Raw genomic sequence first — 72,089 nt, forward strand, 5'->3', positions numbered from 1 at the left:
TGCCTACCGATGTTGAAGAATTGAAGAGATCCTGGATCCAGTTGAGAGAGGAAAGGGATACTTTTGAAGCCCAGTTCAGTGCAGAAAGGAAGAAGGTACTCGAGCTCACCAGCCAGCTTAATGAGGAACGAAGACTCAATGCATATCTTCGCCCAAAAAGAAGCCGTCCCTGGGAGACTTGAGCTTTCATTGTATTTTTATTATTATTTCTTGTAATGAGCAATGATTAAGAAATTAGTAATAAAAGTTCCTCTCTTTTTGGTGGTTTACGCAAAGTTAAATTCCAAAAGTCCTTGAAAACATTTCATACATTGCATAGCATAACATAACATTGCATAACAGGTATTCTAAAAGATCAATGTTCTTACGGTCTTCCCTCTAAACAGAAAAATGGACCTCGAACAAACCGTCAAAGATCTCCAGACTCAGAATGCTCAATTCCAGGAGTTGATCTTGAGCTTATCCAAAGGGCAGGAAGAATTGAAAGCTCTCCTGCTCGAGAAGAAGAAAGACCAGAAACCTGTAGGTTACATTAACCCAGGAAGAAGGCTTAAAAGACAGGCCGCGAGAGTCAAGTTTGGAATTCCGAATGGTCCAGAAGAGGAGACGGAAAATGATTCAGGAGAGGAAGATGTTGATCTCTTCAACGCTGAGGACGGTGAGGAAGATTATGAAGATGAACAGTACTCTCCAAAAGGTGACAAGTACAAGTTGCTGGAAGAACGTATGCTAGCTATGGAGGGTCAGAAGGCGCCCGGTCTGGATTTCGAAAGTTTGGGTCTGATCTCCGATGTGACCATTCCTCGCAAATTCAAGATCCCCACTTTCACTAAGTACGATGGTGCGTCTTGTCCTCAGATGCATCTGAGAGCTTACGTGAGAAAGATTCAGCCACATACCACTGATAGAAAGCTATGGATCCATTTCTTCCAAGAGAGTCTGTCTGGCACACAGTTGGAATGGTATTATCAGCTCGAGAGCTCTGACATCCGCACCTGGACTGATTTAGCAATAGCTTTCTATAAACAGTACCAGTATAACTCTGAACTAGCGCCTACTCGGCTACAGTTGCAGAATATGACTATGGGATCCAAAGAAAGCTTCAAAGAATATGCTCAGAAATGGAGAGATTTGGCTGGCAGAGTCAAACCCCCTATGACTGACCGAGAATTAGTGGACATGTTCATGGGCACACTGACTGGCCCATTCTACAGCCATCTACTGGGAAGTTCTTCATCAGGTTTCACTGAACTTATATTGACAGGTGAGCGTGTTGAAAGTGGCATCCGAAGTGGAAAGATACAGGCGGCTACCTCTGCAAGCACCAAAAGGTCCTATCAGGGGAGGAATGAATTAAATGCTGTGTACGGTCAAAAGGGTCGTAACAAGAAAAATCGTGACCATACCGTTGGAGCGGTTACGATTGCAGCACCGCCATCTCAAAACTTCCAACACAGACAGGACAAGCCGAGAAGGCAGTTTACCAGGATCAATATGACTTTAGCACAGGCACTGTAAGGAATGCTAAAGGCAAATCTGATCACCCTCAGAGATCCTCCTACGAAACCCAACACTACTTCTTCTCGTTATAATCCCAATTCCAGGTGTGCATATCACTCCGATAGCCCCGAGCATGATACAAACGATTGCTGGTCATTGAAGAATAAGGTTCAGGATATGATCGAAGCTGGAGAAATTGAATTTGAGCCTCCAGAGACTCCTAACGTCATCACTGCACCTATGCCTAATCATGACAAAACTGTTAATGCTGTGGATGACTATTCTCACATTTCTAATGTAGCTGATTTAGCATCTCCTCTCCTGATCATCAAGAAGAATTTAGTACAAGCTGGTTTATTTCCAGGCTGTGCTGAAAATTGCGATCTCTGCATACTCCGACCCAATGAGTGCTTGAAGTTGAGGAAGGGTATTCAGCGGCTGATGGATGATCGTACAATTCTCTTCGAAAAGATTCCCAAGGCGGAGAACCCTATTGAAGAAATATCTGTGATTGCTAGGTCCAAAATTCCAGTGAAGATTACCGCTACTAGAGTGCCTGTGAAGATTACTGCTGATCCCAAGGTAGCCCCCCTAATCATTACTGCACCTGGCCCAGTACCGTATTCCTCCAGCAAAGCCATTCCGTGGAATTATGGAGGTGATGTTTACGTCCATGGCGTGAAGCAAGTGGATAATGCTGCTAATCCTAGTGGCATTGTTGGGGCTAGTAAAGTTACTCGAAGTGGAAGGATCTTCTCTCCAGAAATCTCACCTCCCGCCCCTGAAACTCGAGGAAAGGAACCAGTAACCAACCCTTCTCAGTCAAAGGCGCCGGTCGAAGTTACTACTGAAGAGGTTGCCAAGCAAGAAATGGAAGAAATGTTGAAAATCATCCGCAAGAGTGATTTTGATGTGGTAGAACAGCTGGGGCATACTCCGTCTAAAATTTCGATGTTATCCTTGTTGTTATCTTCTGAATCTCATGCCAACGCATTGCTCAAATTCTTGAAGACCGCTCATGTACCTCAGGAGACATCCGTCGATCAGTTCGAAAACTATGTTGCTAACCTGACTGTTGACAATGGCCTAGGATTTTCCGATGCTGATCTGACACCAGCAGGAAAGAATCATAACAAAGCTCTGCACATCTCCATTGAGTGTAAGGGGATCACCTTGGCTCATGTGTTGATCGATAATGGCTCTTCTTTGAATGTGCTACCGAAAGCTGTACTCGATAAGCTTGACTGTCAGAGCATCTAATTGAAACCTAGTGATACTGTGGTGCGTGCGTACGACGGTGCAAAAAGCGTCGTTCACGGTGAAGTGGTTCTCCCTATCAAGATAGGACCTCAAATCTTCAACACTACCTTTCACGTGATGAACATCCGTCCTGCCTATTCCTGCTTGCTGGGACGCCCTTGGATTCATGGGGCAAGTGCTGTAGCTTCATCTCTCCATCAAAAGCTGAGATATCCAATAGAGGGTAAGATTGTCACCGTGTGTGGGGAAGAAGAGTACATTGTCAGTAGTATGCAGGCCTTCAGATACGTTGAGATGGATGGCGAATTCTTGGAGACTCCTTCTCAGTCATTTGAAGTAGTTCCTCTGACCAGTCCTGTCCTTAAGCCGACTTCCTGTGTGCCCAAGGTTATCCGTGCTCCTCCTGCCATGATTTCTCTGAAGGACGCTCAAGCCGTGGTTGAAAATGGTGGTCGTACTGGTTGGGGTCAACTGATCAACGTACCATACAAGTCTGACAAGTCTGGTCTGGGATTTAACTCTGAAAGGATGATCAAAGATCAAATTAATGTTGTAGAAGATGCTGATAGCGATTGCGATTTGGATAGCTGGATTTTCCCAACAATTGGTGACAGACTCAATAATTGGAAGGCTGAAGACACTATCCCGATTTCCTTTAGTCAGGAGTAATTGCTATTGTCTGTTTTAGTGTTGCAATTTTTAATTTTTATAGTTGAACTTCTTAAAGCATTGTGTCTATGCCCGGGGCACAATAGCTAATTTGTTAAGGGTTTTGTCATTTTCATAAGCATATTCATATTCAATAAATCAATGGACTTTTTGCATTCAAATATTGCACTCTTTATCTTTCGTGTCATCTTCCGAAAAAGCTATGTTTTCTTACACACACTCACGTAACAAATTGCAGATCCATACTCACTCTGGATCCTGTGGATGATAGTTCTACTACTGTTCATTGTGACTTTGAAAGTCCGATCTACCAAGCCGAGGATGGCAGTGACGAAGATTGTGAAGTCCCCGGAGAACTCGCCAGACTGTTACTGCAAGAAGAAAAGACTATACAGCCGCATGAGGAATCAATTGAAATTGTAAATCTGGGTACTGAAGTAGACAAGAAAGAAGTCAAAATGGGAGCAGGCTTGGAAAACAGTATCAAAGAAAGATTGATTCAGATGTTACATGACTATGTAGAGATTTTTGCTTGGTCTTATGAAGACATGCCAGGATTGGATACTGACATAGTAGTGCATCGTCTGCCAATGAAGGAAGACTGTCGTCCTGTCAAGCAAAAGGTTCGCCGCATGCGTCCTGAAATGTCTGAGAAAATCAAAGTCGAGGTTATGAAACAATTCAATGCCGGTTTTCTAGCCGTTACTTCTTATCCTCAATGGGTTGCTAATGTGGTACCAGTGCCGAAGAAGGATGGTAAGGTGCGAATGTGCGTAGATTACAGAGATTTGAATAAAGCGAGTCCCAAAGACGACTTTCCACTCCCGCACATCGATGTTCTGGTAGATAACACCGCTCAACACAAAGTATTCTCCTTCATGGATGGATTCTCGGGTTATAATCAGATTAAGATGGCACCTGAGGACATGGAGAAAACTACGTTTGTGACGCAATGGGGCACTTTCTGCTACAAAGTAATGCCATTCGGTTTGAAGAATGCAGGGGCAACATACCAGCGTGCTATGGTAGTCTTGTTCCATGATATGATTCATCATGAAATAGAGGTATATGTGGATGACATGATAGCCAGATCTCATACTGAAGAAGAACATCTCGATCATTTGCACAAATTGTTTGAGAGGTTGAAGAAATACAAGCTGAGATTGAACCCGAACAAATGCACCTTTGGAGTAAGATCCGGTAAACTCTTGGGCTTTATTGTCAGTAGTAAAGGAATTGAGGTTGACCCGGCTAAGGTGAGAGTTATTCAAGAAATGCCAGTGCCCCGTACAGATAAGGAAGTCAGAGGTTTCTTGGGACGTTTGAATTACATCGCCCGATTTATCTCCCATTTAACTGCTACCTGCAAACCCATCTTCAAACTACTGAGAAAGAATCAAGAGATGATATGGAATGACGAATGTCAAGAAGCTTTTGACAAAATCAAGAAGTATCTCCAGGAACCTCCGATCCTGATACCACCAGTTGAAGGAAGACCTCTAATCATGTATTTAACCGTGTTAGAAAATTCAATGGGGTGCGTGTTGGGGCAACATGACGAGTCTGGTCGAAAAGAGCATGCCATATACTACCTTAGCAAAAAGTTTACCGACTGTGAAACAAGATACTCACTGCTCGAGAGAACTTGCTGTGCTTTGGCCTGGGCTGCTCGCCGACTAAGACAGTATATGTTGAACCATACCACTTTGTTGATTTCTAAGATGGATCCTATCAAATACATATTTGAGAAACCTGCCCTCTCCGGAAGAATAGCAAGATGGCAGATGATTTTAACAGAGTATGATATCCAGTATACTACCCAGAAAGCAATCAAAGGAAGCGTGCTAGCCGATCATTTGGCTCATCAAGCAGTGGATGATTACCAATCTATGAATTTTGAGTTCCCAGATGAGGATGTCATGCTTGTTACCGATTACGAAGAACCTGGACCGGATGAAGGACCCGAACTGGGATCCCGATGGACTATGGTTTTCGATGGATCTTCTAATGCGTTGGGCAATGGTGTTGGTGTTGTAATTATTTCTCCCAAGGGTTGCCATACGCCTTTCACTGCTAGACTATGTTTCGATTGTACCAACAATATGGCCGAGTATGAGGCATGTATTTTGGGACTCAGAGCTGCTATAGACCTGAGGATCAAGTTTTTGAGTGTGTACGGAGACTCAGCTTTGGTAATCAGCCAGATCAAAGGAGAATGGGACACTAAACATCCGAATCTCATCCCTTATCGAGAGCGGGTGTTGACATTAATCCCATATTTTGAAGAGATTACATTTGAACATGTTCCACGAGAGGAGAACCAGTTGGCAGACGCATTAGCGACCATGTCATCTATGTTCAGAGTCAGGTGGGACAATGAAGCCCTCATAATCACCATTGAACGATTGGATGAACCAGCCTACTGTTATGAACTTAACGTTGGTGAAGTAGAAGAGAAACCTTGGTTCCACGAAGTAAAAAGATATTTAGAAGCTCAGGAATACCCCGAAGGGACATCCATCAATGACAGAAAATTTCTGAAGAAATTCTCCGCTAAATTCTTTCTGAGTAATGGAGTATTATACAAACGTAATCATGATTCGACTCTGCTTCGCTGTGTGGATAAAAAGGAAGCAGAAAAGATTATGGACGACATGCATGACGGTATTTTCGGGACTCATTCTAGTGGACATACAATGGCCAAGAAGATTCTGAGATCAGGGTATTATTGGTCTACCATGGAAGCTGATTGCCACCATCACTCCAGAACCTGTCACAAGTGTCAGATCTATGCGGATAAAGTACATGTGCCTCCTGCTCCTTTAAATGTTTTGACAGCCCCTTGGCCCTTCGCAATGTGGGGCATTGACATGATTGGAGAGATTAAACCTACTGCTTCTAATGGACATCGTTTCATTCTTGTTGCTATTGATTATTTTACAAAGTGGGTAGAGGCAGCCTCATTTGCTTCTGTTACCAAGAACGTGGTGGCACGGTTCATCAAGAATAGTCTTATTTGCCGATATGGCGTCCCTGAAAGAGTTATCACTGATAATGGCACTAATTTGAACAACAAGATGATTACTGAACTCTGCACACAGTTCAAAATAAAACACCATAACTCTTCTCCGTACCGGCCAAAGATGAACGGCGCCGTGGAGGCTGCTAATAAGAATATCAAGAAGATCATACAAAAGATGACAGTAACGTACAAAGACTGGCATGAGATGTTACCATTTGCTCTTCATGGTTATCGCACTTCAGTACGCACTTCGACAGGGGCAACTCCTTTCTCTTTAGTCTACGGAATGGAAGCCGTTCTACCAGTGGAAGTTCAGATTCCCTCTCTAAGAATCATGAAAGAGGCGGGCTTAGATGAAGATGAATGGATTCAGACTCGACTCGATCAGATAAATTTGATTGATGAAAAGAGACTTGCGGCTGTTTGTCATGGGCAGATATATCAGAAGCGCATGACCCAGGCATTCAACAAAAAGGTCAAGAGACGAGTGTACCAAATCGGCGACTTAGTCATCAAGCGTGTCATCCTACCACAAAGTGACCCCAGGGGAAAATGGACTCCCACATACGAAGGGCCATTTGTAGTTAAGAAGGTATTCTCTGGTGGAGCCATGATACTTGCTACGATGGATGGCGAAGACTTCCCACATCCCGTGAACGCGGACATAGTTAAAAAATACTACGCGTAAAAGAGACCCGCTAGGTCGACGTACCTAGGCAAAAGTAAGGGCATCCCGACGAACCAAAAGGGTTCGGGCAAAGATTAGGGATAAACATATAAAAATGTACACCCGACGAGTCGAAAACCTGAAAAGGCGGCTTGGGCAAAAAAGGGTATCCTGGTGGACTGAAAACCTGAAAAGGCGGTCCAGGCAAAAATTAGGGATTAAAAGCGTACGACTATGTCCCGTTCTCAGTCAGCTTCACCCAAGTCATAGGGACTGAACAAGCCAATCACTTCCATTCGACAGCAGGAGATGAGATGATTGAAGACATAATGACAGTAGCAGAATTAAAATCGATAGGACTTTTTCTTCATAGCTTTTTTTTGACGATTTCCTCTTACTAGGATTTCTGTCTCTTTGTACTCAAATTGCCTGTTTATAGGCCCTCTCTCAAAATCAATACAATTTTATTTCGAAAAATGTTGTTGTCTTACTTCCTCTGCTTTGCTTGCATAAACGTCCATTGATTTAGTTTGAATTGATTTATGCATTTGAATATGATCAATGTTTACAAAAATGCATGCCTAAAATAGAAATAGCGATTACTACAAGACTTCAGGATCGAGGAGAGGGTCTGACCATGCTTTCCAATGAATCCGTCGCTAATTCTATTCCCCAATAAGAACCAGCTATTTCCCAGAAGAGGTTGGCATCGCCAGACAGACGGGTCATCTCTTCCATCCCCAACCGGGCTCTGTTGAGTGTTTTCCGCCATCAGACAGAAATCAAGTATCCTCAGCTAAGAAAGGGTCATCAATACAAATATCTCCGACCAGAAGACTGAGATTTATTTCCCCAGTAGAGTCCCCTGGAAGAACGTTTCAGACACATAGTGCATTCATTACATCATTCCATATCATATACATGCTGTCATACGGTGAACTGACTTGGGGTATTTTGCTTTTTATCGCAATGTCGCGGATAGCAAGAGTCGCCACCGACTTTTCTTTTATCCAATAAGGAAAGGTGGAAAAGAACAGGAAAGACCTCAATAGATTTTGGGTTCGGGAGGTACATTATACAAAGGGAAGGTATTAGCACCCTTTGTATCCATGGTTATCCATGGGCTCTTAATTGCTGGATCACTTATATTTTTGTCTGAAAAGTGTTGGTGAATTGTTTAAAAATGTTTCGGAAAGAGAGTTTAACTTTGTAATGATTCTCGTATGAATGTATACAAAGTATTTATCTCGTTTGACTTTGAAAAACAGTTTAGAAAAATATAACTTGGTAATGATTCTAGTATGAATGTATACCAAGTGGTGATTTTCTAGGACTTGCAAAGTGTGGGGGGTGGAAAATGTTTTAGGTTATGATCCAGTAATTGAGAGTTATACCTTCCTAAGGTCGTTATGGGCATTTCCTATCCTTATGAGGGTAAAACTGTCCTTACTATTGAGAAGTAAGTAGTTTTATCCTTTGGATGTAAAAGGGTCATCGATAGGTCATTGAAGGCAACAGTTGTAAGGATACCTTAGCATTCGAAGGGACGATCATCATTTAACCGTAGGCTACACCGAAGGGTCATCGAGGGACAAAATCGTATTTTCGAAGGCAACATCCGAGGGACCATGATTTATTTTATGATGATTTAACCGAAGGGTCTTTGCTAAGTGTATCCCTACATTCGCGGGACACGACCGTTATACCGTAATACCGTAGGGCAGCAAAGAGAGGTCCAAGATCACATATTTAAAGGCCGTATTTTACAATCAATTAGGCAATTAGGATGAATCTCCACATTAAAATCAATACATTAAAATCAGCTAAGTAATTGAGGGTGGATCTCCACATTAAAATTAATACATTAAAATTAATTAGGTAATTTAGGGTGAAACTCCACAAAGGGCATCCCACAAATAAAATGGAATACCTATCTAGCTAGCTTTCCCGGCGATGTGTGAACCTTTGCAAAACTCAGCAAACATGTCAGAATACCAAATCAGGGTGTAATCGAGAATTACACCACAAAAGAAACCAGAACAGCAGTAGGGTCAGATAAACAATGCATGGCTATGATAAAAACATGACAGGTGGGCAAAAGTCAGAACAAAAAAGTCGGCTGCTGTCGCGTTCGCTCCTGCTTCGCCTAGCGAAGTCTTAGCGAACACTCGTTGCATGCTCGCTTAGCGATGTGCTAGCGAGCGGCTGCGGATTCCGGTTTTAATAACGATATAATGGCAGCAAGCTTCACACCTTATAGCATTCATTACAGAGATTATGTGGTTAGACATTCAGATGTTCATGCATACTTAAATTCATATGTAAAACTTAAGATAGTTTCATAAAATTCAATCATGATACCATGTGCAAATTAAGAACATAAGGTAGTAATAGCAATGCCAACCTGTTTGTAATCGAATTGTAACCTTGAATTGGCCGATCGGATCGAATTGAGCGGAAGTGACCTTGCTGCCGCCGGCTTTTCCTTCAGGGTTTCCTTTAGGGTTACTCGGAATTCTCAGGGTTAGCCTCCAGGGTTTCCGTCTGTGAGCGCTAGGGTTTGCTTGCTAGGGTTCTCCTTTCGTCCTTTTTCGTCCTTTTTCGTCCTCCCTTTTTCTGACTGGAGTTGTGGTATTTATAATGCCTTTTTTTCATGACCTAATAGGCTCAGAGTGAAGCCCAGAATTTTCTGTTATCTGCCAGCTTCGCTAGGCGAGCGTGTAGCGAACGTTCGCTAGGCGAGCGTGCAGCGAACGTTCGCTAGGCGAAGGATTTGCTCGCCTAGCGAGCAGGCCAGTTTGGGCCATTTTCTGGATTGGGCCACTCGTGAGCTGGGCCTTTGTTCCTTTAAGATCAGTGTCATAAAAATGAGTCGGAGTGCCCTGAAAAATGTCTTGAAATATTAATGGGAAAATTTTGGGGTATGACAGCTGCCCCTGTTCAATATTCTTGAACCGAGAGAGTCAGAATGGTATGTACGCCATTCGTGGTCTGGAGGTGGAAGATTATTGAACACTTAGGATGCCCCAAAAATTTGCACTTGTCAATTAGTTAGTCTTGATGGAGATGGGTTTAAAGATGCCATCTAGGAAGTTTGATGATGAGAGCTTCAGAGTACGTCGTACGTTAGAAGATATCTGAAGTCATGGGTGTCACTGGGTCATACGCTAGACCGTATAGTGAGTCATTCATTAGGCCGTCGACTTCACTGGGGAGTTAGAATGGGTCATACGCCGCTGGGGATAACAAATCAGAATGGATCATACGCTAGATCGTATCTGAGTTGCAGAATGGGCCGTCTATTAGGCTGTATCTGACGAAAAGTAGTCGTACGCTAGACTACACCTCGGGATGTACCGTACGCTAGGTAGTATCTGAGGAATGAAGATCCGAATGGGTCGTACGCTAGACCGTATTGTTGGAGGAGTAATATGTTGTGCCGAATCAAAATGAGATAAGAATCCGAATGAGTCATACACTGCTGGGGATAAAGGATCAGAATGGATCGTACGCTAGATCGTATCTGAGTTGCGGAACGAGCCGTCCGTTAGGCTGTATCGTTACTGGGGGTGAAGGATCAGAATGGATCGTATGCTAGATCGTATATCGTATCTGAGTTGCAGAATGAGCAATCCATTAGGCTGTATCTGAGGAAGGTGGAATTAGAATAGATCGTACGCTAGATCGTATCCGAGTTGAAGATCCAAAGGGGTCGTATGTTAGGCCGCATTGGAGTTGCGGAATGAGTCGTCTGTCAGGCCGCGTCTGAGGATGAAAGGGTAGTCGTATGCTAGACCATGTCAGAATGTACCGTACGCTAGGTAGCATCTGAGGAGATGAACATCCGAATGGGTCGTACGCTAGACCGTCTTGAAATAATTGAAGGAATCATATGTCGGGTTGAATCAGAATGAACCGTACGTTAGGCTATATCCGATGATATTTGTATATGTTGTATCCGCAATAAATGTCTGGGATGGGCTTAGAGATGCCATCATTAGGAGAATGTCAGGATGAATGTTGACATGGAGTGTATCTGAAAGATATATCTGTAATCGATAAAGATGCCCGCCTGAGTGGATCTTTATTTGACCGTATCAGGAGGATGCTTAACCTGAAAAATCAAGTTAGTTTCATGCAATGTCATGATGCATGAGATGCAAATGTTGTATGCATGCGTGTGCTGCGCAATGACGTAATGAATGAATTATGCGTCTGAAACAAATGCGAACATTGTACGCATGTATATGATATGGAATGATGTAATGAATGCACTATGTGTCTGAAACGTTCTTCAGGGGACTCCACTGGGGAAATAAATCTCAGTCCTCTGGTCGGAGATATTTGTATTGATGACCCTTTCTTAGCTGGGGATATTGGATTTCTGTTTGATGGTGGAAACACTCAACAGAGCCTGGCTGGGAATGGAAGAGATGACCAGTCTGTCTGGTGATGCCAACCTCTTCTGGGAAATAGCTGGTTTTTATTGGGGAATAGAATTAGCAACCGGATTCATTGGAACGCATGGTTAGACCTTCTCCTCGATCCTGAAGTCTTTTGTAATTGCTATTTCTGTTTTATGCATGTATTTTTGTAAACATTGATCATATTCAAATGCATATATCAATTCAAATTAAATCAATGGACGTTTATGCAAGCCAAACAAAAAAAGTAAAACAAAAGCGTCTTTTGGAAATAGGATCGTATTGAGTTTGAAAGAGGGCCTATAAACAGGCAATTTGTGTACAAAGAGACAGAAATCCTAGTAAGAGGAAATTGTCGAGAACATAAAGAAAAAGCTATGAAGGAAAAGTCCTATCGATATTAATTCTGCTACTGTCATTATGTCTTCAAGCATCTCATCTCCTGCTGTCGGATAGAAGTAATTGGCTTGTTCAGTCCCTTTGACTTGGATGAAGCTGTCTGAGAACGGGACATAGTCATACGCTTTTAATCCCTAATTTTTGCCTGGACCGCCTTTTCAGGTTTTCAGTCCACCAGGATACCCTTTTTTGCCCAAGCCGCCTTTTCAGGTTTTCGACTTGCCGGGTGTACATCTTTATATGTTTATCCCTAATCTTTGCCCGAACCCTTTTGGTTCGCCGGGATGCCCTTACTTTTGCCTAGGTACGTCGACCTAGCGGGTCTCTTTTATGCGTAGTATTTTTTAACTATGTCTGCGTTCACAGGATGCGGGAAGTCTTCGCCATCCATTGTAGCAAGTATCATGGCTCCACCAGAGAATACTTTCTTAACCACAAATGGCCCTTCGTATGTGGGAGTCCACTTGCCTCTGGGATCACCTTGTGGTAGAATGATACGCTTGATCACCAAGTCGCCGATTTGGTACACCTGTCTCTTGACCCTTTTGTTAAATGCCCGGGTCATGCGCTTCTGATATATCTGCCCATGACAAACAGCCGCAAGTCTCTTTTCATCAATCAAATTTATCTGATCGAGTCGAGTCTGAATCTATTCATCCTCATCTAAGTCTGCCTCTTTCATGATTCTTAGAGAGGGAATCTGAACTTCCACAGGTAAGACGGCTTCCATTCCGTAGACTAAAGAGAAAGGAGTTGCCCCTGTCGAAGTGCGTATTGAAGTGCGATAACCATGAAGAGCAAATGGTAACATCTCATGCCAGTCTTTGTACGTTACTGTCATCTTTTGTATGATCTTCTTGATATTCTTATTAGCAGCCTCCACGGTGCCGTTCATCTTTGGCCGGTACGGAGAAGAGTTATGGTGTTTTATTTTGAACTGCGTGCAGAGTTCAGTAATCATCTTGTTGTTCAAATTAGTACCATTGTCAGTAATAATTCTTTCAGGGATGCCATATCGACAAATGAGATTATTCTTGATGAATCGTGCCACCACATTCTTGGTGACAGAAGCGAATGAGGCGGCCTCTACCCACTTTGTAAAGTAATCAATAGCAACAAGGATGAAACGATGCCCGTTAGAAGCAGTAGGTTTAATCTCTCCAATCATATCAATGCCCCACATTGCAAAGGGCCAAGGTGCTGTCAACACGTTCAATGGAGCAGGAGGCACATGTACTTTATCCGCATATATCTGGCACTTGTGACAGGTTCTGGAGTGATGATGGCAATCAGCTTCCATGGTAGACCAATAATACCCTGATCTCAGAATCTTCTTGGCCATCGTATGTCCACTAGAATGAGTCCCAAAAATACCATCATGCATGTCTTCCATAATCTTTTCTGCTTCCTTTTTATCCACACAGCGAAGCAAAGTCGAATCATGATTACGTTTGTATAATAATCCATTACTCAAAAAGAATTTAGCGGAGAACTTCCTCAGAAATTTTATGTCATTGATAGATGCCTCTTCAGGGTATTCCTGAGTTTCCAAATCTTTTTTACTTCGTGGAACCAAGGTTTCTCCTCTACTCCATCAGCGTTAAGTTCATAACAATACGCTGGTTCATCTAACCGTTCAATGGTGATCATGGGAGCTTCGCTGCCCCATCTGACTCTGAACATAGATGACATGGTAGCCAATGCGTCTGCCAACTGATTCTCTTCTCGTGGAATGTGTTCGAATGTAATCTCTTCGAAGTATGGGATTAATGTTAACACCCGCTCTCGATAAGGGATGAGATTCGGATGTTTAGTGTCCCATTCTCCTTTGATCTGACTGACTACTAGGGCCGAGTCTCCATACACCCTCAAAAACTTGATTCTCAGGTCTATAGCAGCCTTAAGTCCCAAAATACATGCTTCATACTCAGCCATATTGTTGGTGCAATCAAAGCATAGTCTGGCAGTGAAGGGCGTATGGCAACCCCGGGGAGATATAATTACAACACCAACACCGTTGCCCAATGCATTAGAAGATCCATCGAAAACCATAGTCCATCGGGATCCAAGTTCGGGTCTTTCATCCAGTCCATGTTCTTCCTGATCAGTAACAAGCATGACATCTTCATCTAGGAACTCAAAATTCATAGATTGGTAATCATTCACCGCTTGATGAGCCAAATGATCGGCTAGCACGCTTCCTTTGATTGCTTTCTGGGTAGTATACTGGATGTCATACTCTGTTAAAATCATCTGCCATCTTGCTATTTTTCCGGAGAGGGCAAGTTTCTCAAATATGTATTTGATAGGATCCATCTTAGAAATCAATAAAGTGGTATGATTCAACATGTATTGTCTTAGTCGGCGAGCTACCCAGGCCAAAGCACAACAAGTTTTCTCGAGCAGTGAGTATCTTGTTTCACAGTCGGTAAACTTTTTGCTAAGGTAGTATATGGCATGCTCTTTTCGGCCAGACTCGTCATGTTGTCCCAACACACACCCCATTGAATTTTCTAACACGGTCAAATACATGATTAAAGGTCTTCCTTCAACTGGTGGCATCAGAATGGGAGGTTTTTGAAGATACTCCTTGATTTTGTCGAAAGCTTCTTGACATTCATCATTCCATCTCATCTCTTGATTTTTCCTCAGTAGTTTGAAGAGGGGTTTGCAGGTAGCAGTCAAGTGGGAGATAAATCGGGCAATATAATTCAAACGTCCCAAGAAACCTCTGACCTCTTTATCTGTACGGGGAACTGGCATTTCTTGAATAGCCCTCACCTTAGCCGGGTCAACCTCAATCCCTTTACCACTGACAATAAAGCCCAAGAGTTTGCCGGATCTTACTCCAAAGGTGCATTTGTTCGGGTTCAACCTCAACTTGTATTTCTTCAACCTCTCGAACAGTTTGTATAAATGATCGAGATGCTCTCCCTCAGTATGAGATCTGGCTATCATGTCATCCACATACACTTCTATTTCATGATGGATCATATCATGGAACAAAACCACCATAGCACGCTGGTACGTTGGCCCTGCATTCTTTAAACCAAATGGCATTACTTTATAACAGAACGTGCCCCATTGCGTTACAAACGTAGTTTTCTCCATGTCCTCAGGCGCCATCTTAATCTGGTTATAACCTGAGAATCCATCCATGAATGAGAATACCTTGTGTTGAGCGGTGTTATCTACCAGAACATCAATGTGCGGAAGTGGAAAGTCGTCTTTGGGACTCGCTTTATTCAAATCTCTGTAGTCTACACACATTCGCACCTTGCCATCCTTCTTCGGCACTGGTACCACATTAGCAACCCATTGAGGATAAGAAGTAACAGCCAAAAAACCTGCATCAAATTGTTTCATAACCTCGGCTTTGATTTTCTCAGACATTTCAGGACGCATGCGACGAACCTTTTGCTTAACAGGACGACAATCTTCCCTCGTTGGCAGCCAATGTACTACTATATCAGTATCCAGTCCTGGCATGTCGTCATAAGACCAAGCAAAAATCTCTACATAGTCATGTAACATCTGAATCAACCTTCTTTTGACACTGTTTTCCAAGCCTGCTCCTATTTTGACTTCTTTCTTGTCTACTTCGGTACCCAGATTTACAATCTCAACTGACTCCTCGTGCGGCTGTATAGTCCTCTCTTCCTGCAGTAACAGTCTGGCAAGTTCTCCAGGTACTTCACAATCTTCCACACTTCCATCCTCGGCTTGGTAGATTGGATTTTCAAAGTCATAATGAACAGTAGTAGAACTATTATCAACAGGATCCAGAGTGGGTATGGATCTGCAATTCGTTACGTGAGTGTGTGTAAGAAAACATAGCTTGTTTGGAAGATGACAGAAAAGACAAAGAGCGCAATATTTGAATGCAAAAAGTCCATTGATTTATTGAATATGAATATGCTTATGAAAATGACAAAACCCTTAACAAATTAGCTATTGTGCCCCGGGCATAGACACAACGCTTGGAGAAGTTCAATTGTAAAAAAAAAACAAAATTTGCAACACCAAAATAGACAATAACAATTACTCCTGACTAAAGGAAATCGGGATAGTGTCTTCAGCCTTCCAATTATTGAGTCCGTCGCCAATTGTTGGGAAAATCCAGCTATCCAGGTCGCAATCGCTGTCAGCGTCTTCTACAACATTAATTTGACTCTTGGCTACCTTCTCAGAGCTAAACCCCAGGCCAAATTTGTCAGACTTGTACGGTACGTCGATCAGTTGACCCCAGCCAGTACAGCCACCATCTTCAACCACAGCTTGAGCGTCCTTCAGGGAAATCATAGCAGGAGGAGTCCGAATAACCTTGGGCACACCGGAAGTTGGCTTAAGGACAGGATTGGTCGGAGGAACTACTTCAAATGACTGACAAGGAGTCTCAATGAATTCACCATCCATCTCGACGTATCTGAAGGCATGCACACTACTGACAATGTACTCTTCTTCTCCACACACGGTGACAATTTTGCCCTCTGTGGGATACCTCAGCTTTTGATGGAGAGACGAAGCTACAGCACCTGACCCATGAATCCAAGGGCGTCCCAGTAAGCAGGAATAGGCAGGACGAATGTTCATTACATGGAAGGTAGTATTGAAGACTTGAGGTCCTATCTTGATAGGGAGGACTACTTCGCCATGGACAACACTCTTCGCACCATCGTAAGCACGTACCACAATGTCACTAGGTTTCAGTTCGATGCTTTTACAGTCCAGCTTATCAAGCACAGCTGTTGGCAGCACATTCAAGGAAGAGCCATTATCGATCAACACATGAGACAAAGTGATTCCCCTACACTCAATGGAGATATGCAGGGCTTTATTGTGATTCTTTCCCGCTGGTGTCAGGTCAGCATCGGAAAAGCCTAGGCCATTGTCAACAGCCAAGTGAGCAACATAATTTTCGAACTGATCGACAGATGTTTCCTGAGGCACATGAGCAGTCTTCAAGAATTTTATCAATGCATTGGCATGAGATTCAGAAGATAACAGCAAGGATAACATCGAGATCTTAGACGGGGTATGCCCCAACTGTTCTACCACATCGAAATCACTCTTGCGGATGATTTTCAGCACTTCTTCCATTTCCTGTTTGGCAACATCTTCGGGAGTAACTTCGACCGGTGTCTCTGACTGAGAAGGATTGACTGGTTCCTTTCCTCGAGTTTCAAGGACAGGAGGTGAGATTTCTGGAGAGAAGATCCTTCCACTTCGAGTAATTTTACTAGTCCCAACGATGCCATTAGGATTAGTAGAATTGTCAATTTGCTTTACGCCATGGACGTAAACATCACCGCCATAATTTCATGGAATAACTTTGCTTGAGGAATACGGGATCGGGCCAGGTGCAGTAATGATTAGGGGAGCTACCCTGGGCTCAACAGTAATCTTCACAGGCGCCCTAGTAGCGGTAATCTTCACTGGAACTTTGGACCTAGCAATCACAGATATTTCTTCAATAGGGTTTTCCGCCTTAGGAATCTTTTCGAAGAGAACTGTACGATCATCCATCAGCCGTTGAATACCATTCTTCAATTCCCAACAATCATCTGGTTGGAATATACAGAGATTGCAATCTTCAGCACAACCTGGAAATAAACCAGCTTGCAATAAATTCCTCTTTATGATCGGGAGAGGAGATGTTAAGTCCGCCACATTGGAAACGTGATCGTCGTTATCCACGGCATTAACCGTCTTGTCATGATTAGGCATAGGAGCAGTGATGACATTAGGGGTCTCCGGAGGCTCAAACTCAATTTCTCCAGCTTCGATCATATCCTGAATCTTATTCTTCAATGACCAGCAATCGTTTGTATCATGCCCGGGGCTATCGGAGTAATATGCACACCTGGCATTAGGGTTATAACGAGAAGAAGTAGTGTTGGGATTCATAGGAGGATCTCTGAGGGTGATCAAATTTGCCTTTAGCATTCCCTGTAGTGCCTGTGCCAAGGTCATATTGATCCTGGTAAACTGCCTTCTTGGCCTGTCTTGTTTGGGCTGGAAGTTTTGAGATGGTGGTGCTGCAATCATAACTGCTCCGATGTCATGGTCACGGTTTTTCTTGTTACGACCCTTTTGACCGTACACATCATTTGATTCATTCCTCCCCTGATAGGACCTTTTGGTGCTTGCAGAGGCAGCCGCCTGTATCTTTCCACTTCGGATGCCGCTTTCAACATGTTCACCTGTCAATATAAGTTCAGTGAAACCTGATGAAGAACTTCCCAGTAGATGGCTGTAGAATGGGCCGGTCAGTGTGCCCATGAACATATCCACCAATTCTCTGTCAGTCATAGGGGGTTTGACTCTGCCAGCCAAATCTCTCCACTTTTGAGCATATTCTTTAAAGCTTTCTTTAGATCCCATAGTCATATTCTGCAGTTGTAGCCGGGTAGGCGCTAGTTCAGAGTTATACTGGTACTGTTTATAGAAAGCTGTTGCTAAATCAGTCCAGGTGCGGATGTTAGAGCTCTCGAGCTGATAATACCATTCCAACTGTGTGCCAGACAGGCTCTCTTGGAAGAAATGGATCCATAGCTTCCTGTCAGTGGTATGCGGCTGAATCTTTCTCACATAAGCTCTCAGATGCATCTGAGGACAGGACGCACCATCGTACTTAGTGAAAGTGGGGATTTTGAATTTGCGAGGAATGGTCACATCGGAGACCAGACCCAAACTTTCGAAATCCAGACCGGGCGCCTTCTGACCCTCCATAGCTAGCATACGTTCTTCCAGCAACTTGTACTTATCATCTCTTGGAGAGTACTGTTCATTTTCATAATCTTCATCGTCGTCCTCAGGGTTGAAGAGATCGACATTCTCCTCTTCTGAATCATTCTCTGTCTCCTCTTCTGGACCATTCGAGATCCCAAACTTGACTCCTGCGGCCTGTCCTTTACGCCTTCTTCCCGGGTTAATGAAACTCACAGCTTTCTTGTCTTCTTCTTTTCGAGCAAAAGAGCCTTCAGTTCCTCCTGCCCCTTGGATAAGCTTAGCATCATCTCCTTGAATTGAGCATTCTGAGTCTGGAGATCTTTGACAGTTTGTTCGAGATCCATTTTTCTGTTTAGAAGGAAGACCGTGAGAACATTGAACTTGTAGAATACCTGTTATGCAGTGTTATGTTATGCTATGCAATGTATGAAATGTTTTCAAGGACTTTTGGAATTTAACTTTGCGTAAATCACCAACAAGAGAGAAATGTTTATTGCTAATTTCTTTGACCAATGTTCATTACAAAAGGAATAATAATAAAAATACAATGAAAGCTCAAGTCTCCCAGGGGCGGCTTCTTTTTGGGCGAAGATACGCATTGAGTCTTCGTTCCTCATTAAGCTGACTGGTAAGTTCTAACACTTTCTTCCTTTCTACGACGAACTGAGTCTCGAAAGTATCCCTTTCTTCTCTCAACTGGATCCAGGATCTCTTTAGTTCCTCAACATTGGTAGGCATATCTGGATAAGGAATGATCTGAGGAGCACCTCCTTCAGCTTCAGGTTCGACAATCTGAGGTCCGATTGCAAGATATGGCATGACAAGTTCACGAGCTCTGGCGCGTACCCATCTGAGATAAGGTTCCATAGGAATAGAATTTTTCTGTCCTAACGTACCTCTCTTCACCATGCCCCAAGCTCGTACAAATCTTTGACGGAGGCCTTGGGAATCGTTGTCATAGTCGAACACAATGCCTTCGATGATCATTTCATGTGGACCATCTCTTCGAGCACAACCAAACTGTCGCAGAGCTAAAGCAGGATTATAAGTAATACCTCCTCTTATTCCTAGGAGTGGTACATTAGGGAACTCGCCACAACGGTCAATGATGGTAACATTTTCCTTGAACCGAGGACACCAACAGATGTCTGGGTGGGAGAGCGACATTATCCTTTGAGACCATTTCAAATTCTGCTCGTTCTTCAAGACCGATTGAGGAAGGTGCGAAATAAACCACCTAGACAACAAAGGTATGCAGCACATGAGAGTCCCTTGCTTCTTCATGGTACGAGTGTGGAGGGAATGCAAAATGTCTCCCAGCAAGGTAGGTACAGGGTTATGAGTGAGAAATATCTTAATAGCATTCATGTCTATGAATTGGTCTGGATTAGGGAATAACACCAAGCCATAGATTAGCAATGCCAGGATGTCTTCGAAAGCACGGACATTCATAACTTTTAAGAATTCTCGGGCCTTATTTGTCAGGAATTTGGCAAGTAAACCCTTAACTCCACTCCTTGTTACCCAATTAGCTTCAATGTCGGACTTCGTCATGTGTAAAGCTGCGGCAACTTCTTCAGACTTCGGAACCTTTTCTAAACCACTGAACGGTAGTTGATCAAGGATAGGTATCCCAAGCAGTCTGGAGAATTCTTCCAATGTGGGTACCAACTGATAATCTGGGAATGTGAAGCAATGATGTTTAGGGTCGAAGAACTGGAATAAAACTCTCATCATATCTTCTTTGAACCCAGTGGTAACTAAATTGAGAAGAGAACCATGTCTCTTGATGAACTGCGCATGATCGGAAAGTTCTGACACTAAGTTCTTGAGTTGAGGAGAGATTGCTACAAGATTAATCCGGATGGTCTTCCTGGGAGCCATAGCTTTACAAAACAGAGCAAAGTTAAATCCCTAAGTCCTTGAAATGGTTATAATGTCATGATATTATGATGTTATGATGTTATTATGTTATGATGTTATGTAAACAAACACAAGCAAGTCACACAACAATCACTCCTAAGTTTTAAGGCTTGCATGAGTTCCATAGGTAAGTACCCTCCCTACTGAAGTTTGGTTGGTTCAACCTGTCCTAGAATAGTAACCGGGTTCTAAAAGGATCTCCAATCATTGACCTTCCTTCAAGTCCACTTCAGTGCAACACCAAGTGGTTGACCGAAGCTTCCCTAAAGTCCAATCTCAAGGAGTGTAGTATCGAGTCTCAACCAACCCCAGTCGGAACCGAAGTCAGTTATCTCACTACTTTCTAATGGCCAGGATGAGTCAATTAGGGTTCTAAAGGTCTGGTTAATGCTTTAATGACACCACGCAGATGCCAATTTTTCCTCAAGTAAACATGAGGAACATCAGGACATCCAAAGTGTCACATTAACCGTAGCCATCATTTTAACCATTCCAGTATACGCCGGATAGTCGCGATGATCTATTGCTACTTACCTAAGGTACACTAGATCCGGTGTAGGATCTTTCACTCAAGAATACCCAAGCAATCCCTTAAAAGTAAATCAGACAATTTTAAATAAGTGATCTTGTTTTTTAAGGTAACCTCTCTTGTAATCGTCCCCAGCAGAGTCGCCAGTTCTGTCATACGGTGAACTGACTTGGGGTATTTTGCTTTTTATCGCAATGTCGCGGATAGCAAGAGTCGCCACCGACTTTTCTTTTATCCAATAAGGAAAGGTGGAAAAGAACAGGAAAGACCTCAATAGATTTTGGGTTCGGGAGGTACATTATACAAAGGGAAGGTATTAGCACCCTTTGTATCCATGGTTATCCATGGGCTCTTAATTGCTGGATCACTTATATTTTTGTCTGAAAAGTGTTGGTGAATTGTTTAAAAATGTTTCGAAAAGAGAGTTTAACTTTGTAATGATTCTCGTATGAATGTATACAAAGTATTTATCTCGTTTGACTTTGAAAAACAGTTTAGAAAAATATAACTTGGTAATGATTCTAGTATGAATGTATACCAAGTGGTGATTTTCTAGGACTTGCAAAGTGTGGGGGGGGAAAATGTTTTAGGTTATGATCCAGTAATTGAGAGTTATACCTTCCTAAGGTCGTTATGGGCATTTCCTATCCTTATGAGGGTAAAACTGTCCTTACTATTGAGAAGTAAGTAGTTTTATCCTTTGGATGTAAAAGGGTCATCGATAGGTCATTGAAGGCAACAGTTGTAAGGATACCTTAGCATTCGAAGGGACGATCATCATTTAACCGTAGGCTACACCGAAGGGTCATCGAGGGACAAAATCGTATTTTCGAAGGCAACATCCGAGGGACCATGATTTATTTTATGATGATTTAACCGAAGGGTCTTTGCTAAGTGTATCCCTACATTCGCGGGACACGACCGTTATACCGTAATACCGTAGGGCAGCAAAGAGAGGTCCAAGATCACATATTTAAAGGCCGTATTTTACAATCAATTAGGCAATTAGGATGAATCTCCACATTAAATCAATACATTAAATCAGCTAAGTAATTGAGGGTGGATCTCCACATTAAAATTAATACATTAAAATTAATTAGGTAATTTAGGGTGAAACTCCACAAAGGGCATCCCACAAATAAAATGGAATACCTATCTAGCTAGCTTTCCCGGCGATGTGTGAACCTTTGCAAAACTCAGCAAACATGTCAGAATACCAAATCAGGGTGCAATCGAGAATTACACCACAAAAGAAACCAGAACAGCAGTAGGGTCAGATAAACAATGCATGGCTATGATAAAAACATGACAGGTGGGCAAAAGTCAGAACAGAAAAGTCGGCTGCTGTCGCGTTCGCTCCTGCTTCGCCTAGCGAAGTCTTAGCGAACACTCATTGCATGCTCGCTTAGCGATGTGCTAGCGAGCGGCTGCGGATTCCGGTTTTAATAACGATATAATGGCAGCAAGCTTCACACCTTATAGCATTCATTACAGAGATTATGTGGTTAGACATTCAGATGTTCATGCATACTTAAATTCATATGTAAAACTTAAGATAGTTTCATAAATTCAATCATGATACCATGTGCAAATTAAGAACATAAGGTAGTAATAGCAATGCCAACCTGTTTGTAATCGAATTGTAACCTTGAATTGGCCGATCGGATCGAATTGAGCGGAAGTGACCTTGCTGCCGCCGGCTTTTCCTTCAGGGTTTCCTTTAGGGTTACTCGGAATTCTCAGGGTTAGCCTCTAGGGTTTTCCGTCTGTGAGCGCTAGGGTTTGCTTGCTAGGGTTCTCCTTTCGTCCTTTTTCGTCCCTTTTCGTCCTTTTTCGTCCTCCCTTTTTCTGACTGGAGTTGTGGTATTTATAATGCCTTTTTTTCATGACCTAATGGGCTCAGAGTGAAGCCCAGAATTTTCTATTATCTGCCAGCTTCGCTAGGCGAGCGTGTAGCGAACGTTCGCTAGGCGAGCGTGCAGCGAACGTTCGCTAGGCGAAGGATTTGCTCGCCTAGCGAGCAGGCCAGTTTGGGCCATTTTCTGGATTGGGCCACTCGTGAGCTGGGCCTTTGTTCCTTTAAGATCAGTGTCATAAAAATGAGTCGGAGTGCCCTGAAAAATATCTTGAAATATTAATGGGCAAATTTTGGGGTATGACACATGCGTACAATGTTCGCATTTATTTCAGACGCATAATTCATTCATTACGTCATTGCGCAGCACACGCATGCATACAACATTTGCATCTCATGCATCATGACATTGCATGAAACTAACTTGATTTTTCAGGTTAAGCATCCTCCTGATACGGTCAAATAAAGATCCACACAGGCGGGCATCTTTATCGATTACAGATATATCTTTCAGATATACTCCATGTCAACATTCATCCTGACATTCTCCTAATGATGGCATCTCTAAGCCCATCCCAGACATTTATTGCGGATACAACATATACAAATATCATCGGATATAGCCTAACGTACGGTTCATTCTGATTCAGCTCGACATATGATTCCTTCAATTATTTCAAGACGGTCTAGCGTACGACCCATTCGGATGTTCATCTCCTCAGATGCTACCTAGCGTACGGTACATTCTGACATGGTCTAGCATACGACTACCCTTTCATCCTCAGACGCGGCCTGACAGACGACTCATTCTGCAACTCAGATGCGATATACGATCTGGCGTACGATCCATTCTGATCCTTTATCCCCAGCAGTGTATAACACACTCTGACTCCCCAACGGAGTCGACAGCCTAATGGATGACTCACTATACGGTCTAGCGTATGACCCGGTATGACACCCATGCCTTCAGATATCGTTTAACGTACGACGCAATCTGGAGCTTTCGTCATCAAACTCCCGGGATGGCATCTTTAAGCCCATCTCCATCAAGACTAATTGACAAGTGCAAATTTTTGGGACATTCTAGTGTTCAATAATCTTCCACCTCCAGACCACGAATGGCATGCACGCCATCCTCACTCTCTCGGTTCAAGAATAGTGAACAGGGGCAGCTGTCATACCCCAAAATTTGCCCATTAATCTTGCAAAACATTTCTCGAAGCACTCCAACTTATTCTGCAAGGCACTGACCCTAAAGGAACAAAAGCCCAGCTCACAACAGGCCCAATCCAGAAAAAGGCCCAAACTAGCTTGCTCGCTAGGCGAGCAACTCCTTCGCCTAGCGAAGATTGCGAATATCAGAATTGTTGGACTTCACTCTAAGCCCATTAGGTCACAAATTGCCTGCTCGCTAGGCGAGCATATCCTTCGCCTAGCGAACCCTTCGCTACAAGGCTCGCCTAGCGAAGCTTGCGAATATCAGAATTTTCGGGCTTCATTCTGAGCCCATTAGGTCACCACAATCACTATAAATACAGACACTTCAGTCACGAAAATGGACAGACGAAGACGGACCGAAACCCTGGCATAGAAACCCTGGAGACTAACTCAGAGAATTCTGAGTAAAGAAACCCTGAAGGCCGCTCATCCGCATCAAGGTTGCCTCCGCCCAATTCGACCCGATTTGCCAATCCAAAGCTGCAACTCCATCGCAAACAGGTTTACGTTGCTGTTATTGCATTATGTTCTCAATTTGCATATAGCATTATGATTGAATTCATGGAAATTGTCTTAAGTTTTGCATGTGGATTCGAGTATGTATGAATATCTGGAATGTTTAACCATGCGATCTATGTAATGGATGCCATAAAGTGTGAAGCTTGCCGACAGCATACTGTTATCAAAACCAGAATCCGCAGCCGCTCGCTAGCACATCGCTAAGCGAGCATGCAGCGAGTATTCGCTGAGCCTTCGCTAGGCGAGGCAGCCGCGAACCTGACAGTAGCCGACTTTTCCGTTCTGATTTTTCACCCATGTTCATAATAGCCATGCATTGTCTACCTAACCCCATTACTGTTGTGATTTCTTTTGTGGTGTAATTCTCGATTACACCCTGATTTGGTATTCTGACATGTTTGCTGAGTTTTGTAAAGGTTCACACATCCCCAGCAAAGGTAGCTTGATAGGTATCCCACTTTATTTGTGGGACACCCTTGTGGAGATTCACCCTGAATTACTCAATTGATTTTTAATGTATTAATTTTATGGCAAAGATCCACCCTAAATTGCTTAATTGATCTTAATGTATTAATTCTAATGTGGACCTAATTACCTACTGGATCACAGCTACCTAATTGAATGTAAAACTTTGCCTTTAAATAAGTGATCTCGCACCTCTCTTTGTTACCCTACGATATTACGATATTACGGTCATGTCCCGCGAATGTGGGGATGCACTTAGCAAAGACCCTTCGTTTAAATCATCATAGTCCCTCGAATGTTGCCTTTTTCCCTAGATGACCCTTCGGTGTAGCCTACGGTTAAATGATGATCGTCCCTTCGAACGCTAAGGTATCCTCACAACTGTTGCCTTCAATGACCAATCGATGACCCTACGAGGACCCTTTTACATCCAAAGGATAAAATTGCTTACTTCTTAATAGTAAGGACAGTTTTACCCTCATAAGGATAGGAAATGCCCGGAAAGACCTCGGATAGGTATAACTCTTAATTGCTTATTCACAATTTAAAACTACTTTTCACACCTTACACCTTTCAAAACCTCCATTAGAAAATCACCACTTGGCATACATTCGCACTAGAATCATTGTCAAGTTATATTTTTCTAAACGACTTTCAAAACTAAACGAGATATCCACTTTGTATACATTCATACAAGAATCATTACAAAGTTAAATTCTCCTTTTCAAAACATTTCCTACACATTTCTCAAACACTCTTTCAAACTAGAAAAACATAAATGATTGAGCAATTAAGAGCCCATGGATAACCATGGATACAAAGGGTGCTAGCACCTTCCCTTTGTATAATGTACCTCCCGAACCTAAGAATCTAAATTAAGGTCTTTCCTGTTCTTTTCCACCTTTCCTTATTGGATAAAAGAAAAGTCGGTGGCGACTCTTGCTAACCGCGACATTGCGATTAAAAACACACAAAAAGTCAGTTCACCATATGACAATTACATTACAAAAGAAACTCGTTTTACATACGAGGGAGTGAGATGAGAAAAGAAGTTACATTTGGGAGATTAAGAGAGAGGCACGACACGCAGGTCGTATTTTAAAACCCAAAGCAGAATAAAGGAAAACTAAGGCCATAACCGATCACCTTAAGACAATAATAAACACTTTATTATTATTATTAATTCCTTTAATTAATTAAAACCAAATTAAATCTCGACGACCGATCACCACATTTTAATGAACAATTCATTTAAAATCAATGTCGCTTTTCGCATCAACACTTGATACTTTTAAAGCACTGAGTTAGCCGAACTGGTGAATTTTGCCTTGCGTTAACCAGTTAACCATATGCGTTAATCGGTTAACACTGTTTGAAATCTATTCAAAAAATTCTTTTCTGCCTTGCGTTAACCGGTTAACCAAATGCGTTAACCGGTTAACACTGTTTGAAAATGTCTTGGAAAACTGTTTTCCGTCTTGCGTTAACCGGTTAACCAAATGCGTTAACCGGTTAACACTGTTTGAAATAAATAAATTATTTCGTATTGCGTTAACCGGTTAACCATATGCGTTAACCGGTTAACACTGTTCCAAAAAGTGTTTTAGAAAGCACAACTCTTGTGCAGTCATAACCCCAATCGCATAACTCTCTGACAACACGACCCTTGTGTCGTCACTAACCCTGATGCACCAATTTCAGACCGTCAAACATATCTCGATTGTTGATTCAGTATGATTGATCAACACGTCATTGCTTCACCATACTAATGTCGGATCAAGAAGCAAATGACCATTGGTCGCTCAAAGGAAAACAATCATTGAGTGTTTGAATGAACGAAACGAGAACACTATATCATATATAATGTATTTTGCATCAAGATTATATATATCATATATATATAACTTGATCGATCTGAATTTAATCTTTGATTCATTCTGTCTTTAATCATATTATTACAGAACAAAAACAGTTATCAGATTCATGGTTTCGTAAGTGGCTCTGATACCACTGAAGGAGAATTGCCATCCAAGGCGCAGCGGAATTTAAAAATTTCTCCTTTAATGATCCTTACGAATGGGCATGATCAGTGATAGAATCGTTACCTCTTGTGGCGATTCAAACCTTTGGTGCAGATCTCTGATAATGATCAAAACCTTTGATACAAATCCACTGAGTGATCACGAACATTGAACGATGACAACGTCTCTACTCAGTCCACACGAACGGATTCCTTCAATCGCAGTGCTAGCTGTTATGAATGAAGGCTTTGAGTGAGAGAAAGAGAGATACGAAATTCCAACTCTTCAGTTGTGTTGTATTCCCATACAATGCTTCTGCACAAGAGTTCTATTTATAGAACCACTTGTGTGGGCTTCAAGCCAAAAAGCCCACTTAAGTGCATTTTGCCATATCTCATAATATGCCAAAATCACTTAAGTATTTGGTACCTTACCATATTTCGTATTCCACTTAAGTGCACCGTACCTTACGATGTTCCTTAGTTACTCTATTTCTTATCAATCTGTCCTTGTGTGTGACCCTGTAGGTTTTCGCGACGTTGGCAATTATATTAAATCACGCATTTAACATAATAAACAGTGAGCGGTATCTAGCAACACATCACTGCTACCCAAGTCACGAAAATGTCATGTGATCTGACAAAACCTCCTGTGATAATAATTATGTGTATAATTACCCCTTTGCCCTTATGTCTATATTGAACACAAGGTATAGACCGTGTCACCCTTGTCCAGTTCAATATTGGGCCCATAGACATTTATCCTGTTACGTAGGATGGGCAAATTCCATCTATGACACTCATGTCCCTCAACATCCTTTGTGGAGTACCATCAACTGTCTTTATGGTTATCCAGTTACGGACAAGGTTGGATCAGCAATAAAGCACTCGACTCTACATCTAGGATCCATAGTGGTTTCAGGTCGAAGAGTGGTATACACTATTATCACCATGAGAATAACTTATGACACTTTGCATAACTTTCTATATAGTATTCTCATAGCGGGTCAATCCGGTATACATATTACTCCTAATATTCATACCTATGTTTAAGACTTGATAACTCTTTATCCATGATCCATGAGATGTGATCATCAGTCTACAAATATAATAGTCTTAATGCTTTAATGTTATCCCACTTCACACTAAAGCTCGACTACGGATACTTTAAGAATAGTGTCCTTATGTTTAATATGCTCTCATGATTAAGTCACACTTAATACATTAAACGGACTATCTATTCCAGGGACTTTATTAATCAACCATAATAAAGAAAATACCTTTTATTATTAATAAATAATTCGATACAAGTACCAAAAGTATTGGCCTCTAGGGCTTACACCAACAGTCTTGGTCTAGATTGCAAAATAATAGAATTAAATATCAAAATTAATCTCTGTCAACGACGCCAAAAACTTGGCACGCCACAAGCGTGCAACTATATCGAAGTAGTAACATCTCTTTTCACACTAATGTTAGTTTTTAAAAACAATATTCAATATAAAAAACATAACAATTATAACTATTTTTTAGGTTATTTATTTTTACACAAGCAACCAATCATTTTAGGATTAATTTTAAAAATATCTTAATTAATATCTAATTTGTCATCATTTGATTGATGAATGTGTAAGAATATTTAATATTCCCGCTATATAAATATTAATCATTATTAAAATAATATGTTTGTTACTAATCAATTTGTTAAATTAGTTTTTTTATTCTTCTAAATAAAAATGGAACAAATTTTTTAGAGGAGCCAATTCCTTCCGGATTTTCTTTTACTACAAATTTCTAAACTGCTTGCTTTTGTATGACCTTCAGCTTCTTCCCACGGTTTATCCTTTCATCTGTTTTCTTCGGTTGCAACAAATGACAAACATGTTGAATTGTAATTCTTTGGGTCGAACTAGGTTGCTCGACAGAATCAACGAAGTGTCGAACCACCTAGTGTGTTGAATTGTGTTAGTGTATCGAAGTGTCTTAGTGTGTCGAAGTGTCTAAGCATGTTGCTTCAGACACGATTTCGACTTAGGCCTATTTTAGTAGTGTTAGCTATTTTGAGCTTTTATAGTTTTGGATTTTGCCTTGAGGTCCAAGTTAACCTAAATCTATAAATAGATGGAGTAACCCTTATTTTTTGTAATAAAGTGAATAAAGTATTCATAACACTTGTAATTCACAGTATTTTGCAGTCTCAAAGTGAATAAGAAGTTTTCCACAGTTTGTGGGTAGAGAGAAACTCTGCATAATTCTAATTCTTCTTCTCCTTCCTCGTTTTTTACTTTATTTATTTCTCCATTGTTCTTCTTTTTTATTGTTATTGTGTGGGTAATAACAATCTTGTTCATCAAGATTGATTGAAATTCTTCATAGGTTTTAAGGGATTTTCAACATAACAGTAATATCATGACCTATTATTTTGCAATGCGAATAATAGTACGATAACCATTCATATAAAACTTCTAGGTTAAAAGCAAAACCATCTCGTTCGACCATAACTTCATCAAATATATGATGAGAGAAATCCACATCTACTAGTATACGAGCATAGTGACCAAAAACCCAATTTTGTATTGCATCATTTATAGTCAAAGTTATTCCAAGGTGGTTAATAAAGTTATTTCTCCTAATAAAGCTAATGACTTAGGTTTTATGATCACCAGTGATATCTTTACAATTCTCATATGATGGAAACTAATATAGAGACATCTCAAACCTCGTTAAGAAGATTCAAGACTATTGTTTGATGTTAAAATTAAAGATAATTGACTCAACACTTAAAGCTTTAGAGTATGAAAGAGAGAAAGTGTGAAAGCTTGCTTGATCGATTAACATATTGTAAAGACACAGGGGTGTTTCTATAAGTAGTATGTCTAAAACATACACACGCTTAAAACAATTTTTGAATCATCTCTCTTTTAATTAAAATAACCCAAAATGTTTTTGGAGTCTAACCAGTTGGTTAGGAAATTTTCCAATTGATTGTAAGACTTCTATAACTGTTTAATTGATCATATACTTCTCCTAATTGATTAGATAAGGGACAATTAAGTTTATAATCGATTGTAATAGTTTATAATGAATGATAATGGATCTCTATCAAAACCTTCTAATTTGGGGAGCAATAATCGATTATTGCAAGTATCTATTTGATTAGCTAATCGGTTAGGTAATTTATTTTCCCCTTGGTTTGTTTTATAAAATACCCCATTTTTGGCCTATAAATAAATATTTCCCCTTCCATTTCAACACATCAAGAAAACATGAAATATCTCACATTTCCTCTTTCTCTCAATCTCTCTAAATCGTTTTTTCCCTCACATTTTTTGCTATTGTGCTTTAAGAGCGTTCTTTAGTTTAATGAGGAAATTTTTCTACGTGAGGGCTTTATTATAAATTTTATCGAGAGTAATATTTTCTCTTGAGTAAATAATTCTTCTTTAGGAAGTGATCATTTTGGTTTGGAGCTAAACTAATATAAATTCTCTTTAGAGGATTAGTATAAATCTTTGTTTGGTTTGTGACCTCCGCCATTAAAGAAAATCTCTCGTTTGGGTTCATGAAGAATAACCAGAGAAAAATATTCGTAATGGTTCTTGACTCAAACCAGTTAAAACCTCATTTGGATCGAGATTAACTTGGTATAAAATCACACTCGGTTTCTGAGATCAGCCTGTATAAAAACTCAATAGGTTCGAGATTAATCCGGTAAAAATATCGATTCATTTTGTGGTCAGTCCGTATAAAATCCAAGTTTAACTCGAAGGATAGACAACTTAGCACTCCATATTTGTTTGAGATCATCTCGTGAAAAATCTCAGTTTAGCTTTGAGACTAACTGCTCGAAGCTCTGTTTGTTGTTTGGTGTGACGACTAACCGTTTCATTCCTCTGTTCGTTGTTTGATTAGAAGTTAGCCTGAAACTTTAATTCTTTGTATAAGGAAGTTAATGGGCTTAACCATATAAAAGCTATCAAGCATTATTTGATACTCTCAAGATCAATTCTCGGGAAAAGGAGTAGGTCACTTCTTTAAGACTGAACCTCTCTAAATTCCTAGTGTCGGTCTCTCTTTCCTTAACCCTTATACTTTCCACTTATTTTTCTTTACCTTGATTTTATATTGTATATTCAAACGTCTTTATAAATTGTTTTTAAAATATGATTTAGAAAATGATTTTGTTTTAAACTATCATTTTTCAAACCACCACAATTCACCCCCTTCTTGTGCTTAGAGTCACATGTTCAACATTCTCAACAGGGGCTTGTTTATTCCCCTCAATTAGTGGTTTCGCCTCATGTACTATTTGAGTGCATAAGCTTTGTTGAAGTTTTTGTTCATCAAAGCCCCACCACCACTAGCATCTATAGTCATTCTCATCAAATTGAGAAGGTTGTCGTAAAACGTTTGGACTATTAACCAATTTTCAATTTTGTGGTGGGGGAAAAGCCTAAGAATCTCTTTAAACATTTATCAAGCCTCATATAGAGATTCTTCATTTCTATGTTTAAATCTCGTTATTTGATTTCTAAGCTTGTCAATTTTCCTCATATGGAAATATGGGCTTAGAAACTAAATTTTCAACTCATTCCACGTTGTAATGGAATTTGAGAGTAAGGATTGTATTCATGTTTTACCCCTGTCCCTAAGACAAAATGAAAAAAGCCTCGTCTGAATCACTTCTGAGACTACATCGTTCATTTTTATAGTATCACAAAATTCGACGAAAACATACATATTCAAATTCAGGTAATTTGTCGCTGAACTAGAAAATAGATTATGTTGTACCAATAACAACAAAGAGGACTTTAGCTTGAAATTGTTTGCTTCAATCGATGGACGCATAATACTTGAGTGAAGCTCCACGTTAATAGGGGTAGAATAATCTTTTAAGGCGCGATTGGGGGCAACCATAACTAGTAATTATTGTTGTTGCTAACACCTTTCATGGAAATAACGTTTGATTTTGTTTATCAGTTCGACGAGATTCCCAAGGCTTTGTGTCCTTCGTATTCAACCGAAATGAGAAAAATTGCAAAAAAACAAAAAAAATGGAAATAGGGTGTCTTAGTCTAGACTACAAAATAATAGAATTAAATATCAAAATTAGTCTCTAGAAACGACGCCAAAAACATGGCACGCCACAAGCGTGCAACTATATCGAAGTAGTACAAAGATTCCGTCCTCAAATATCAACTTAATTACTCCATGCATATTTATTTATGATGATCCATAAATGATGGTTCTGAGATTTTATTTGAATTAAACTTTGGATTTCAAACAAGATTTAGGATTTGTGATTCCTATCCTAGACTCCCTAAATTCAGATTCTCAATTCTATTACGAGAAAGAAAATAGTTTTTTTTTAGAAAAATAGAAAAAATGGACAACACCTACTTTCGTTAACATTTCGTCAACATGTTGTCATATCATAAACCAACAAACTACCTACTTTCGTGAGTGTAGTTTATTCTTAAGATTCAATCTTAAGACTATGATCACAATGAACCTATAAAGCATGCAATTCTAAGTAAGGGATAAATCTAAAACCTAATGCAAGCATGAAGTTATAATATATATATATATATATATATATATATATATATATATATATATATTATATATATATATTATATATATTATATATATATATATATATATATATATATATATATATATAATATATATATATATATATATATATATATATATATATATATATATATTATATATATTCTATATATATATATTCTATTAATGTTGTATCAGTCATGCAAATACGAATCAAAGTAGAGAGAAACACACAATTTTTTTATTTATGCAGTTTGGTCAAATTGCACGTGTCTATGACTATAAAACATCTATAGTTCCATCTTATTGATTTATTTTGAATTACACACTATTAGAGTTTTAGTTAATATTTTAAAAACCAAAACAGAGATTGAATAAGTTTCAATTGGTTCAACCAATTAAACTTATGCTCGAAGCGCTTATTAAGTAAATTAATAATTTGAAACTAAATTTTATAAATACGTCACACATAATCATATATTCACGACTTAATAAAATAAATATTTCAAAAATTCATTACAAACTTAATATAACAATATCAATAATACATATAATAACGCAACATAGTTGTACACTAAATTTCAACCTTCATTTAAAAATAATTTGAACAAATTAAAAAATTAAAATAAAATAGGTTAAACTACTTCAAACCAAAATTAAAATAATAGAACATAATAACAAAATTAAAATTCATATAATATATAAATCAAATAAGATAGAATTATAAAAATAAACAATACAATATCTTCATTTGAACAACTATAAACAAATTCGAACGATGACAAATAAGGAATTTTTTTTATATATGAAGAATGTTTTAAGTTTTGATGTTGATTATTAAAAAAAAAACTTTTTTTTAAATGACTTATTTGATACTTTTTTTGAATCGGACGATTAAACATTACTATGAGTCCTCAACATATATTATCATGTGTTTTGTGTACTATTACTTGGTTCTTATCCATTCCTTAGTTTGTAAGAGTAACTAATTAGTAACCCCCCTAATTTGCTCAAACTTTAGAGAAGAGAGAGGTGTTATTTGACTCACAATCAATTTGTTTGTCTGTATATTCGCGCGGAAAAACCGTTTTATTTGAAAATGGTTGTTGCTCCTATCCTATTACTAACTCACTTAAGATTTATTTGACTCATTAAATTGCATAGCTCCTAAAACTCGCTATTTCTTCAACATCACTCACACTATCTTTCACATGATGCATGACGCCAATGGTTCGTCGTAACACCAACGCCATTTTCTAACTTCTTCTTCTTCCTTCTTTTTATTATTTCTTCTTCTTTTTTGCATGACTAGAGTTTTCTTTGATTATACTTTTTTAGGTCGGATGAATTTCATGGATTCATCACACACTGCAACAGGGAAGGAAACAGAAGGTTTTGCAGAAATGAATCCAAACTCGTTTCCAGTTTACGATTGTAGTTTTACTTCAATGTTTTTCAACGACGCACAAGATCCGCAATCGATTGATGCATGTCTACCGGTTTCTACTACTGTTAACAACTTTGGTTCTGGGTTGGATCAATCTGAATTGAACACTGGTACTGAGTTAGGTGGTGAGTCTTCCAAAGACATTGTTGCGGTGGATCCTGAAAGTCCTGAAAACACTACTCATAGCACTGCTAAACCAACTTCAAAATACAAAGGGGTTTCAAGGTATTCATTATATATACTAATATTTTTATTATTATAAAATTTACTGATATCTACGTGTCAGTGTCGGTGTTGTCTCTGGTGTCCGTGCTTCATAAATCATATGGTCGCGTGTTTGTTGTTGTGTAGGCACAGATGGATGGGTAGATTTGAAGCACATCTATGGGATAACAACTGTAAACAAGAGGGTCGTGTCAGGAAAGGCCGACAAGGTTATTTTCTTTATCTATCTCCCTTTGTTTACTGATTATTTTGATTTGAACATTTGGTTGGGAAAATGAAATATTAGGGAGACTGTAATGCATGCATATATAAAGTGATTTTTAATCATAAACTGAATTTTTTGCTTTTTCCTTGACATGGAATGATTTGGTGAAATTCTTGGCTTCTGTCACATGGCTTTTGACTATTCCTACAGTGTATTTGGGTGAGAAGTGTTTCTACTAAATTCTATCCTCAAATTTGATAAGGTTAATCATTACATGCTGAATTTGTTGTTATGATTATTATTAGGTGGGTTTGAGGATGAAGAAAATGCAGGAAGGGCTCATAATTTGGCAGCATTGAAGTACTGGGGACCAACAGCTACCACAAACTTTCCTGTAACAATCACTTTTATCATTCAGTTTGAATCTATTTTCCAATATAATCATGCTTATAGTGGAAAAGTGAATTTATGGTTTTGAACATTCCTATATTGGAGCTTTCATCACTTAGCATATTCGTATTCTCTAATATCTCAGGTTTCTGATTATGCAAAGGAATTGGAGGAGATGAAACATGAAGGAAAGCGAGAATTTCTTACTAAACTGCGAAGGTTTGTATGAGTTAGCCTACTAAGTATTTAGAACTATATTTCAGTCCATCGCTTAAAATTGTACTTCCTTTCTGCTTGCTTGCAGGAAAAGCAATGGTTTTGCTAGGGGAACATCCCAATATAGGGGAGTTACAAGGTTAGAAATTTGAAACAATATACTACTAAAATATGATATGATATGATACCAAATAGAGTGATTATCATTTCTACTGTTTTTATTTTGAATCCTTCAGGCACCACTACCGTGGTAAATGGCAAGCAAGAATTGGACGAGTTTCTGGAAACAAAGATATATACTTGGGAATATTTGGTAAACTTGTTATTTTATACCATATGATTTGATTTGATTTAATCATAATTCTTCTCATTATTAAATGATTTATATTTCGAAGTTGAATATTCTTGATCCTTGCATGATTACAGATTCAGAAGAGGAAGCCGCAGAGGCTTACGATATTGCAGCTCTAAAATATAGAGGTGCAAGTGCTATAACAAATTTTGAGGCGAGTCGATATGATATGGAAGCTATATCGAAGAATCCTCTTCCAATTGCTCGAGCAACAAAACGCTTGAGACGTTCTCGACAATCAGAAAAGAATGCTCCTGTGACTAGAATTGATCAACCTCAATGCACAAATATGGATAGCAGCAACTTTCAGTCCACTGCTTCATTACCCTATGATCCTTTCCACCATTTTCATCCTCCCACCAATACAGAAATTGGCACAGTACAGTCTGCTGAAATTCCAACCAATGCAGGCACAATAATCGCAGGCAATGCCACCAGCATCTGAGTTATTTCTTTGCTAATTTGACTATTCTGATAAATATTGCTTGTTAGTATCATATGATAAAACCTTCTTTGTTTACATCTTAGCTTTTGATATTTTCATGCCAATGAGACTTGAAATGTGCATGAATGAAGTGAAGTGTTTCTTGATTGTTAGTAATCCTAATTTTTAATACATGACGCATTCTCCTGACAATGATATATGCATGCAATTTTTAAAAGCAATTTTTAGAAATATTTTTTATTTAAAAAGAGATTAATTTAGTATTTCTGTGGTTATTTAAAGATAAACTTTTTTTGAAAAAAAAAGTAATTATTTTAGAAAAAATGCATTTATATCATCATCTCATATTTTCAATAATCAAATAAAAAAATGTGTTTATCTCAGATATAATAATACCGTTACCAATCAATCACATGTTTGGTGTAAGCTTGAAAATTTGTCTAATAATATATAGTCTTATCTTTTTATTTTGTTCTTATAACCATAATTTCATTTTTAAGGTAAACAAGTGCAGTATTCAGGTTTTGAACTCACGATTTTATAATTATATATTATAAAACTATCATCTGAACTAAATTAATTAAGAGTGTATGTGGGTTGGGTTGGATCGGGTTAATCCTTATCCGTTATTCAATCTATTTAAAATTTAATGGATTGGATCGGTCGTCCAACCCACAATTTCATTGTCAAAACCGATTCGAACCGTCTTGTTCATTAATGGATTTGATAGGTTGGATTCGCGGATTATGTTTTAAAATAAAATATATATTTTTATAATTTTTAAAAAAAATGTAACACAATTCAATACAATCATATTTATTTATAAAACATTCAAATTCAATAAAACACATCATATAATATTTAATAAAATTGATCAACTCGACATAATACTTTATAATAGTATAAAATTTAACAATACATGTTATTTCCATAAAATACATAAATTAGAAATGATAGAAACGAAAATAGAAAAGAACATTTATTTTTAGAATTACATAAACTGATTAGTTTAATAGTATTATTGATGGAGAATAATTTTTTTAAAGAAAAATTATTGTTATTAGTGATATATTATTTTTATATTTTTATTTAAAATGATAATTAAAATAATAAGAAATTACTAAAGATAAATAAATGGATTAGTCAACGGATCAATAGGTTGCAAAACTCAAATTCGATATCATAATCAAAACTATACGGAGTGTTATGGGTTGTGCTGGATATACATATAAATAAATGAATTCAAATTATTTATGAATTAAATTGATTTGGGTCAATAAATTTATGGGTCAACTTGTATCATAAACACCCCTAAAATTAATGGGGCAATCTTGATCTTTGTCTAACCATAAAAGAAAACTTATTTGAAATCCCCACTGAATAAAACAATTTTTCCTTCAAATATTTCTTTTTTAGATTTTCTTTACGTTAATCTCTCATCAAATCTGCCATTGTGCGATTAAAAGATTGAAACTATTTTCTATTCTTCCTTGGAGTTTCATCTCATATGAATAAATTTGTTGCTCTAAGGATCTTAACTCAAATACATCTTTCTATAATGTTGCAAGATTATTTCTCATTGGTAATTAATGGAAAAAATATTGAATGAGTTGTTTTTCCACTAAATAGCAACATATATGCAATTATTCTAAGGACAATTTTTCATTGCCATATAATGGAAGTGGAAAAAGTTGTTAATACGAAAGTCTTTCCCACTCTACCATAGACATAAAAAGTAAAATTGCTCATTTTTAGATAAATGAGTCTCTAGATTGTACCGTAGACAATTTAAGTTGTTGTACGATCAACTACTTCGATTGAGATAAATGTAACTTACCTTATTTAACTACTCCCTCCGTCCCATATTATAAGCAAATTTCATCTTTCTAAATTCATTAAATAACTAATGTATCTAATCTATATATAGACTAGATACATTAATTATTTAATGAATCTAAAAATGTGAAATTTGCTTATAATATGGGACAGAGGGAGTATATCATAGTTTAAGTGATCTACTTCAAACTTATTTTCATTATCAAGCTCTTCTATAAATTGTTAAAGTTCATTTATTTTTAAAAATTCGTAGACAAAATTTGTTAGATGATATTTTAGTATTTCTACTTAAGTTCCATTTGTATTTAAATAAGTGAGTGGTGGGAACAAATAGCATATTTATTTCTTTTGTAGTCTGTGTAGTGTATGTGTGTGCAACCATTTTGTAATCGTTTTTAGAGTAGTGAAAATTTATTATTATTTTCTCTTCTCTCTCTTTGTTCCATTATTCATCTTTATCACCTTGTGCACAAATAATTGGTATCTAGAACCCTGGTTCAGATCCATGGAAAAACACAACGGAAAACACAAGTGAAACGGTGAGGCTTTGTGTGATTGATTTCTGTTCGAATAATTCGTGTTGAATTTCTGATCAGAATCGTAATAGAATCACTTATCTTGATTCTGCGGGATTGGGAAACACTGTGTTTAGGTGAGATCTGAGTGTATTGCACAAGGTTGAAGATGAATGGAAACGGTCATCTGAGTACATAACTTCCAATGTTCGATGGCAAAAATTGGAATCGTTGGATGATTCATATGCGTGTGTTGTTTGGAGCTCAAGATGTTCTTGATCTCATCAATGACGGTTACGTTCAGGTTGCACTTCTAGAAAATGCAACGGATACGCAGAGAAATGTTCAGCGTGATCTGAGGAAGAAGGATCAGAAGGCGTTGTTCTACATCAATTAGTGTGTGGATGTAAACGTGTTTGAGAAAATCGTTGATTCGACGATGACGAAGGCTGCGTAGGACACACTGGTGCGGTGCTACGGCGATGATGCATCAGTGAAGAAGGTGAAACTCCAGTTTCTACGTAAGCAGCATGAGAATCTCAACATAAAGAACAATCATAAGGTATCTGACTACATCTTCAGAGTGATTCTGATCACAAATGAGATGATGTCGTATGGATAAACTCTCTCTAAAGAAAGTGTCATTAAGAAGGTACTTAGATCTCTTACTCCTCAGTTTGATTACACCAATTGGACATTCTAAGGATCTGAGCACCATGAGAATAGAAGAGTTTCAAAGTAGTCTAGAGGCGTAAGAGTTGCGTATGACTGAAAAACCTTTGAGAGAGTGGTAGAGTAGGCTCTAAAAGCTTGTTTTGTCAAGAAAGACCAGAAGCAGTCTTGGTCAGAGGCTAAGAAAAGACATGGTAGGCCTCGGGAGTCAAAAACCTCAACTTCTAGGATTCAGAAGGGAAATGAGAAGTCTGACAAGAGAAAAATTAAATGCTACTATTGTAAGAACTTTGGCCATTTCACTGCAGATTATTGGTCAAACAAGGAGAGAAAATCATAAGAAGCGAATATAGCTAGAAGTTCTGATGATGAATATGTGTTATTAATGGTTTTTGATTGTGACAATGCGTCTCTAGAAGACTGGTGGTATATGGATATTGGTTGTTCAAACCATATTACTGGAAATAAGAAATGGATGGTTGATTTTGACTCTAGGAAGAGGACCAAAATCAGATGTGTTGATGATAAGTATATGAATGCTGAAGGAATGGAGAATGTTAGAGTGATTCTGAATAATGGCAAGTCTGCGTTAATTCAGAACGTCTGGTATGTTCCTGGCATGAAGAGCAATTTGATGAGTGTAGGTCAATTAATTGAAAAGGGATTCTCAGTTATCATGAAGGAAAATCTTTTGAAGTTGTATGACTGTAATCAGAAGCTGATTATGGAGTCGGAACATGGAAGGAATAGAACATTCAAGGTGAATGTTAAAACTGCATACTCTGAATATCTTAGCGCAACAAGTGTTATGAAGAAAAGTGAGTTATGACACAAAATATTTGGTCATTTGAACTTCATAAGCTTAGGACATCTGAATTCAAAGAAACTGGTACGTGGAATTCCTGCAATTAAGAAACCAGAAAAGTCATGCATTATGTGTATGAGAGGGAAGCAACCAAGACTGCCATTTGCGTCAGAAGTAGCTTCAAGAGCAAAATATGCTTTGGGAGTAGTGCATTCTGATGTGTATGGACCATTTCCAGAACCTTCACTAGGAGGAAATAAATACTTTGTGTTATTTGTGGATGAGTTCATAAGGATGACATGGGTATCCCTTATAAAGTTCAAACACGAGGTGTTTGCTGAATTTAAGAAATTCAGAATCAAGGCTGAGAAACAAAGTGGTCAGACTCTGAAGATTCTCAGAACTGATGGTGGAGGTGAGTATAACTCTACAAAGTTCAAGAAGTTATATGAGGAGAATGGAATTGAGCATGAAGTGACTGCTCCATATACTCCTCAACACAATGGTCTTGCTGAAAGGAGAAACTGTACTTTACCTGATATGGCAAGGAGCATGCTGAAGGAGAAAAAACTTCCTAAAACTTTATGGGGAGAAGTTGTTGCCACTACAACATAAAAGTATTGTAATATTAATTATGCACATGCCTTTGAAGCCTCGTAAGCACAAAAGTATTGTACGGCGTAATGTTTCTACTAGGGGTGGACATCAGGCCGGGTAGGGCGGTTTCGGTCGAAAAAATAACAACCGAGAGCAATCACTGTTTGTATATTGCCACCCATTTCCACATGTTAGAGCTCACGTATTTTTCAAGTCACGGGTTCAACAAAGCACGGATTCAACAGATGGGTTTATTCGGTTGTCATAAATAAAGAAAAACACAAGATTCAACGACATGCTTAACTTAGTCTGATGAAATTTTTGAAGTAAACAAGTTATGCATGTGCAAATATCAAGGCGGTAAAATAATATTGGTGGGTGTGAGTTGAATATGATCATTAGTATGTGTGTATAAATAGAAAAATAGAGAATAAAGTTCCTACTTCACAAGTGTTTTTGAGTTGCATACATAAGTTGAAGAAGAATTTGTGTTGTGTTATGTATAATAGGAGAACAAACTTCAAAAAAGAAAAAAGAAATAGGAGAACAAAGGAAAAAGAAAGATGTGGGTTGGGTTTCTTTAGACGAAGTTGCATCCTTGAAAAATAAAATGAAAAAATATAAATACAGAAAAGTAAAAATAAATATTGACATAAAGTTGTAAGTTGTTTACCGCTGTAAAATTAAAAGAAAATTAATAAAAACATTGATGAAAGTTGTTGGGATGAGAGATTGGTGACAATAATATGGATACATTTTGTCGGTTTAATTTACACTCGATTAGATTAGATTAGTTTAATTTGATCTGATTTGATTCAGTTTGGTTTGATTCAAATTGATTTGGTTCAACTTGATTTGTTGGTTTGATTTATTCTCTCTTTGGATTCTTCTCTTCTCTATTTGGTTTCTCTCTTCGACTTCTTCTCTATTTGGTTGTTATTCATCTCTATGATTGTTCTTCTTATTGGTTGTTGTTTCCGGTGGTTATGATATTAATTAATTTGGTTTTATCGCTTACTTTTAGGTTAATTTGCAACAAGCTTAAAGTTTAACAAACTTTAACTTCAAGGGGAGTGTTCGATATTATGTAATGGGCCTTTACTTATAGTTGGCCTATGGGTAGTTTAGTTTATTCATGTCTTATTATATATTCTCTTTGTGACCCTTATTTTCATAAGTTATGTTATTCATATTATTAAAACCCTAGTTTCTTCCCATCTCCCCTATTTTTTTTATCTCTATTGTTAACAAAAAGTATAATTGATCTTATCTGAACTCACCACGTTTAATGTCGCTTTTCTAATACTACTCGTGAAGTTTCAATATAATATTCCTCTTAAAGGAAATTCACTCTTAAGTATGATTGGTCTTATCTAAACTCATAATTTTATAAAATAACCTGGAAATAATTTATGCGCATGTATCTAGTTGGTTACTAGATTGGTTAAACTTTTAGGAGTGGTTTATACACTATATAATCTATTAACACCTTAGGGTTAATCGATTAACTCTTTTATAATGCCTCATAATCATTTAAATATGCTTCTAATTGATCAATGATTGCGAATTTGAAAATCTTTCATATTTGGCCTGACTAATTGATTATCCCTAAGTCATAATTGATTATATGCATTAAAAAGCCCATTGGTTCTTTTCCTTTTTGAGCTTCATTTTCTTCTACAAACAGAAGGATTCTCCTTGTTCCAAAACACACCAAAACTCATTTTGAATCTCTTTTTTCTCACTTCCTACTTCTTTTCTATTATTTCACTAAAGTTGTCTTAGTGTCTTGTGAGTGAAAAATACTTGTGAGAGTTTGGTTGTACGAGTGTTTGTGCTTAAAAAGTGTTCTTCATCAAGAGTTCAATTATCTTGTTTTATTTCTTTGGTTATTGACGTTGTCTTGATAAAATCTTAGTTTGATTCTTGAGATTGTCCTAGTAAAGTCTTTGTTTGGTTCTTGAGATTAGTTGGTAAACTCTCGGTTTGGTTCATGAACTCAGTAGTCAAAAACTCAATTTTCCTTGAGGGCCCAGCCTGTGTAAAATCTTTTATCTATTGTAATAAGGTTCATATGAATATCGTTATTACTTCAAGACTTTTTATTAGTGAAACTCTTAAGAAAAAAATTCTTGAGGACATGAGTAGGCCTAAAGGTTAGGCCGAACCTATATAAATCATAGTGCAATTTTTCAATCCATATTTCTTTATTTTCTGCCATTGATTTTTCCTCTTGTGTTTGGAGTCACTTGTTCAATATTTGTATCCTTTAATACTTTTTTTATAATATTTTCTTATTGAATCAGATCTATCGAGGAATAACAATTGTCATGGAGAAGTTTTCTAAGGAGGGAGCTCTACATTTCTTTTTGTACAAGAAATTGTGAACACAACATCCTTAACAATTTTATCCTTTCGATCTCTTTCTTCTACTAAAACTTCAACCATATACCACTTACATGAAATACCACATTTTCCAAATTGAGTATATATATATATATATATATATATATATATATATATATATATATATATAATATATATATAATATATATAATATATATATATATATATATATTATATATGCACAAAGTGAGACTTCTATATAGTAAGACGCTAAAATGATAGTAAAATATGATAATTTTAGTATCATCTAATTAATTATACATATTCAAATTAAATTAACATTTTCCAATCCAAAATTAGAAAATGTACTAGTCAAAAAGTACAGGTGTATGTGTTCCTTTTACTACGACAGGAGGACTCAAAGGCCTTTGTGGGTATATTACGTTGTATGATGGTTATGGCTTGCCCACAAAGGCGAGAAGCCTTATACATTGGTGTTTTACGGTGGTTTTAAGAGTCCTGCTCGCTTGAAGTGAGATGCTCTATAGATAGGCGATGTGCTTAGGTATAAGCGTATGAGAGGTGTGATCAATATGAGTTATGATCTGTCTTTCCTCCTATGAGGGATGTGTATTTATATAAGCCTATGGGGCATAGGGTTATGTTGGGAAAGGTCATTGTCAATTCAGACAATGGTAGATCGTTAAATCCCTATTTCCAAGGAGGTCGCGAGTCACATAATAACCCTGACTTCTCGCTGCCTCATAAACTTTTTTCCCATATTTCCCATGATTGGGCGATAGGAAGACCCTGGGGTCGAGTCGACACATCAACTTGGGTGACGTGTTATCATCGTCTCTCCTTGGGCGTCATATAACCATATACATATTAGATTCCTTTTACAATGATAACATTACATAGTCTCTCAAGAGGATGAAGTGTTTTTTAGATCGAGATTCAAAGGAGTATCCCGAGGACTTGGGCTTCTTAAGTACATATTTTCTCAGGTGAAGCTTCTATCAACTTGAGAGATCTAAGTCCCTCAAGCGAGGCATTAGACCTCTTAGAATGGACTTCCATCAAGCCCTCATGCAAGACTTGTGATCTAGTATGTTAGGCTAGATATCGCTCGCGCCTATTAGGCATGATTTCTGAGTCTGATCCCACCCGAGAAAATACGGAGTCCCTCAGGAGGGGCATTTGACCTCTCGGGCGAGACTTCCATTGAGCACTCAAACAAGACTTATGATCAAGTCTCTTAGGTTGGATATCTTTTGCGCCTAGATTTCTCATTATGATCCCTCCCGAGGAAACACCAAGTCCTTCAGGCGTGAGTTCAGTTAGCCTGATGAGTCTAAGTCCCTCGCATGAAGTTATATATGGTCTTGTAGATGAAACTATATGTCCTTCAGAAGATGCATTTGACCTCTTGGGTAGAATGTCCATTGAACCCTCAAGAAAGAATTGTGATCAAGTCTCTTAGGATGGATATTGATTGCGCCTCTTATACGTAATTTCTAATCTTTATCTTGCCCGAGGAAACACTAAGTCCCTATGGCGAGAGTTCAGTTAGACTGGGGATTCTAAGTCCCTCAGGAAAAGTTATATGTAGCCCGATTGATGAGACTATAAGTCCCTTAAGCGAGGCATTTGATCTCATGGTCGGGACTTCAACCGAGCCTTCAGAAAAGACTTGTGTTCGAGTCTCTTAGGCTCGATATCGGTCGCGTCTCTAAGGCGTCATTCTTGATCCTAATCCTACCTGAGGAAACACTAAGTCCTTCAGGTGAGGGTTCAGCTAGCCTAGAGAGTCTAAGTCCCTCAGGAAAAGTTATATGTAGCCCAACTGATAAGACTATAAGTCCCTCAGGAAAGGCAATTGGATAACTTATTTGTGTTACCCTAAGCGGAGGCAAGGATCTTCGCCATGAAGTCCAACAAAAACAAAAATTCCTGAAAGGGTGACAAGGATATTCGTTATGAAGTCTAGCATATGAATGTTGCCTCTAGGAGCGACAATGAATTTCTCCATGAAGTCCAACATACAAACATTGCCTCAAGGGGTGGCAAGGTCTTTAGCCATGAACTCTAACATACAAGCGTTGCCTTAAAGGGAAGAAAGGATCTTCTCCATGAAGTCCAACATATAAACATTTCCTTAAGGAGTAACAAGGATCTTCGTCATGAAGTCCAACATACAAATGTTGCCTTAAGGGGCGACAATGATCTTCGTCATGAAGTTCAGCATATAAACTTTGCTTGAAAGGGAGGCAAGGATCTCCATCATAAAGTCCAACATACAAAGTTTGCCTCAAGGGACAACAAGGACTTCTGCCATAAAGTCTATCATACAAATGTTGCCTCAAGGGGTGCCAAGAATATTCGTCATGAAGTTAAGCATACAAACTTTGCCTCAAGGGGCGGCAAGGATCTTCGTCATGAAGTACAACATACAAATGTTTCCTTAAGGGAAGGCAAGGATCTTCATTCTGAATTCCAGCATACACATGTTACCTCAAGAGGCGGCAATGATCTTCGTCATGAAGTCTGGAATACAAATGTTGCCTCAAGAGGCGGAAATGATCTTCGTCGCGAGGATCTAACTAAATGACCGCCTCTATGGGTGGAAAGGATCCCACTTGAGGATTTGGATAAATGATTGTCTCTATGGTCGACAAGGATCCCACTTGAGAATCCAACGGATTGATCGCCTCTAGGGGCGGCAAAAATCCCACTTAAGATCCAGTAGGATTGGTCACCTCTATGGGAGGAAAAGATCCCGCTTAAGGATCCAGATAAAGGACCGTATCTATGGGTAGCAAGGATCCCACTTGACGATTAAGCTAAATGGTTGCCTCTATGGGCGAAAATGATCCCACTTAAGGATCCAGCGAATTGATCTCCTCTAAGGGCGAAAAAGATTCCACTTGAGGATTTGACTAAACGATCACCTCTATCGGATGCAAGGATCCCACTTGAGGATCCAGTTAAATGTTTGCCTATGTGGGAAATAAGGATCTAGCTAAATGATCGCCTTTATGGGTGTAATACCCCAAAATTTATCCTTCATTTTTCTTGGAAGCATGTGATTGTGTTTCACATTGCATTAGCATCATACTAGGTCATACTCATTGCATACTGCATTTGTGACTTGGAAATCAGGGTTTGATTGATCACTCCTTGACAGAAGGAGCCCACACAAAGCAAGACTGAGAATTGAACTTCATTCTCCAAATATACAAGTCTCAAGGGGTTCCATATGACTTATTATGGTCCCTAGTTCATCAGTGGAAGATTTAAAGCTCTCAGAGTGTGCATCTGGATTTAATCATAAATCAGGGTTTCATGGCTATCTGCAACATGCAAGGTTGGTTGGAAGTGAAGGGGGCTCATTCATGTCATGATTAGAGAGGCATCTTGGCCTATAAAGATCCACAATCATCTCACAAAGATCCATTGACAATCAGTGCAATCAGTTCCTGATCATTTTGCCCTAAAACTAGGGTTTGGTATAAAATTGGTTTATTTCTGATTACTTGGGTGAAACTCTTTTCCATGGCCCTCCATATGTCCACAAGAGTCTACATATAAAAAATCAGCTCTTTATTTGAGCCAGAGGTGCTTCAATTGATCAATGGAATCGGAAATCAGACAGTTTGGGAAAAGTCAACTGTGGGGCTAGAAAAGTCAACTCCTGACATTTTGAAAGTGGAATCTCAAAATTCATGCCTAAGGGAGCCTACATGTGAAATTTGATCAAGTTTGGATCATGGATTCATCATTTAATCAGGAGTTGAAAAAGTTACTAAATTTGGAAATAATTGACTTTCCATTCAAGGCAAGTTTTCAAGGTTTTTGCACCCACTTTAAGCCTATATTCCATCAAGATGCAAGCTCCATTTGAAAATATCTCCAACATGAAAGTTGTCCCTCTTGTTCCAATATTTCTAGATATATAAAGTTTGTTTCATTTGGATTAAAATTGAGAAATTTATGCTTGGTCAAAGTAAGACATTATTTTAGAACACTTAGAAAATTTTCTAAGTCCAAAATCTTCAAGATTTGTCAAGACTTATGGGCCAGATTTCTTGCACTTCAAGGCATCTTTTGAAAATACTTTCTTCATGACAGTTGTACCTTGCTATGTCCTCTTTCACATCCTTTTATAATCATCCCATTTGGATCATTGGTTTGGAAGATACGCTCATCTAAAGTTGGTATCATAGACTGAATTTTTTGACAGCATTTAGGCCAAACTTGCCCAACCATTTTGCAGCTATGGAACCTGAACTTTATGGCCATTTTGCACCTCTTTCCACTCATCATTTCAACTTGTGTTCAACATGAAATATGTTAAGCTCCATGCCCTCTTTCTACTGTTTTCATTGCCTTGCCATTCGGTTACATATCCATCAAGGTACAAAGCCTCAAAGTCACCCTGTTGGACTTATTTCCATGCCATGCTGCACAAACCAAAAACGACCAACACACACTTTTTACCTCATTTGGCCATTTGCTTTTGGTTCACTCACTTAAGTTTAGCCACAATTAGATCTTCTAATACACCTCACTTTTGGCACATGTTGCACATAATCAAAACAAACCTTTCAAGCCCATTTAGAACACTTAAATCCAACATATATAAACACAAGAAACCCTAACTTGAAGAGGGTGGTTGCAAAACTTCAGAGCAAGCAAACAAAGGCAAGGTCAAGATCTGTTTTCTCCATTCCTTCTCCATTGCACAAGCACTAAAAGTAGCATCTTTCTCTTTCCTTTCATCCCACCAAGAAGCAGTGGATTGTTTTCCACCAGGTAAGCCCTCTATTCCATCTTCCATGACCATATATCCATGTTTATCTTATGCTTACTTTGTCCATCACTTGTTTCTTTCATGATATCCATCCATGTTTCATGTTAGTTTTCATTTATGCCATTATTTCCATGCTTATTTTTTATGTTGTTATTGTGTCATGCTTGTCCATGAACCCTTCAATATGAGACATTGCTTTAAGTTGGAATTTTGTAACATTATTTTTTTTGTTGAATCCGGGTGCATGAAGCCCCCTTGTTGTTCACTTTTCTACATGCTAGAGCCATTATTTTTAATGAAACAAAGTACCATTGTGTTCTACTCGTTTCAAACTTGAATTTTGTTTTTTATACCATCCCATTTCATGAACCATAGAGTGAGATATGTTGGTTGGAAAAATGAAGAAATGTGCTGCATTTTTCGTGTATTTTTCTGCATGCATGGCCTTTGTTTTCATTCCATGAAGAGAAGCAACGTGGCACGCTGTACAGCCGTGCGATCGCGCGCCTTCCTTAAATCTTGTCCGTCCACGCTTTCTTGTCGTTTAGTGACTTAAGAAAGTCACCGTGACCAAATGTCATGTGGACATGCTGATTTAATAAAAATGCACATTTATTTTTTGTTCCGCCTGGACCGGGCCTGCGCCCGCTTGCTATTCGCACCCACACACAAAGCCCATTTCTCCATTTTATTTTCTATTTCCATTCTTTTATTTATTTTATTTTCTATTTTTCTTTTTAATTAATAAAAATATTTTATTTGTTCATAAAAATATCAAAAAATAATTTTCACATTTCTTAATGTCTTATTTAATTTATTTAATTTTTATTTTCATATTTTATTTAATGTTAATATTTTATTTCAATTATTTATTTCAAATGGTTCATTTTGACACACATATTTTTATTAATTTTATTTTCTTGACTTAAAATTATTTTTAACTTCTGATTTTTGGGATGAGGGTTGACCAATGTCTCATGGTCAACTTGACCTTTTATTGGAATTTTATTTCTCATTTTCAATTTATTTTGGATTTATTTTTGACCTAGTTTGCTTGGTTGACTTTTCATTTGACTTCTGTTTTATTTCAATTAATTTATACACTAATTTTCATTATTTTTGAAATCTTTTGGGGGGATGATGATGTCCTGACCCCACCTAACTTAGTTTAATTTTTCATAATTTTCTTGATTAATTTACTATTTATTTAGTGATTTTCAAGTTGACTTGACTTTTCGGTTGACTTTTCTATGATTGATGTTTGACTTAGGGATTGCTTAGGGCAATTGAAGAGATATTTTGATCCTCCCTTGTTCATCTCATATGCCATATATTATAGGCCTCTCATCTTGATTTTCTTTGATCCTTGCATCATTTCCCGATTAAATTATTCAGTGATCCTTTGTGTGCATAGTTTCACCTGTCTGATTCATCTGATATTTTTTATACTTGTTTCTTTCATCCATGCTTCTATTGTTTGATTGTTTAACATGTTTATACTTCTCATGCATTGTCTAATGCTCATTCATTTCATTCTTTGGTTATTTGATTTGATCATACACCTATTTATTTATCTTATTGATTGATAACTGTGGCCTACTTGTATGATGTATGAGGCATATATTTTTATTGTCTGATTGCCATGAACAACCCCCATTCATAACAAATGTACCCCTCTCCCATGAAGTGTATAATGTCTATTCTTTCATTCTTTATTCATCTGTTAATATAAGAATTGAAACGAACATCCAACAACCATTTCGAAACAAGATCAAAATCTCGATCCAACGTCAAGTAATCATTTTCAAAACTTAACAGAACCAGCACGTATTCATCCATTCTTTTGTAAGTTGATTGCTTCATGCATCGCCATTTCTCTTGTAAGTCGATTGCTTCATGCATCACCATCTACCTGTAAGTCGATTGCTTCTTGCATCGCCATCTACCCTTACTCCTGGTTCCTCTCCTTGCCCCATTCGTCGATTCTTGTTCCGTTTAGGTAGCACCCATTAGGTAGAACCCTTTGTATGATAACATAGGTAGTATTCCCCTATTCTTTGTATGATAACATAGGTAGAATTCACTCATTCTTTTGTATGATAACATAGGTAGAATTCCCTTATTCTTTTGTATGATAACATAGGTAGAATTCCCTTATTCTTTTGTATGATAACATAGGTAGAATTCCCTCATTCTTTGCATGCTAACATTAAGTAGATATTCCTATTTGTAAATCCTAACACATAAGTACATGTTGCATGACAACTCTAGGGCAGAGCTTCCCCATTTTTTAGACCTTCCGTGCGTCTCCGATCCTGTGGCATGTCACTCCGTTCTATTGCAAAGAGGTAACTGCCTAAGACTCGATTCAGCGAGCTGCGACACCTACTGCTAGGACGTGAACACATTGCCCACTCTCCTTTGACACAACTGGTGTCCTCCTTTGTAAGTCCATGTTCAGATGGCAATCCTTAACCCCTAGTTAGTCGAACTGCGAGAACTCTGATTCTCATGTTCATATGAGATACGTAGGCACGAGATGGGATGTCTTGCCGAGTTTTGACTGACGACTAACAACTAACCTTTGTTTGCTTTCGCCCTCGTTGCGATTCTTTTTCTCTCGCCCTCGTTGCGATCGAGACCTTCCCTTTCTCTTGCCCTAGTTGCAATCGAGACCCTTGTTCCCGTAGTTAGCTGAACTACGTTTTGCTCTGATTCTCATTCCAGATGAGATACGTAGGCATAAGACGCGATGTCTTAGCGAGCACACTTCTCTTTTACCCATAGGTAGCCAAGCTACGAAGACTCTGATTCTCATATTCAGATGAGATACATATGCAGTGGATGCGACATCCGTGCGAGTCATTTTCTTTTAACCTTTCTTTTAGTAAATAGTACATTAGATAAACACACACCCTTTAGACAAGAACAACAAGAGTGAATCCCGTAGAGTACTACGGGTGCGTAGGGGTGCTAATACCTTCCCTTCGTATAATCGACTCCCGAACCCAAGATTTGGTTGCGAGACCTTGTCTTTTCCTTTTCCTTTCTCCAAGTTTACTTCGAGCGTTTCCTTTCCCTCCTTTGGGATAAATAACGCACGGTGGCGACTCTTCTGTCATTTCTTTCTCGCCGGTTGTTTTTTTTTTGCAGGTTGCGACAGCTGGCGACTCTGCTGAGGACGCGGTTTCCCTAAGCGAGTCCCTCCTAGCTTTTGTAGGTTTCTTGTTTGTTGGGTGTTTATTTCTTTTGTACATTTATTTACTTTCAGCATTTACCTGCTTTATCTTATTGCATTGTGTACATATCACTATTGTATTTGCTGTATCTGCTGTTGGTTTGGTTGTTTGTTGGGGTGGGATGTTCTATGAGAGATAAGCCCACTACCCAGGCTTGAGCGTACCCACAGGTTTTAGAGTGGATAGTCATGAGGCTTGCATGGCATGTTGCTACGTTAAGTCGTTCATGAGACCCACATCCAGACGAGGTTTCTTTTGGATATATTTTGTCATATGGGTGTTCCATAACGACAGATGTTCCTTTAGAAACCGTCGACTCTGGTGACCATTCCCCGAGGACTCAGCCAAGGCCTCTCCTCCGAGACGCGTTTATGTTAGCTCTGGTGGGCGCATTCTCGCTGCTCAATCCGAGGACCCCGAGGCTGGGAACTTGCTTTTAGGATATCCTGTTGAGGGGAGTCTGTGGAGGTCTTTTATCCCGTAATAATGCCAAACCTTTAGTGGTAAACATATTATTCTCGACCGAAGGACTGAGGCTGACGAACTTCTGTTCTTACAACCTGAAATTCTGGTATCAGATATAAGATGTCGAAGGTAATGTCACGACACTAATATCTGGTAACACACAATGGATAAACAACAACAGAATGGTAAAGCAAATAAGACAAGCAATTGTTAACCCAGTTCGGTGCAACTCACCTACGTCTGGGGGCTACCAAGCCAGGAAGGAAATTCACTAAAATAGAATTAGTTCAAAGACTCTCCGTACACTTCAACAAGTTACAATCTTTATCACCTAATCTCTACCCGTGCGATTTCTACCTAAGCACTCTTAGATATGAGAACCCACACACTTCCCTACAATCATACACCAGTGATTTTAAACAACAATCCCTTGTGAAAAGAAAATACTTTTCAATTACACACTCTTGATTTTACTTCACAGTTTCAATCAAGAAGACACACTCTTGATCTTGCTTCAAATCTTTGATCAAGAAGACACACACTCTTGCTTAACAGCTTTAGAGTGACAAATTACAACCACAAATCAGTCCAATTCAATCATCAATGGGTGACTTGAATGACCTACAAGTCTTACGACTAAACAGACACAAACCCTAGCTCTCTCTCTATATTTCGCTCACTCTTGGTTGTGTGTTCAAACAGGTTTTCTAAGTCCCTTTTTATAGAAGCACCCAGCTGGGCTTGGACATCTTGAAAACCCTAAATCTATTTTCCAATCAAATCTTTTTATAACAGCTGTATAGATCTCCTTGGAAAATAAGTAAATCTGGTTGTAATCCATGATTGAATGCGCCAGCTAGCCATATCTTCAATCATCTAAAGATTGCCATTAATTGTGCAATCACAAAACACCAGACATTCATACTGAATGTTCTGTGTACAGGATATCATGACATCAGGTCTGACATCCTGGAAAAATCCTGCATAATCCAATAATTCCTTTTATAACTTCCAGCGAGTACAACCATATCAGATGTCATGACATTGTGTATGTCATCTGAAACAATCCTGCATGAACATGTCTTTCATCTAAGCTCCAGCAGGTACATCCAATATCAGAAGCCTTAGCATTGTAAGTGGCATTCTGAAATAATCCTGCAATAACATGTTCTTGAACTCCAGCAGATACATAGGATATCTTATGTTAAGACATCACACATGACATCTTGTGAACATTCTTTGTTTTACCAAAATTGCTGCCAACACTTAAAATCAACAAACTCCCCCTTTGGCAAATTTTGGCTAAAACATATATCTGTCCTTTTTGTTCACAAGGTAAACTATCAGCAGTTAAACAACATAACAGAAGTTTAATCAGCAACAGAAGCAAAACAATTACTAGCTATGGCTACTAGTAATACACACATGCACAAGGGTACTTCTCCTCCCCCTAAATTTGTACAACAAACAGAATTACTAGTTATGGATGCAACTAGTAAGACACACAAATGCATAAGGGTACTCCTTCTCCCCCTAAATCTGTGCACACAACAATCATAACAACTACTGAACTCCAGTACATGTACCAGCCAGAATGTCATACTGACATCTACTTCAACATCAACACCTGTGCACCATATCAGACATCCTCTTTGACATCTGTAAATAGAACAACATTCTGTTTTAACACCTGTGCATTTCTTTCAATAATAGCTGTCCTTCTGTCCAACCACATACAACTTCCACATCAGCACTTCTCCCCCTTTTTAGTCAAAATTGACCAAAGGTGACCAATTAGACAAAATAAATGTCTATTAGCCTAGTAGAGAATGTTAGATCAGATGTTATAACATTAAGCATGTTAAAACAAAATATTCAGGAAGTACACACCATCATTAAACACAGTTATGATAGCTGGAATAATGAACAAATCCAAGGAACTCTTTAAGAGCCCTAAATATTACATAACAGGCATCAATAAGGACTGCCACAAAATAAAAAAAACCAGAAAAAAACACCAGTCTTTCAAACAGCAGACCAACTTCCACCAATTTTTTTTAGCACTCTTCCCAGTCTTCAATTCAGCCAGGGACCATTAATCAGAAGAAGAAGAATCATCTTCACCTTCACTTGTATCTTCACCTGCACCTTCAGAGTCTTCTGAGCTTCCAGAACTTCCATTAGATTGGGATTTTGATCTTGTAGTTGAGTCCTTCCCAGCCTTCTCTACTTCTTCCCTCTCCAGGCTACAGATCAGAACTTCTAATGCTTCTTTTCTAGCCTTGGCCACCCTTATACCATTTTCCAATTCCTTGCAGGTTTCTTTTAGTTGATCAACCAAGCTCCCTTGAGATGTAGACTCCCTTTTGGCAGATGTCATGACATCATTGACATGACTTCCCTCAAACAACTTATAATGAATGGACAGAGGGGATTTTCTCCTACTTGGAATGTCACTTGTACTCAGAATGCCTGGTTGTTGGCTCAGGATAATGCCACAAATAAGGGAGGGGAAGGCAATGGGTAACTTCACAGCATTGGTAGAAGCATGTCTAATGGTTTGATCAAATATGAACTTGCTAAAATCATAGTTAACCCTTGTTCCAATTGCATGAATGATTTTTCCAAGGTTAATGGAGATAGTAGAGACATGATTAGTAGGAATCCAATTAGCTGAACCAATCTTGTGCAAGATGGCATATTTAACACTGAGCTTTCCAGCTGATAAGTGATTCCTACTAGGCCATTCCTTAACTTGGCCAGCTGTGATAACCCTACAGACCTCATTGTCTGTAGTCTCTAGGTCTACTCCTCCATCTGTTCCTCTTCCTAGGAACTTGTTGATGACACTTGGTGAGAATTTCACACATTTTCCCCTTACAAACACCTTGCAGAACTCCCTGCTGCTCTTTTCTTGAATATCCTCAGGAATATTAACAATAAACTCTTTTACCAACCCCTCATAGCATTGGGGTAGAGTTACCACAGTCTTCATGAGTCTAGCCTTTTTGATAAACTCAATTACCTCCTTTACCTCTACAACTTCTTGTCCAAGCTCTCTTTCAATAACTACTCTCCTCTGAATGACATATTTCCATTTTGCTGCCCCATCTTCCAAATGAAAGGAGATATTGTCTAGGTGCACAACATCAGCCTTGCCAGGAGACTTTTGGACAACCTGCCTTTTTGCAGGGGAGATGTCTGGGACATCGTCTTTGACATCTTCCTTAGAGTCAGAGCTATCTCTTTCTTTCCTTTTCCTAACCTCAACTTTGCTCCAAGCTTTTGAGGGTCCTATACCAGCTGTCTTTTTCACTCTTCCTGTTCTCATTCTTGCCACACTTTTCCCTTGCCTAGTTCTCAGTTTCTCAGCAACACTAGGTTTTATAAGATTAACCAAATGATCATCCTCCTTTTCAGAGATTTCTTCCTCTAGGTCAATAACATTCTCCTGAGACATATTTGTTGGTTTCTTGCTAGGTAGGGTTTTACCTAGAGAGCATAGCCCTTCAGCAACACCTTCTTTTTCTGATTTAGATGAGTCCTCATCTTTATCAGCATGAGGTTCCTCCTCAGGAGAGGGTTCCCTTCTAGACAGAGGGGTAGAAACCCCTTTGACTTCATGCCCTTCTCTTAGAATCCTAGTGACTAGGTTCCTTATTGCACGATCAACATAATGCATGTCTTTTGGGAGAGAGGAGTTACCAGAGGTATTACCTTGCTTATCTCCAGCTTTGGAAGAGGGACCTGGGGTGTCGCCTGGTATCATGCAGAGTGGAGTGACGTCCATCACATCTTCATCTATAAACTCCATTGAGGGAGTTTTTTCATGGTGAGAAGATGATGAATGTGAACTAGATGATGATGAATGTTGAGACATGTTGTAGGACTTTTGAGAAAAGTTTCTTTGCCCTAGCTGAGCTTTTCTGAGAAGATGAATGGAGAGGGAGATTGCTGCGTTTAGGTAGCGTGTGTTAAGGGAGTAGATACTATTTTTAATGCCAGGGAATGATTTATCATTAATGTGGCTCTTTCTTTTAAAAGGGCAAACACTATTTTTATTTTCTTTATTTTTCCACTTTAACTGCCATAATTTCACAAGAGTCAAAATCCCTAATTTCCCTCCCTCATATTCAATTTTACCCAAATTCCTTATAAGCTTGTCTGCTAGTTCCAGTCCAAGCTTTAGACTTCTGAATTTGTCTTCCACAAATTTTCTAATGGAGTAATAATAGCAAGAACAATACTTTGTCCATCTGTGCTGAATCTGATTTTTGGACCTAGTTTCAGCATTCAGGAAGTCATAATACAATGTTATGACATCGTGTGTAACATTGTATGCAATCAGTAACAGTTTCATCCAACCCAGTTGAGCCCAACTGCTATCATCTTCTATACCTTTCACATGTGTCATCCAAATCTTCTCCATATTATCCTTGGCCTTTTTGCATAGAGTCCATTGTGGCTTAGTCCCACCAGTTCCATTCTCCCTGTGACTGGTCATATGTCCACCTGTTTGATCTAACCTCTCAGTTTTTTGAGCCATCATAACCTTTTATCCTCTGAGCTTCTGGTGTGACATCTTTGTATGACATTTCCCCCAGCCTTGTTTTTCATCACTCTTGAGAGCATCTGTACTCAACCAATAATTAAAGGGATAATCCAATTGAGAGCTCCATATATAGCAATTGTCCTTGGTCCTGATTCCTCTCATAATTACTTCACTATTTATGTCAAGGATTAGACATTCAGTTTTGGTGAAGTTAACATTCAGACCTTGATCACATAGTTGGCTGATGCTTATGAGGTTTGCAGTTAAGCCTTTGACTAGTAGAACCTTGTCAAGTCTAGGTACTCCAAGGCAATCAAGCTTACCTGTTCCCTTGATTTCACCTTTTGCTCCATCTCCAAAGGTTACATGACTTATGGCATGATGATGCAGATCAGTTAGCAGGTCTTGGTTTCCAGTCATGTGTCAGGAGCATCCACTATCAAAGTACCATTCTTCTTTGGTTGAGATTCTGAGGGGAATGTGAGCTATCAGACTTGTGACATTAGTCTTATGGACCCATTGCTTCTTGATGCTAGGCATGTGCTGTTTGGGTCTGAATTGATAGTGATCCCGATGATGAGTAGGCCTAGGTTAGCCATACAGTTTATAGCAGAAAGGCTTCAAATGACCAAATTTCCTACAGTAATGGCATCTCCATCTTTGGTGTTTTCCTTTCAACTGTTTTCTCCTCTGGTGTTGTGACATATGATGTGACATCACAAGTTTTTGAATGCACTTAAGTTTGGCTTGAGGTTTAACACCAGTGTAACTGCTCTCAGGATTTGAGTTATTATACCCAATACCAGATTTGTCTCCTGTTATTTGTCAAGTTTGAAGAATCTTGTCTAAGGAATCAGACTCATTGCTTAACATTCTTACATACTTGGTCATTTCTTCTAATTTAGAATTTTGTAACATGACTTCAGTCTTCAATTTAGCGATGGTTTTTGCATGGTCTGCCTTCTCACTTTCCAGCTGTGCTATCTTCTGATTTTCAGCTTGTGGGTTTAGCTTGGCATTCAGAACCACTGCTTCTGTTTGTAACTTGGAGATGGTTTCCAAGTATTCTGCCTTCTCATTCTCAAGTTGAGTTATTTCCTTCTTTTGGCTTTCAACCTGTTTGCACATCTCTACACTTTTGTGACACAACTTTCTGTAGGTAGAGGCCAACTCTTCAAAGGTTACTTCATCATCACTTGAGTCTTCATCAGATCCCCATCTTCCTGTCATCGCTGCCACAAGATTTGCAGCCTCCTCTGTTTCACTTTCATCATACCAAGTGGCAGCAAGACTCATCTTCTATTTCTTGAGGTAGGTTACACATTCAGTCCTGATGTGTCCATACCCATCACATTCATAGCATTGAACCTCTTTTCCTTCTTTGAGCTTCTCATCTGATCTTTCTCTTCTTCCAGCATTGTTGGATTTACTGATGTCAGATGAGATGTTCTTGACATTTGCCCTTGATCTTACATCCATCTTTTTCAACAGTTTATTGAATTGCCTTCCCAACATTGCTACTTTATTGACCAGATCTTCATCATCCTCTTGACTCTTATCCTCATCTGTGTTTGTCATAAAGGCCATGCTCTTTGTTTTCGTTTCAACACCATCATTTAACCCCAACTCAAAGGTTTGGAGGGAACCAATTAGCTCATCTACCCTCATGTTGGAAATGTCTTGAGATTCTTCTATGGTAGTCACCTTCATTGCAAATCTCTTAGGAAGTGACCTGAGTATTTTCCTTACCAATTTTTTCATCTGTCATCTTCTCTCCCAGGGCTCCTGAAGCATTAGCAATTTCAAGGATACTCATGTGAAATTCATGAATGTTTTCATCTTCTTTCATCCTTAAGTTTTCAAACTTGGAGGTGAGCAGTTGAAGTCTAGACATCTTTACCCTAGAGGTGCCTTCATGAGTGGTCTTGAGAATGTCCCAAGCCTCTTTGGCCACTTCACAGTTATTTACCAACCTGAAAATATTCTTGTCTACCCCATTGAATATTGCATTCAAGGCTTTAGAGTTTCCAAGAGCAAGATCATCCTCCTCCTTAGACCATTGTTCTTCAGGCTTCTTAGTGGTGGCTTCTCCTTCTTTAGTAATGACAGGATGTACGTACCCAACCTGTTAACACAACTTTCCAAGCCTTATTATCAAGGGATTTCAGAAACGCTACCATTCTAGGTTTCCAATAGTCATAGTTAGAACCATCCAAAATTGGTGGCCTATGAACAGATCCTCCATCTCTCTCCATTGTACCAGAAAGTATTGCCCCTAGATCTCACTAAGAACCAGAGCAGGATGCCTGCTCTGATACCAATTGAAATTCTGGTATCAGATATAAGATGTCGAAGGTAATGTCACGACACTAATATCTGGTAACACACAATGGATAAACAACAACAGAATGGTAAAGCAAATAACACAAGCAATTGTTAACCTAGTTCGGTGCAACTCACCTACGTCTGGGGGCTACCAAGCCAGGAAGGAAATTCACTAAAATAGAATTAGTTCAAAGACTCTCCGTACACTTCAACAAGTTACAGTCTTTATCACCTAATCTCTACCCGTGCAATTTCTACCTAAGCACTCTTAGATATGAGAACCCACTCACTTCCCTACAATCACACACCAGTGATTTTAAACAACAATCCCTTGTGAAAAGAAAATACTTTTCAATTACAAACTCTTGATTTTACTTCACAGTTTCAATCAAGAAGACACACTCTTGATCTTGCTTCAAAGCTTTGATCAAGAAGACACACACTCTTGCTTAACAGCTTTAGAGTGACAAATTACAACAACAAATCAGTCCAATTCAATCATCAATGGATGACTTGAATGACCTACAAGTCTTACGACTAAACAGACACAAACCCTAGCTCTCTCTCTATATTTCGCTCAGTCTTGGTTGTGTGTTCAAACAAGTTTTCTAAGTCCCTTTTTATAGAAGCACCCAGCTGGGCTTGGACATTTTGAAAACCCTAAATCTATTTTCCAATCAAATCTTTTTATAACAGCTGTATAGATCTCCTTGGAAAATAAGTAAATCTGGTTGTAATCCATGATTGAATGCGCCAGTGATGCGGTGTTTCGCAAGTGTACGAACGCGTCAGAGTAATATAAAAGATTGCCGAATCCACAGAGACCAAGTGTCAATCTATCGTTATCTATTGGTATGGTGTTTATCAAAGGCAATCAAAAATAGGTGTTTTTGTAGTGTGCAATGAAAAGTAAAGTGTTGAATAAAGATTAATTAATAAAGACAGGGTCGAATGTAATTCACATAATTAATTGATAATCCAAGTACTTGCTAGTAGAGCTACTTATGGGCAGTGTTTCCTACTTTGAAAAGAACTAATTTAACAGGAACTGTCGCTTTCGCGTATTCAGAACCGAGTTGTACTCCCTAATCAAACCCTCTTATTGTCACTTATAAAAAGGCGTGCATTGCGTTAGAGTACTAAACCTATTTTTAAGAAATATAGTATCTTGACTAAGTTGAAAAGTATTATAACCTGGATTTCTTAACCAAAAGAGGTTCTTACGAACCAAACTCTAAACTTATAAACGCGTCCGAAAATAGTTTTAAAATCTCTTTTCTTCTTAATGTTAAAATCTCCTAATGAACTAAACAAAGCGCTTTCGCTGTTTTTGAAATAGTTAAAAACAATTAAGTTTAAAAAGACGTTGGACGGCTTTCGATCTTACCCAACGGAATTGAAGTGCGGGAAAACTTAATTTGAAAGTTAAAATAGCCCTTAAGTGTTTCTACGAACAATTGTACGAATTATCGGTTCAATTATGATCCTTACATTCTAACCTTATAAATTTAGCTAGACATGGTAAAGTAAAAGTGCATTAAAATAAATAAAAGTAGTGCGAGTGCGGAAAGTAAATAATTTAAAGCGAATGCGAGGAAATAAATAAAAGTAAAGCGAGTGCGAGGAAATAAATAAAGTAAAGCGAGTGCGAGGAAATAAATAATTTAAAGCGAGTGCGAGAAATAAATAAAGTAAAAGCGAGTGCGGGAAATAAATAAAGTAAAGGCGAGTGCGGGAAATAAATAAAGTAAAGACAAGTAATAAAAACCTGCTCCAATCGGAGGGCTGAGTAAATTGCAATGCGGAAAAGAAAATGGCGGCAGGATTAACTTCCTTCCAAAGTGCTCCAAACTCGATTACAGACTCTATCACAGACTCGATTACACAATTGTGGTAACACTCCAATGCGAAGCGATTACCACTATAAAATACTGAATATATGCCTAAGTGAAACAAAGTTGCTTCTGAGTTTGCCTCTGCTCTAAGTTTGGATGATTGGAAAAGTGAATTCGCGTTTCTATTTATAAGCAAGTAAGCAGATGGAAATGACTTAGATGCCCTTCAACTTGAAAATAGGAGGGAACCGTTTTTCCTCTTGTGGCGCCCGCCACAAGGCCATGGCGCCCGCCACAAGCACAATATGGGGCGCCTTAGTGGAAGTAGTGGGAAAACGTGGGAGTTGATGGAAGTTGAATTTGACACGTCATGGCTTGGTCTGTGGCGCCCGCCATTGGGTAGGCCATAAGAGCAAAATGCTGAATTTTAGGGTTTTTGGCTCTTTTTCGCTCCTTTTCTCGATCGGGGCTCCGATTAAAGTGAAAACCTGAAAACAAAGGAAAACATACCAATAACACAACAAAATGATAATAAAACAGCTAGAATGCATGTGAAATCGGAGTCGAAAATACGTAAATTTTAGTGTGATCAAACTCTCCCACACTTAAACCTTTGCTTGTCCTCAAGCAAAACATTAAAAAGCTCATAAAAGAAAAACTGGTGTAAACGAGTGCTTCAGGTAAAAATTCTAAGTTCAAGTCGGGATGCAGTGATAGGTACTAACTGAGTGAACTAAGGGTATCATGATGACACTAATCTGCGAATACAGACATAAACTTCATTCCTATATTAACCAACCCATATTATCCCACAATACCTAGGCCTGCCTCTTCATCTCTTTTGTGTCCTTTTCATTCAGGTGCAATCACATTAAGCCCGTTATCCGTACATGCTTCATAGTAGAGTGTCCTGTTAGTGATTATGATTAGAGCTTGGGGTTTCTGGCACATAAACATGTGTAAACCCTTTTATTGGACCCAACTATAGTTGTGGGGGATCGGATCGTAATCCGCCCTACCGAGTTCAGTGCCAGATACCTCTGAACCAACTAGCAGTGGGTACTGCTTTTCTTTTTCTTTTTCTTTTTGTAGCAATTTTTTACAATTCTTTGGTTTAAATGACTTTGTGAGGGTCACCTATACCGGAGTTGCCTTTTTGCTTTCTTTTATTTTTTTATTTTTTTCTGGATCATTCACTTATTTGCATCGGTCCCCTACGTAGAGGATGCATAGGCCGGAGCTGACTGCTGAGATAAACTACTAAGGACTTATACGGAAATGATGATTAAGACCATGGTATATGGGGTTTCGGGAATGATTCCTATATTTACGAAGCTTATGGTGCTAAAACAGATACTGATGTTTCGCAAAGTTCTCCCAAGTCACCGCATCCTTACTCAAAACATGTCCTTAAAACCTGAAAACTTTCAAAATAACATTATTTACTTTTGCAAAAAAATTTGGTGGGGCTAAAGGTATGGGGAGGTAGGATTGTACTAAGGATCTACTATATTTGGTGACTCATCAGACTCATGCATTATACTAAAAAGCAAAATAAACAACTAAAAGGAAATAAATTATCTAAAAACAACAAAGAAAAAGCGATAAACGAGAAAAGCGATAAAGAAAAGACGATAGAGTCTCCTCCCACACTTAAATCGAACATTGTCCCCAATGTTTTGAAATAAGATAAGGAAGAGTTACCTGGCAACCTATTGCTGACCACTAGTGCCCTCGCCATCCTGAGGTGGACGACGTGATCGGGTACGACGACGGTCTCTCTGATCCATCCTCGCCTGCAGGGCATCCTGAGCGGTCCTCATCTCTCGAAGGTTACCTATAATGGAACCTTGAGTGGCTTCAATTAGTGCCATGTGTCTCTGGTGGTATTGTTGCTGGAGGGTAGAGAGTAGGTCGTCACGCCTTTGCTCTTTAGCCAGGTGGTCGCGCCACATCTCCTCTGTAATATAAAAGCCAGGAGTGGTACCTACAGAAAAAGAAGATGGTGCAGTGTGTGGTGGTGAAGGATGATGGGGGGACACATGTGGTACGGGAGATCTCTCTCTCCGATCATATTCATCATCGATGACATGTCCCGCCTCATCAGGAATGTTAGGAGGAAGAGGACCCAAAACAGGTGGAGCATCTAAATCGTAGGTCCAATTCCTCTCATCACGTATATCTGTACGTCTAGTGCAAGGTAGAATATAAGATGGGATGGCTACACCATGAACCATAAGTGTATAACCTCCTTCTCTCCTTGAGCGGCACAATTTCATGTCTCTCAGAAATTTTAAGTTAATTGTGCGAGGAGGCAAGGGGTCTAGGGTAGCCATCTGTAGCACCTCAAATTTGCACCCATCATTGTACATACATTCTCATATTAGGTCACAGCATAACATGGTCCACTGCATAGCATTGCATTGTCCTTTTGCCCAAGTGCAGGATCATCAGCAAGATTAGGTCAAACTGATCAGGAGATCAGTCAGTCAAGCAAGCAAGTACAATTTCCATTGAGCCAAGGCCCTAGGGTTGGTCCAACATGTTCACATGACTTGGGGATCCATTTGAAGTGTTTTGGTCAAGGATTGGATGTTCAGAAGTCATCAGTCAATGCACAGTCAGTCAGAAACCCTAAAAAGTCAACCTTGGTCAACTGGGCTTGATTTTATGGATTTCATGGTTGGATTTGGTTTGAGAGAGCTTATTCATGTCCCTATAGTCTTCATATATCATGTCAAACACCATCATGGAAGAATTTGAAGCCAGATCAGAAATTTCCAAAAGTAGAAACTGGACCTGTAATTGAAACCTGCCAAAAATGGAAAGTCTTGATCCTCAAACTTACATCATGATACAAGCTTCAAATGAATTTTTTCCCAACATGAAAGTTGAAGATCTTGTTCTCCCATTTCCAAAAAGTCCAAGAACACTCAATTCCCATGTATGGTTGGCAAGTTATGATCAAATCATTTTCAGAAATTTTTGAACTTCAAAAGGCCATATCTCCCAAACCATTTGGCCAATTTGGGTGGGGTTTTTTTCTACAAGTCACATTTGACCTCATCTTTCCAAAAATGTAACTTTCATGTACCAAAACTTTATGGATCAAAATGGCACTTTTGAACCTACATGGATTATTTTCAAGTGAGGTGAAAAATTGAACTTTCCAAATAATCATTTCTAACCAATTCTACCAATTGAAATAGTTCAGAAATGTGGTTTGTGTCATGTTTGAAAGCCCAAATTCGTGCAGTACATACACCCATGCCAACTTGCTTAAAAATTGGCCAAAAGTACACTTTTCACCAACTCCATCCCACCTTTTCATGAACTTTGGTTTGTACTCTTAAACAACAGATATATTCATCATTTTCTGTCACTTGGAAACCCTAGCAGCCATCTAACATACAAAATTCTCTCATTTTCTCTGAATTGCCATTTTTCACATTTTGCAAATTTTGCTCAAACTCCCAAAGGACTCGAGCTTCCTTTCATTGATTCATCACCTGGCCATCACTTGGAAGACATTTGGAGCATCAAAACCCAGCTGTAAGCAGCCCTGATTCGACTGTTTTCAAAAGCACTCTTCCATGGCAGAGTTGATTCAGAGCTAAATCGGTGTGTTTCAAGCCAAAGTTCTTCACTCATTCTTCATTTGGGACCTTAAAGAGCAACTATTTCAAGCATTAAGGACCAAACAACCACAATCCAGCTTAGTTCTTCAAATTTGGTAGGTATTTCGAATCCTTCACTTCATGAAATAATGCTGTGCAATGTATAGATCCTTTTACCCTGATCATTATGAGCTTTGAATGGTAGAAATTGGTTAAGTATTTAGCAAGATATTTGGAAATAAAGATTGATGTTCATATGAAGTTTTTGTTCGATTCTCTCTCAATAGCTTGTTTCCATGAAAATTGATGTTGGATTTGTCTTTGCCATGCTTGGATGAACATGTATGTGTGTTTAATTTTCATTTCTGGGCTTGTTGGATTTTTCTGGAGATTTCGCGCATGAAATTCATGTTGTTTTATTTATTTATTTCATTTGATTGCTCCATCTTACAAAAATCATAACATCTTCATTTCAAATCCAAATTTCATGGGAATTTTTGCATTGTGTTCATCTGGATCTCTACTTTTTTATCATGATTTTTGCTGATTTTTTGGATGAGTGGATTTTAAATGGTAGTAGGGTTTGTGACATGTATGCATATTTTGTACACTTTGCCAAAACATTTGTGAAATGGTGATACTTTATCCAATGACCCCCAAACTTTTTGTGCTTAAACTAGACACACTCATGGTGATTTTGGTGTAGAGTTTGTGAATTTATCATTGCTGGTTTGTGAGTTATGATTTTTTGAATTAGGGTGTGACAATTTGTGTCACACCATTGATGTGCAACTTGTTGATTTTTATAGCCATGCTTCTTGACCTCAAATTGATGTGAATTTTTGCATGAACCTACTCTTGGGTGCTTAGTTTACATGTGAATTTTCTTGGAATTATTTGTGGCATTTCCTAATTGTTTGAGATTTTCTCCCCTGTTTGGTCATATGTTGATTTTTTGTGACACATGTTCCCTTATCATTTGTGAAATGCTCATACTTTATTAGATGGACATGAAATTTGACATGTGATTAGTAGACATCTTAAGGTTTATCATGGTGTTGATCCCATTCATTTCTCATATGCTATCACTGAGTTATGATTTTTTGAAGTTGATACATGTTTGGTTGACTTCTTTGAGCATGTTCAGAATTGCTTTGACTTTCTGATTTTCATTGACTGCCTTCCACTTGTCCAAATGAGATGAAATTTGACATGCTTACCATGCTATGTGTTAGGATTGATCATGATTTATTTGGTGATTTTTGGAATTGTTTGAGATTGGTTTTGATGCAAGTCTTGCTGTTGACTTCTATGAGCTCCTAAATGCCATGTTTTGACTTAATTTGTTCATGAAATGATGATGATGATTGATATGAACATGAAACCAATTGGGGTTGCTTCTTAAATGTTTGAATTTGATTTTGATTGGACATTGCTTGCTGTTTTGACTTTTTCATTCTCTTTTGACCCTAGGCTTGCCCTAGTGATCCTGTTACTCACTTTTGGGCTTGTGTTTTCAGGTTGACCAACAAATGACCAATGAGACCAGTTCTTTTTGATTGAGCTTGCTTGAATATCATTGTTTAACCTATTTGTTTTGTAGGTTGCTTGGCTCACATGCCTAGAGCCTTGTGCCTTGCACATTCACTTGCTTGTGTTGACTGTTGACTTCTGTTTCCTTTTGCTTTGACTGTTGAACTGTGTACTGATCTGTTTGACCATTTCAGGTACCATTAGTTGCTTAAGTTCTTTGAACTTGCTTTGCTTTGCTATTTAGCAACTTGCTTGAGGTATAATTCCTTTTTCTTCATGTAGTCTGGAAGACCTGGCCTGTTACTTGGCCAGGCAACTGTCTGAAGTCCTCCTTAAGAGGCAATGTTTGTGTATGTTTAATTTGTCCTTGTACAGAGTCAAAGACCTCCTAAGTGAAGAGGCATTGGCAGACCCAGGGATAAGCAACCTATCCCCTGCTATTCTGTGTGTCATTTGCTTTGCTCACACCACCGTGTTGATGCATTGCAGATACAAACCCAAGATCTTGTACAATTGTGCAGTTGAGTCAGTTCTAAATATGTAGAAGGGTTCCCACTTTCTGAACCCACACATTCTTGTCTTAAGCTCTCCCAGGCCAGGGATAAGAGCTGTGAAGTCTTATCTTCACTCACCTTTCATCTGCTTCACCTTAGCCCCTCAATGGCAAGGTTAAGAGCACATTCACCCAGTTCCAGAGGTTTGTTTGTTGAGGTTGATATGACCCCTCGACTAAAACCTAACCCTTGTTTGAGCCACTTGCTTGTGTATAGTGTGTGCTATCTGTGCTTGTATGTTTGTTTGACTTGCTTCCTGTGCAAGTTGGGTTTAGTTTAGACTTGCTTCCTGTGCAAGTTAGGTTTTGCTTGGCTTGCTCCCTGTGCAAGTTAAGTGTGTGTGCGGCTTGCTTCCTGTGCAAGTCATGATTAGGATAGGCTGGCTCCCTGTGCAAGTTAGCTAGAAACCTTAACTTAGGGATGATTTGCATGATAACATCTAGGCTCGAGTCGTAGTCTCCCTAGTGTTGTGTCTCCCTCTGTTATCTGGTTAGGCTAGTCCTTTATCCCTCTGTAGGGGAACTACGTCGCCCTGATCCTCATACCAGATGAGGTACGTAGGCAGGAGATGAGCAGATCTCTCCGGGCGCCTGTGTCTTTGTTTTGTCTTGTTGTGTGCTTGGAAGCTGATGTAAGTCCATCGAGTGGCATTAGGGTTCCAGTGTGGGTTTGTTGGTTCGGATGCTGATGTAAGCCCAGTGATTGGCATTCAGGCTCCACGTTTGCCTTTGCCAGTGTTTGTTTGTGTGTGTGTCAGCCGAGCTACGAATGCTCTGATTCTTCTCTCGTCCGAGGAGATACGTATGCATAGGATGCGATATCCTAGCGAGCATGTGTCATTTCCCAGTCCGAACTACTTTGACTCTGATGTCTATGCCTGATAGACTAAGTAGGCCCAGGATGCGACATTCTGCCGAGTCAGTCTCTTTTGTTTTCTTGTGTCTCCTTCAGCCAGTGTATGTGTGTTTGAGCAGTGTTTAGCAACCATTTTCCTTTCTATTATGCGTGGATCCCGTCGAGTACGACGGATGCGTAGGGGTGCTAATACCTTCCCTTCGCATAACCGACTCCCGATCCCATTCTCTTTGGTCGCGAGACCATGTCTTTTCCCAGGTTTACTCTGAGCGTTTCCTTTCCCTCTTTTGGGATAAATAACGCACGGTGGCGGCTCTGTTGTTCTTCGTTTCCCGCCGGTTTTTCGTGCGATGCGACAGCTGGCGACTCTGCTGGGGACTATAGAGAAGTTGACCTATGCTGGTCCATCTTCCCTAAGCGAGTCTCTCCTAGCGCTCTCTAGGTTAGGGCTTTGGTTGCTTTGTGCTGTTATTTATTGCATTCATTTGTATATATGTGCATTTATTGTTTGCATTTATGTTTGCATTAATGTTTGCATTCATATTCATCTGTTCACCTGGCTGGCTGGTTGTCTGTTTCTCTCTGTTGGGGTGGGAGTTACATGAGGTAAAAGGCCCAATACCCAGGCCATGAGTGAAATCTAGGATACTTAGGAATAGAGTGATTCATGGGAAGCGGGTGGTATTGCGCCACTTAGCGGAACATTGATATCACGAGCAGTTCAGACCCTGGTGGGATATTATCGTTACATACTTCGGGTGTGTATATGATGATGTTCTGCGAAAGGTTATTTATGCTGCGTTTCTCTCGACCTTACCCTGGCCTAGATGACACCCGTGAGTGGGGAGGGAATGATCATTATTACAGGTACAGTTGGTGACTTGTTGGTGACTTGTTGGTGACTTGTGATCCTGTTGGTGACTATTGGTTCAGAATTTTGGGGTCTCAGATGACTTTGGGTTTCAGATGAATTTGTGGTTCCGAGTTCAAGCCGAAGCTTTGATCCTGTGTTCTGAGAGACACAGCCAACCAGTCGTGTCTGCATCATTTGCATCATAGCATATTTATTTTTCAAAAGAAACGCGATAAAAAAAAGATACAAAAAAAAGAGAAAAAAGAAAAGAAAAAACAAAAAAAACTAATCCCTGCATGCATATCATTTCTCAGGTACATTCCAGAGCTTGTTCACTGATAGAGATGGCAACAGTCCCAGAGTTGAAGCGGAAGACTTGTTCCTACAGCTTTCACCGTGAACCTTTGACGTCTCTGATTGAGTTGAGCAACCTTATGACCAGTGGTAACCAGAAGGGGTTTGTTGACCAATATGGAGATATTCTGACACTGTTGAAGATGGTAGTCGATCCGGTGCCGTTGCAGACTCTTCTACAGTTCTACGACCCAGAGCTTCATTGTTTCACCTTTCAAGATTATCAGTTGGCACCTACTCTTGAGGAGTACTCCATTCTGCTGAGTGTCCCGGTCCGGTATCAGGTTCCCTTCTTGGATGTGCCCAAGGAGGTTGATTTCAGAGTTGTTGCCAGAGCTCTCCATTTGGGTATCAAGGAAGTCAGTGATAGTTGGAAGTCCAGTGGGGATGTTGTAGGATTGCCTTTGAAGTTTTATTGAGGGTAGCTAGAGAAGAAGCAGAGAAGGGAAGTTGGGAAGCCTTTCATGCTCAGTTGGCCGTCATGATCTATGGGATCGTCCTGTTTCCGAGTATGCCCAATTTTGTTGACTATGCTGCAGTCAGTATTTTCATTGAAGGAAATCCAGTTCCTACTCTGTTAGCTGACACTTACTATGCTATTCACAGTAGGCATGGTAAGGGTGGGGCTATCAGGTGTTGTCTCCCGCTTTTGCTCAGATGGTTCTTGTCTCTCCTGCCAGTCAGTGGACCTTTTGTGGATGCTCAGAGCACGCATAAGTGGACTCAGAGGGTTATGTCTCTTACCTCCTATGATATCAGGTGGCAATCTTATCGGATGGATGTGCGAAACGTCATTATGAGCTGTGGAGGATTCCGTAATGTGCCACTCGTAGGGACTAGGGGTTGCATCAATTACAACCCGGTTCTTTCTCTTCGCCAGTTGGGGTTTGTGATGAAGGGAAGACCACTTGAGGCTGAGGTAGCTGAAAGTGTGTATTTTGAGAAGCAGAGTGACCCGGCCAGATTGGAGCAGATAGGGAGAGCTTGGAAGTCTATTGGTGTGAAGGATGGATCTGTCTTAGGGAAGAAGTTTGCCGTTGCTATGCCCGATTACACTGATTGGGTCAAGGAGAGAGTAGAAACTTTGTTGTTACCCTACGATAGGATGGAGCCGTTGCAGGAGCAACCACCTTTGATCCTTACTGAGAGTGTGCCTGCGGAGCACTACAAGCAAGCCCTGATGGAGAATCGCCGTTTGAGAGAGAAGGAGCAAGATACCCAGATGGAGTTGTACAAAGCCAAAGCTGATAGGTTGAATTTGGCTCATCAACTCAGAGGAGTGCGAGAAGAAGATGCTAGCAGACTGAGAAACAAGAAGAGATCCTACGAGGAGGTGGAGAGCATGTTAGATGCAGAACACCGGGAGTGCTTGAGGCTGCAGAGGGTTGAGGCCAGCTATCAGAAGAAGATCAGAGACTTGGAGAAGCAACTCAGAGATAAAGACATCCAGTTGAAGAAGGAAGTAGACTTGAGACAGGCATCAGAGAACCACCTTGGAGGAGAAGTGGTAGAGCTTAGACGACAACTGAAGGAGAAGATCACTCTTTTGCCAGAATGTTCAGAATGTGACCTGTTGATAGACCAGTGTCAGTACTTGAAGACTCTCATTCCGAGAGGCCGTTTGTCTTAGCTTGTATCTTTGATGTGTATGTTGAGAATCACCTCCAGGCTTGTTGGATGGGATTCATTGTTGTACTCCGATTGTTTGGATTTTCTTTGTCGACTTTGTTGTATGATCCTGTTACTCATATAGATGAGGTTGTTGGTTTCACCTTGTACTCATCACTCTTGTGTATGTTGTTTCTGTGCTTCTATGTTGTTCTTGCTGCAGGTTGCCATCTTTTGAGGATGACTCAGGCTCTTTGAATGCCTGAGGAATGAACATATCATGTGCATCATACGCATCATTAGCACCATACTCATATCATTTTGCATAACAGGTGTTCTTGGTCGTGACTTCTCACTCTTGGTTCCTGTTCAGGCAGGATAGCTGATCAACGTCCGCACCGCTACTCAACAAGACTGAATCAACAGAGAGGTATGGATCAAGTTCAAGCTGAGTTGGCTGAGATGAAGGCTAACATGGCCCAGTTTATGAATATGATGCAAGGGGTTGCACAAGGTCAAGAAGAACTTCGAGCCATGGTTCAGAGACAAGAGGCTGCAATTCCACCGGTCAACCATGCTCCGCCAGAGGGAGGCCCGGTCAATGATAACAATGTTGCTGCTACTGTACCCATCAACAACTATGCTGTAGGTGATGAGTTGGGGGGAATTCGAATCAACGGTCAACCTATTGCTCCAGATGCCGCTAATGTCAGAGTAGTCCGTGCCCCGGCCCGTAATCCTGTTCCGATTATTGACAGACAAGAGGATATGTTTACTCTGCTCAGTGAAGACGAAGATGTTCTGGGAAGGGTTGATGAGAGGGATCGTAAAGTTGATGCCCTTGCTGAGAAGATCCGGGCTATGGAATGTCAAAATTCTCTCGGTTTTGATGTTACCAATATGGGGTTGGTGGAAGGTTTGAGAATCCCTTACAAGTTCAAAGCACCGTCCTTCGATAAATACAACGGTACTTCTTGCCCTCGCACCCATGTGCAGGCTTATTATCGAAAAATCTCTGCATATACCGATGATGAAAAGATGTGGATGTATTTTTTCCAAGATAGTCTATCTGGGGCTTCTTTGGACTGGTACATGGAATTGAAGAGAGATTCTATCCGCTGTTGGAGGGATCTGGGTGAGGCCTTTCTGAGGCAATATAAACATAACATGGACATGGCGCCTAGCCGGACTCAGCTGCAGAGTCTATGTCAGAAATCCGGAGAGAGCTTCAAGGAGTATGCCCAGAGGTGGCGTGAACTGGCTGCTAGAGTTCAACCCCCTATGCTGGAGAGGGAGTTGACAGATATGTTTATCGGCACTCTTCAGGGTGTGTTTATGGACCGGATGGGGAGCTGCCCATTCGGTAGTTTTTCTGATGTTGTCATTTGTGGAGAGAGGACTGAGAGCTTGATTAAAACTGGGAAGATCCAAGATGCTGGTTCCTCTTCTTCTAAGAAGCCGTTTGCTGGGGCACCTCGTCGAAGAGAGGGTGAAACTAATGCTGTTCGATACCGCAGAGATCAGAACAGAAGTCAACGCTGTCAGGTTGCTGCAGTGACCATTCCGGCACCTCAGCCTCGTCAACAACAACAACAAAGAGCTCAACAACCGCAACAACAACAACAGCAACGTCCGTATCAGCCCAGACAAAGGATGCCTGATCGACGTTTTGATTCGCTACCCATGTCGTACGCCGAACTGCTGCCCGAACTACTCAGGTTGGGGTTGGTTGAGTTGCGTACAATGGCTCCGCCTACAGTATTGCCTCCTGGGTACGACGCCAACGTCCGTTGTGACTTTCACTCTGGGGCACCAGGGCATCATACTGAGAAGTGTCGGGCTCTCCAGCACAAGGTCCAAGATTTGATCGATGCCAAAGCGATCAACTTCGCTCCAGTGCCTAACGTCGTAAACAACCCTATGCCTCAGCATGGTGGGCATAGAGTGAACAATATTGAGGGGAAGGAAGCTGAAGATCTGGTTGTTAATGTTGATGATGTTCAGACTTCTCTGCTAGTTGTGAAGGGCCGTCTGCTGAATGGGGGTGTCTACTCGGGCTGTGATGAGGATTGTTTGGGTTGTGCAGAATCTGAGAATGGTTGCGACCAGCTAAAGACCGGTATCCAGGGTATGATGGATGAGGGTTGTTTGCAATTCAGTAGGGCTGTAAAAGATCGTGGAACAGTGTCAACTGTCACCATTTACTTTAAACCGTCTGAAGGACGTGGACAAAGGGTCGTTAGTGCACCTGCAACAAATGGTACCCCAGTTACCATTTCCGTGCCTGTAACCATCGGTGCTCCAACTACCATCATTGCGTCTGGAAGAAGGGCTGTTGAGAATAGTAGAGCCGTGCCGTGGAAGTATGATAATGCTCACCGCAGTTACAGAAGGGCTGAAAGTCAGACGAGACCAGTGAATCAAACTCCAGTGACAATTGGTTTACCGAATAGAGTTCCTGCAACTGTTGGTCAGGCTGTGGATAATGTAGGGGGTCCAGGAGGTTTTACCAGAAGCGGTCGTCTGTTCGCACCGCAGCCTTTGAGGGACAATAATGCTGAGGCTCTCGCCAAAGCAAAGGGTAAGCAAGCTGTGGTTGAGGAAGAACCTGTCCAGAAGGAAGCGCCCGAGGGGTCATTTGAGAAGGACGTGGAGGAGT

General features: G+C 39.5%; 2 protein-coding genes and 1 non-coding gene across 3 annotated transcripts; all 3 read left to right on the forward strand.

Moving 5' to 3' along the window:
* The first annotated feature begins 31,634 nt into the window (after window positions 1-31,634).
* LOC127077301 (small nucleolar RNA R71) lies at window positions 31,635-31,741 on the forward strand. The gene has a single exon (XR_007787139.1). It is a non-coding gene; the product is annotated as a small nucleolar RNA R71 (small nucleolar RNA).
* A 2,083-nt stretch (window positions 31,742-33,824) lies between these two features.
* On the forward strand, window positions 33,825-34,907 carry LOC127135423 (AP2-like ethylene-responsive transcription factor BBM1). Its single transcript, XM_051062139.1, has 4 exons — window positions 33,825-34,006; window positions 34,115-34,448; window positions 34,575-34,657; window positions 34,864-34,907. Exons 1-4 carry the CDS (start codon window positions 33,988-33,990, stop codon window positions 34,890-34,892), a joined length of 465 nt encoding a protein of 154 aa, XP_050918096.1. The 5' UTR covers window positions 33,825-33,987; the 3' UTR covers window positions 34,893-34,907.
* Window positions 34,908-34,954: 47 nt separating this feature from the next.
* Window positions 34,955-36,253, forward strand: LOC127136966 (AP2-like ethylene-responsive transcription factor AIL6; the record flags this gene model as incomplete). The annotated part of the gene is made up of 5 exons (XM_051063469.1): window positions 34,955-35,047; window positions 35,189-35,262; window positions 35,348-35,398; window positions 35,496-35,572; window positions 35,686-36,253. Coding segments are annotated over 5 exons (666 nt in total), but the record flags the coding sequence as incomplete, so codon positions are not given.
* Window positions 36,254-72,089: the final 35,836 nt, after the last annotated feature.

This window comes from Lathyrus oleraceus, chromosome 4, assembly GCF_024323335.1.
Source record: "Lathyrus oleraceus cultivar Zhongwan6 chromosome 4, CAAS_Psat_ZW6_1.0, whole genome shotgun sequence".
Lineage (NCBI taxonomy): Eukaryota > Viridiplantae > Streptophyta > Magnoliopsida > Fabales > Fabaceae > Lathyrus > Lathyrus oleraceus.

What these genes read in the sequence shown, in the direction of transcription:
- LOC127135423 (XM_051062139.1), top strand. An exon ending in AAATACAAAGGGGTTTCAAG is followed by an intron (nt 34,449 to 34,574) that starts GTATTCATTATA and finishes GTTGTTGTGTAG; the next exon opens with GCACAGATGGATGGGTAGAT. An exon ending in TGTCAGGAAAGGCCGACAAG is followed by an intron (nt 34,658 to 34,863) that starts GTTATTTTCTTT and finishes CTATTCCTACAG; the next exon opens with TGTATTTGGGTGAGAAGTGT.